General features: G+C 50.8%; 4 protein-coding genes across 7 annotated transcripts; all 4 read right to left on the bottom strand.

Moving 5' to 3' along the window:
* Positions 1 to 7,429: 7,429 nt before the first annotated feature.
* On the bottom strand, positions 7,430 to 8,263 carry LOC122391260. Its single transcript, XM_043385014.1, has one exon. The coding sequence runs from the start codon at positions 8,261 to 8,263 to the stop codon at positions 7,430 to 7,432; it is 834 nt and encodes a 277-aa protein (XP_043240949.1).
* Positions 8,264 to 28,589: 20,326 nt separating this feature from the next.
* Positions 28,590 to 39,818, bottom strand: LOC122391250 (homeobox protein Nkx-2.2-like). The gene is made up of 3 exons (XM_043384995.1): positions 39,616 to 39,818; positions 37,071 to 37,215; positions 28,590 to 30,190 (listed from the first exon to the last, which is right to left on the bottom strand). Exons 2-3 carry the CDS (start codon positions 37,189 to 37,191, stop codon positions 29,559 to 29,561), a joined length of 753 nt encoding a protein of 250 aa, XP_043240930.1. The 5' UTR covers positions 37,192 to 37,215; positions 39,616 to 39,818; the 3' UTR covers positions 28,590 to 29,558.
* A 5,601-nt stretch (positions 39,819 to 45,419) lies between these two features.
* Positions 45,420 to 50,713, bottom strand: LOC122391252 (COP9 signalosome complex subunit 4-like). 4 transcript variants are annotated; one of them, XM_043384997.1, is made up of 7 exons: positions 50,485 to 50,577; positions 49,872 to 49,995; positions 48,839 to 49,070; positions 48,210 to 48,395; positions 47,948 to 47,980; positions 46,825 to 47,052; positions 45,420 to 46,319 (listed from the first exon to the last, which is right to left on the bottom strand). In XM_043384997.1, exons 2-7 carry the CDS (start codon positions 49,946 to 49,948, stop codon positions 45,861 to 45,863), a joined length of 1,215 nt encoding a protein of 404 aa, XP_043240932.1. In that variant the 5' UTR covers positions 49,949 to 49,995; positions 50,485 to 50,577; the 3' UTR covers positions 45,420 to 45,860. The 4 variants fall into 4 exon arrangements, with proteins under 4 accessions (XP_043240932.1, XP_043240933.1, XP_043240934.1 ...); XM_043384998.1 differs by lacking the exons at positions 47,948 to 47,980; positions 50,485 to 50,577 and adding an exon at positions 50,610 to 50,713 and having other exon boundaries at positions 48,177 to 48,395; XM_043384999.1 differs by lacking the exon at positions 47,948 to 47,980 and having other exon boundaries at positions 48,177 to 48,395; positions 50,485 to 50,599.
* Positions 50,714 to 50,937: 224 nt separating this feature from the next.
* On the bottom strand, positions 50,938 to 64,429 carry LOC122391251 (exocyst complex component 5-like). The gene is made up of 17 exons (XM_043384996.1): positions 64,329 to 64,429; positions 61,955 to 62,022; positions 61,558 to 61,688; positions 61,194 to 61,311; positions 60,655 to 60,852; positions 58,003 to 58,067; positions 57,564 to 57,747; positions 57,182 to 57,337; positions 56,290 to 56,462; positions 54,581 to 54,800; positions 54,199 to 54,339; positions 53,808 to 53,941; positions 53,168 to 53,354; positions 52,717 to 52,873; positions 52,206 to 52,366; positions 51,617 to 51,819; positions 50,938 to 51,319 (listed from the first exon to the last, which is right to left on the bottom strand). Exons 2-16 carry the CDS (start codon positions 61,988 to 61,990, stop codon positions 51,730 to 51,732), a joined length of 2,151 nt encoding a protein of 716 aa, XP_043240931.1. The 5' UTR covers positions 61,991 to 62,022; positions 64,329 to 64,429; the 3' UTR covers positions 50,938 to 51,319; positions 51,617 to 51,729.
* Between the last annotated feature and the right edge of the window lie 5,851 nt (positions 64,430 to 70,280).

The following is a 70,280-nucleotide window of genomic DNA, read 5'->3' as shown; positions in this document are numbered from 1 at the left end:
ACCGATGGATTTCTGATTTTGGGCAGTCGTCTTGGAGGCCCCAAGCAGAGACCCTTCCAGTGACCCTCATAGAGCTACAGGTCACAGTGGAGAGGTTTGCTGCAATGCTGTGCGCGGAGGATGTGAAGCGCGTGGTGCATCATTTGCGTCAGCGGGCCGAAATCTGTGTCCGAAAGCGAGGCGACACAGTTAAAAATCCATGAAGGGTACCTAAACGCGAGTCATGTGCACATAATTTCCCATGATTTGTTATTTCATTGGGGTATTGACAATAACTTTGTGATGTATATTGTATATCACCTGAGCTATGGCTATCTTAAAAATAACATACATTATGAAAGACCCTGTATCTTGATTCATAGGGCATTGAGGCGTGGAAGGTCTATCTTGATTCATACTCATATAGGGCATTGAGGCGTGGAAGGCCTTCCTTCTTATTTGGCCATATCAATCGAAAAAGTGATAAAGTAACCGTACCTACCGTTCAAATGGTGTAGGTTCTTCAAAGAACGCTTAGGCTGCTATCCCTACTTTTTCGTTCTTTCCTTACTTCACCCTTTTCTTGAGAGGTGAGGGTGACCGGTGAGAAACGAGGTCACTGATGACCTGGTGTCTGGTGACCTGACCTATGTTAGGTACCCGGACAAATGCCCTCCATCTCCTCTCTCTCTCTCTCTCTCTCTCTCTCTCTCTCTCTCTCTCTCTCTCTCTCTCTCTCTCTCTTTCTCTCTCTCTCTCTCTCTCTCTCTCTCTCTCTCTCTCTCTCTCTCTCTCTCTCTCTCTCTCTCTCTCTCTCTCTCTCTTTATGTCTCCTCCTCCCTCCCTCTCTCTCCTCTCTTCCTCTCTCTGCAGACATTTACGCCGGTCTGTGTGTCCAGAGGCGGTGCGCCGTCCAATCTGGCCGCTGAGACAGCTCGTAAAAGTTTAATCAGGCAAGTCGACCGGCTCGATGAACAAATCCGGCCTCATGTAATCGCCTCCGGCTCCGCGCGCCGACAGGGGTGCTCTGTCAGCAAACGGCACGAGCCGCTCGCTGATTGGTCCAGACGCTGAGCCGGCAACCAATCGGCGCAGCGGCCGGCCGGCGGCTGTCGGCACCGTTTTTATCGGGACGATACCGGCGAAGATGGTTCTCGCTCCAGCGACCCGGAGTGAGGGCCGAGTCGCTGACGACGCGCCGCTGCCGACGATGCCGCCGCCGATTGTGGCTATTGCCGGCTTCCGCGGCCGAGGAGCGGTAATCGAGACGCGGGCCACGGTTGAGCGGCGCCGCCGCCGTTCGGTGAGGGTCGCTGGTAGGGACGGGACAGGAGCGGCGGACTGGGTCGGCGGCGGCACGGTCATCCCGGTACCGTGCCTTCCAGTATTTACGCAATATCTACGTAGAAGTTTTCTTGTAAAAAGTCGTGTCAATATCAGCTAAAAGACTATTTGCACCTCACACGTAATGAGACGATGAAAGAATGTATTTGGAATTTGGATGAAAAGTAGGTATAACCGTTTCGTTCTATCAGTGCTGAGGCGTTGATGCGCGTGTGGTGTGCGGGAACACAGAGGTGCCGACATCCGTCTGCAAGAGGGAGTCTACATGATTAGCGTCCAAACTAGTGATGTCAATTTCAGAAAACATATGTCCAATGTCTGTCCAATGTCCAATACTTACGTCGACCGTCCGTCCAAAAATTTCCAAGCCAGCCATTTGTACAAAGATGTCCGACATCTACGCAGTAGTTTACACTCAACACCGTTATTTAATTTGCTTTTAATGTAGGGGAAGGTGGGGTAAGACGGCCCAGCGGGGCAAGACGGACCACCAGCCCTCCCGGCTGAACCGCTGCTGGTATCTACTGCTTTATGCACTCACTATGTTTGTTTTCCTTCGTAACAATGGCCACCTTGGAGCTCATGCTGCTAGGATGCATAGCTTTTGAGTTATTGAGAAAAATGTTGTTTTTCGTCAAACCGATCTAATATAAGAGGTCTACGGGTGATTCAATTACGGCGCCTTTCTTGCATGATTAGTTTCTATTTTGCACTTTACTATGAAGAACAAAGTTATAAACTTAGTTATAGTCACACTTTAGGCAAGGCAAGGTTTTGCAATGTTGGGCTATTTGACATATACGTCATGATAATGACAGAATTTAGATTTGGGGCAAGACGGACCACTGTGGTCCATTTTACCCTGTGGTGGTCCATTGTACCCTGCATATGGAAAGTTCTTTTCCAAAACATTGACACAAGTTTAAGCAAGCTAATTTTTCAGGAAGGAGTCTTTGTTGCATGTGAGCCATGCATGCAAGTGCTCAGTTAGCATGCATTCATGCCAAACGACAATCAACACACATGTTCCCAGCTTTTAGCTGCACTTCCATCACACATAAGAAAAGAATAAAGGCTCATTTTGTTATTTTACCATTCTGGTTACTTTTTCTTACAAGAGTACAGAGCAGAAGTGTAACACACATGAACGGATAGCAGGCACTGCTGGGTGGTCCGTCTTACCCCACGTTTTTTCTTGTCTGAGTTTTTGACATGTCCCTCTTTAAGAGCATCCACCACCTAGATGTCTTTAATTTGAAATTTAGTCTTTACACATATCAACAGAGGAAGGATTGAGCATTCCGAAGACTATAAATAATATGAATTACGAGAGCAGTGTAGCAAGATATGCGGCCTCAAACCTTAGCTGGTCCGTCTTACCCCACCTTCCCCTATCGTTACCAGCTCAAAAGTGGTAATCATATCGAAAGCTGAGCTTTCTAATAGCCAATCAATGTTAAACACGATTACTTTATAAAAACGTTGAGGTGTAGCAAGCGATTGTCCAAAGTTGTCCAAAGCCTGCTGTCATTGTCCAACCGAATTCCGAATTGGACATTGGACAAAATCGGAATTCCGAAGATTCAAGTTCCGATTGTCACCACTAGTCCAAACTCCTTTAGTTCGATAGATTGACTTTTTGTTAGAATCATCCATATGCGAAAACAATTTTATAAATGGAATTTGACCGGCAGGACAATGTGAGATGCGGGATGGTCATTGATCACACATCTGGGCTGACAATTGTCTCATCCTGTCCTTGTTATAACCAGCAAGACGCCTTTTGGAGCGACAAATGAGCGAGCGCGATACGGACACTTGCAAGTGCGCGAGTGCGCTGCGAGGTCCCCAATAAGCTTGTGCGGGCCCAGTGCGCGCCACCCTTCAAGTCAATCCATAACGGCGAGCCAAATTTGGCCGCAATCGGCCCAGCTGTTCAGTGTTCTTGAGATAAAAAAGCGGCATCCTGCCCGTGCGCACATGCAAACTGGACCCGAATGAACGCACTTTTGTCATATGCCGTAACGGTGTGCCAAAGTTGTCGGCGTAATCGGCCCAGCCGCTCTCGAGGAGTGGGAGCGTGTATCCAAATCGTGATGCAAGAAGATTCATCACTTGGTGGGTGTCAATGCATAACGTGCCTAAACCTTGTCCTAGTTCTCCCGCATGCAAATGCATGGATTTTTTTCCAGGATACTCAGTGCTGTCAGTGTAATTCAAAAAAGATAATCGAAGTGATTTATTTAAGTGTCAATTTTTAAAACACCGTCTTCTTCGTAATGGGTCATCAAATTTTAATTGTATTCCATTTAAATCACATTTCTTGACCAGTCCCAGTTCTCCACATTGTTGGCGTGAGAGGCCAGTACGTGTTCGCAAGTTACTCTGTAGGGCTCAGAAAAAGAGTTAAGATGATTGAAAAGCTTTATGTTTTTTAACTGACGCACGTTAATCACACCAGATCCAGCAAGACAACAACACGAGGCGGCAGCGCGCGAGAAGAAGGGATAACGACAGCGTTGCCACAATTACGAAACAAAAAACCATTTAACAAGGCAAAAAATAGGCGCAGATGGGCAGTTCGGCTATTCTAATAAATTCACGATAATACTTTGAGGACACAAAATAAAGCATAATAAATATCGTCGTGGAAACACTCAGAGCAAGAGCGATTTGAGTTTCATGTTAGAACAACAAAAGAAAAGTATTTGACGGAATGTTTACAAAATGAAAATCGTACAATAACGGCGCGCAAAAGACAATAGTTAGCTTAGAACAGGCCGAACGAGACAACGAAATACAATGCATGTAGACACTACAGTAGCCCCCCCTCAGGTGGGTCCCTGAAAGGTGACCCGCCGAGCACAGTCACGGTAACGCGCCGGAGGGCGGACCAGCCGACCGTGGCGGGTACGGAGGATAGACTGCAGTCCTGGGTCACGGTCACACACGTCACTGCGGCTCTGTCCACACTCAGACGCACGCGGCGCGCCGGGGGTCGGGGCCGTGGCGGGCCGAGGGCCGGGCGGCAGCTGTGCAGCCGGGCGGAGGATCAGCTCAGGGCCCTGGTGTCCAGAGGGTGTCACAGGGGAGGGGCGCGGCACAGACTGGTCGGTCGGCGGCGAGCCACCAGACGACTCGACGAGAGCGGGCTTCACTCGGTCGATGGCGATGACGTCCTCTCGGCCGTTCCGGAGCACGGTGACGGTTTTTGCGGTCCGACGGACCACAGCGAACGGGCCGTCGTACGGCGGCACCAGCGGCGGCTTGTATCCGTCTCGGCGAATGTAGACGTGCGAGGCGTCACGCAGCTGCCGCGGCAGGTACACGGGCCGCTCGGGGCTGCGCGGGGGCACGTGGTGCAGCTCTCTCATGGCGCGTCGAAGTCTTTCGACGTAGGCGGCCGGATCGAGAGGCGGGGCAGTGGCAGAACGGTCCACGAAGTCGCCAGGCAGGCGGAGAGTAGTGCCGTACACCAGCTCTGCCGAAGAGCAGCTGAGGTCGCTTTTGAGAGCAGACCGGAGGCCGAGCAGGACCATCGGCAGCGAGTCCACCCAGTGGATGGGGTCCGCCGAGCAGAGGGCGGTCTTGAGTGTGCGGTGCACACGCTCCACGAGTCCGTTGGAGCACGGATGGTAGGCCGTGGTCGTCCGACGGGTGAAGCCGAGGCGCTCAGACAGAGCAGCCCATGCGGCTGACGTGAACTGAGAGCCGCTGTCGGTGACGACCACGTCTGGCACTCCGAAACGTGAGATCCAGGTCTCGACGAATCGCCGGCAGACAGTGTCAGCGCGGATGTCAGCCAGTGGCGCCACCTCCACCCAGCGGGTGAAGCGATCCGCGCAGGTGAGGAGGTAGGTGTGGCCGTCCGACGGAGGCAGCGGGCCGACCAGGTCCACGTGCACCACTGAGAAGCGGCCGTCCGGCGGCTGGAACGGCGCCGGCGGGGACTTGGTGTGACGGGTGATCTTGCTCCGCTGACACTCGCGGCAGGCCTGAGTCCAGCGCTTCACGTCCCCAGCCATACCGGGCCACACGAACCGAGCTGAGACGAGCTGCTGAGTGGCGCGCACGCCCGGGTGCGCCAGGCTGTGCAGCTGACGAAACACCGGTCGGCGGAGGGGCTCCGGGACGAGCGGGCGCGGAGAGCCAGTCGACTCGTCGATCAGCAGCGCGGAGCCGTCCGGCAGCCCCGCGCGGCGAACTCTGAGAGAGTGCTCGCCACGGAGAAAATCCTGCAGTGCAGAATCCTCCTGCTGGGCCGCCGCCATGGCTGCGAAGTCGTGCAGAGGCAGGCGCGGCGCGGACAGCATCGCGTCCGTCCGGCTGAGGGCGTCTGCGGCCACGTTCTCCGACCCGGGAACGTGTCGGATGTCGCTGGTGAATTGAGCCACGAAGTCAAGATGTCTGGTTTCCCGTGGTGAGTACCGATCACCGGCGGCTGTGAGCGCCGAGGTCAGCGGTTTGTGATCTGTGAAGATTATTACTTCACGACCTTCAAGCGCGTGCCGGAAGTGTCGGACCGCCAGGTACGCACCGAGCAGCTCGCGGCCGAAGGTGCTGTATCTTGTCTGAGCAGGCTTGAACCGGCGGGAGAAGAATCCCAGAGGCTGCCAGCAGTCGGACACGTACTGCTGGAGGACCGCTCCCGCGCCGGTGTCGCTGGCGTCCACCTGGAGGCTCAGGGGCGCTCCAGGGACCGGATGGGCGAGGCGGACCGCGTCAGACAGCGCAGTCTTGACGGACTTGAAGGCAGCGTCGGCGCCGTCTGTCCACACCACCGGCCGTGGTTTCCGGCTGAGCTTCTTCGGCAGGAGCGCTGCCAGCGGCTGCAGCAGCGCGGCAGCGTTCGGGATGAACCGATGATAGAAGGAGGCCATGCCGACGAACCTGGAGACCTCGTGGTCGGTGGTCGGCTGCGCGAACTCCCGGATGGCAGCGACGCGCGTGGCAGGCGGGGTGATGCCGTCACACGACACGTCATGCCCGAGGAAGGTCAGCTGTGGGACGCCCAGGACGGACTTCTGTCGGTTCACGACGAGCCCGTGCTTCTCGAGGCGCTGAAACACGAGCCGGAGGTGCTGCAGGTGTTCCTCGGGGGTCTTGCTTGCCACCAGGATATCATCGATGTAGGCGTACGTAGCCGGAACGTCCCGCAGGACGCTGTCGATGAATCTCTGGAATGTTTGGCTTGCGTTCCGGAGACCGTACGGCATCTTCACGAACTCGAAGAGCCCGAACGGGGTGGTGACTGCCGTTTTCGGGACGTCCTCAGGCTCCACGGGGACCTGATGGTAGGCCGCCTTGAGATCGAGCGCTGAGAAGACAGTGCAGCCGTGCAGCTGTGCAGTGAAATCCCGGAGGTACGGGATTGGATACCGGTCAGGCAGGGTCTGCACGTTCAGGTTCCGGTAGTCCCCACATGGTCTCCAGTCTCCTGAGTCCGCCTTGGGCACCATGTGCAGTGGTGCAGCCCAGGGACTCTTGGAAGGACGAATGACCCCGTCTGCCAGCAGGCGGTCGAAGTGCGCCCGGGCGACAGCCAGACGATCAGGTGCCAGGCGGCGCGGTCGGCTGTGAGACGGTGGGCCAGTCGTCTGGATGTGGTGGGTGACGCCGTGCTGAGCCGAGGCCGTCGGGCAGGGCTGAGTGACCCCAGGGAACTCATCCCAGAGTCCGTCGAACCGTCCGTCTCGGAGGCTGTGGAGCGTCACAGGGCCGGACGGGTCACCTGCAGTGGCGAGCACAGTGCCATCCCCAGCTCGGAGGGCACGCTCAGCCAGGTCGACAGAGATCCTGTGGTGCGCCAGGAAGTCTGCTCCGATGATGGGCAGGGTGACCTCAGCAACCAGGAATCTCCAGGGCAGCTCCAGCTGGCCGATGCGCACGACGTGTGTGGTGTAGCCGTGAGTGGCTACAGCAGCTCCGTTTGCAGCAGTGAGCAGCGGTGTCGCTGCTCGATCCATGCGGCACCCCTCTGGGAGGTGCTGAGCCGGCAGCACTGACAGCATGGCGCCAGTGTCCACCAGGAAGGACATGGTGCCGTCCTTGACGTGAAGCAGCTGCGCCGGCTGGTGATGGCCTGAGGGCGGCGGCGCCGGCATCCTCAGGCCTGAGAGTTTCCCGCAAAGGAACATGGTGGCTTGCATTTGCGGGCAGCAGCACCGAACTTCGCATGGTAGAAGCACGCCTGGTTGCGGCTTCTGGATCGGCTGCGGTTCCGGCGGAAGGGCGGTGGGCTGGCAGCAGCAGCACCTTCTCGTGGCCGCGCCTGCAAAGATGCGTCCAGTCGCGCCACTGATGCTGTCAGGGCAGCGATCGTGGTCTGGAGGGAGGCGAGGGTGGCTGTCCCTTCAGCCTCCTGAGCCGGGGCAGATCCAGTGGAGAGTGCAGCCAACGGGCTGTTCTCCGTGTCCCGCTGTGCTTGCAGGAAGCGGTCTGCAGCAGTGGCGACATCTTCCAGGCGGGCATCATCTGGCAGGATGGCGACAGCAGCCCTGGTGACAGGCGACAAGCGGTTGAGGAACAGCTGCCTCAGGATGCTGTCGTCTGCACCATCTGAGCCCAGCTCTGCCTTCATTCTGCGGAGGAGCTGTGATGGCTTCTGGTCTCCGAGGTGCTGGTGTTGGAGGAGCTTCTGAAGTCGCTCGGCCCGGGTCTCCATCATCCTGTCCTTCAGTGCCTTAGTGAGGCAGGCATACGAGGGCTGGTTGGTCATCAGCTTGTCCTTCACATCTCGTGCCACCTCCATGGGCAGGTTGGCGGCCAGGATCCGGAAGCGAGCCAGGTCGTCAGAGATGCCAGCTGCGTCAAACGCAAACTGCACCTGCAGAAGCCACAGCTCTGGCTCTGATGCAGAGAATGGAGGGAGGCGCAGCGTGGCAGGGGCTCGAGCTGAAGCCGCTGGAGCCGTAGTCTCCACCTCCTCTGGGCCAGGCATGGCGTGGCGTCGGTCGATGCGTCAGGTTCGCCTCAAAAAACAAAACAACGTCGTGAGGGTCACCACTGTTGGCGTGAGAGGCCAGTACGTGTTCGCAAGTTACTCTGTAGGGCTCAGAAAAAGAGTTAAGATGATTGAAATGCTTTATGTTTTTTAACTGACGCACGTTAATCACACCAGATCCAGCAAGACAACAACACGAGGCGGCAGCGCGCGAGAAGAAGGGATAACGACAGCGTTGCCACAATTACGAAACAAAAAACCATTTAACAAGGCAAAAAATAGGCGCAGATGGGCAGTTCGGCTATTCTAATAAATTCACGATAATACTTTGAGGACACAAAATAAAGCATAATAAATATCGTCGTGGAAACACTCAGAGCAAGAGCGATTTGAGTTTCATGTTAGAACAACAAAAGAAAAGTATTTGACGGAATGTTTACAAAATGAAAATCGTACAATAACGGCGCGCAAAAGACAATAGTTAGCTTAGAACAGGCCGAACGAGACAACGAAATACAATGCATGTAGACACTACAACATCATCTGTCCCACTTCTCCTGGACGTGCCCCAGTTCACCCCATTGTCAACCTTTCCTAAATTTTAAATTTGAAAAGTAAGACGTGAACAAACACGCATAAAAAAGTAAAGAATCAAGTAGAAATAAATCGTTTACCAGTGAATGCAAATTGCAATCAATTTACTTAAATCTTAAATATCCTATTTTTTACGATTTTTTTTCAAAGTTGACGTCAAAATAATGTCCCACTTCTCCCCGGTCTCCCCTACATACCTAGAGTAGGGGAGAGTGGGGAAAGATGCCCAGGGTTTTACTATGTCATATATTATTCGAAAATGACGATCGGAAAGCAAAAACTTGTAGTTTCAACGGAAGCCGACATCATTTTTCTCCAAAAATATCGCACTTTCGTGCTTGAAATATGATAACTTTTTTTGCTATTAAGCATTTTCCCGAAGAAGTGAAAGGGGGCATCTTACCCCACAGGGTGGGAAAGACGCCCCCTGGCGTTGGGTAAGATGCCCCCTGCACTATAAGTGACATAAATGGGCACGTGAATCGCCTGAACGAATCAGTAGTCCCTTCGGGCCTGCAGTACACACCAAACGTCATCGTAAGGGCCCTCAAAAGTAGTCGTAAGGGGCTTCAGAGGTCATCGTTAGGGCCATCATAGTCCAGCGCGGCCAAACAAGCCTCCGTGGTGGCGTTCGGAGACCACTGTGGGGCCCTTATAGGTCTTCATGATGCTTGAGGGCCCTCGAGCCCATCGTGGGGACCTCAGATGCCAGCGCGGCCCGTGGAGCCAACGTGGGAGCCCTCAAAGGATGTCGTGAGGGGCCCTGGAGCCAATAATGTGGCCCACAGAGGCCATCGTAAGGGCTCTCAGAGTCAGATGCCGCCCGAAAACTCGCTGTGTGGGCCGAGAGACCGGCATGGGGAGCACCCGACCGTACTGGACTCTCAATAGTCCCAGATCGGCTTTTGTCTCTCATCACAGGTATGTAATAAATGATTTGACGGGCTGCTTGAAGGACAGCCTACGGATTTAGGGGGGCGTCTTTCCCCATCAGGACAGGGGGCATCTTACCCCAAGGTACCGAGGTAACATTAAATCAGTACAATTTGTTAGCCATAAAACTACCCCATAAAACAAACTGTTTGGGACACAGTACACGCATGTTAATTTATCACGACTATAGCAAGGGACGCAAAAATTATCTACCTTCTTTGATATTTACAATGTTTTGACACCAAAATATTTTTTGAAAGCAGCAAATAAAAAACATGCAATGATCAGCCAGCCGTTGCCCAACTGAGCCTCGCAAATTTTTGTGCAGTTAACAAGGCAGGCTTCCGCTTTACGCTAAGAACATTAATTTCCAGGTTCGATTCTTTGTTTCGCCGCTAGAGGGGGTGGGGCGTCTTTCCCACCCTGGGCATCTTACCCCACTCTCCCCTAAGCATACAACATAACAAAAACATAGCATAGCACATAAAACGTCAGCAGAGAAGAAACAACATACTGTTAAGAGTGCAGATAAATGATTACATAGAGTAAGCATACAACATAACAAAACACAGCACATAAAACGTCAGACATGTCCGCCCGCCATCCGCCCGCCGAGCAACCCATCATTGAATGCTTAGCCGGGCGACGAACGGCCCCGGCCAGGTCAGCGTTGTGTGAGTTGAGCAAGGCAAGGTTTATGATTGTGTGATGATTTTTGACCCCAGGTCATGTCATGTCAGATCACCAGGTCAAGTTAACCCGCGAGTTGCTGGGGGGGGGGGGGCGTTAAACGCCCCCACTTTTTTCGCCGGGCCATAGCATAAAAACGGCGCGCCGCAGGCGCCCCAAATTTTGGTTACCTGTAGGGAATTGATTGAAGTTTATTGTGACAAAGTTTCAAAAAAATCGGTCGGAAAATTTTTGAGATATCGAGGTTTTAGTGACGTCATGATTTCTGAGTTTTCGACCAAAAACAGCATATGTTCAAAAAATCATATAAAATCATAGAATAGACATACAGACATGCCGTAAACGCCATTAGACTGCCAATACCATGAACAATCAAATGGCTATCTTCGATTATTGATTATTGTTCCGCATTTTCCAAAATCTTGAACTGAATCTTGGCAATTTCTCGTGACTCCTTCACGACCATGATACATGAATTTCTTAAATTCAAGTTTTTGAGCCAAACACGTACACATATGATAAAATGAATGTCACCATCGTGTTCTACGCCCCAAATTACCCATAAAACATGTGTCACAGGCTGCGAATATCAGTTTTGATTTTCGGGGATATGTGCCTACCTGGTTGACCTGACCTTGACCCTGACCTATGCTTGACTGACCCCTACATGGAGCTGACACTCTTGTAGGACTTATATGATGGATTGTGCACCGTTTTGACAGAGATTATGACGAGAGGCGCCCATTGCGAAGTCCTGAAGTCAATGCTACTGAAAGCCCGATTTCAGGTGTTTGACCTGACCTTGACCCGACCTGTGACCTCAAAATTCAACTTTAAAGTACTCATCTGAAGCGTCTCGTCACGTTCTTTCGTTTGCCGCCTCGTGCGTTTCGCTGCGCCTATTGGTTCTCGAGTTATCGGCTGGGGGCGTTTAACGCCCCCCCCCCCCCAGCAAACGGTGGGTGGCGAAATACCCCAGCAACTGCCGGGTTAACTGACCAAACCTAAAAAAGTTTGCAATCATGTCCAGCCTGCAGTGTTTGTCTGAGAGTTTTTAAACTTGGTGGATTGCATGCTGTTATGGGCGCCTATAGGGGAAGCGGGGGTAGCACCGCCATGTGGGAAACACCGCCATCCTCTCTATCGGCAAAACTCTGAATTGTAAATGTAAACACCCGCCATTTCGGTGTCCGAACGGAAACGGGACACCGCGTGAGGTAGGTTTCGCTAAGATTTATTTGATTTTGAGATCGCAATTGCCCATTTTGTGAATTTCAAACCATCGTTGTAATCATTTGGCATGTTTTAGCAGCAAGTAAGTGGTCATTTCAAGTCAAAATGCCTTGATTTTTACGTTAAATTTGAGGGCATGAAGTGCTCTTCGTTGAGAAAGGAATTACAGAAGAATCGCGTCCCGGCTTGTTTTCCCGTCGGGGCGTTGTCGGTCCATGACTGTGTGTGGGTAACACCGCCATGCTCGGCGGTGCTACCCCAAGGGGTGGCAAAATGGATAAAGCCGCAATGATAATTCACTCAGCTCGGAGAAGAGCTTTAGCTAGGCCGCAAACGTCGTCTGTTTTTTAACCTCACGTTTGACTTCACTGGATGTTTCGAAATAAACGTGAATTTGTCATGCTTTGTATGCATATTGTCCGCAACAAACAGTCTGATCTGTGACAAACTAACAACCAACTCTTGTGTGTCTTATATGAGTTTGAGTTACTATTTCAGACAGCAGTAACGCTTCCAAGGGTGGCTGTCACCGTAAGGCCGATCTGTGGATAACATCGCCATCATTGGCGGTGCTACCCGCACATTTTTTGGAGGACGGAAAATGCAGGACTTGTTTTCAATATCTGTAAAGTAGCGAAATTTTATAATGGAGCGCTGGAAACTATGCCAACATGTAGGAAAACATTCCTACTTTCACATGAATGCAAAAGAGCTTCGTTTTTACTACGCATATCAGCTCGGTGAGCAGAAATGCTTAAGGTGGCGGTGCTCCCCCCGCTTCCCCTAATATGTTTATTTCGGTTTTTTATATCCGTGACCTAAGGTCAGGTCAATGGCGTGACCTTTTCATTACCTACCTATAAGTCAATGAAGGAAAATGAAAATGTCCCTAGATCCGTGTGTACGCATAGGAACAGTCCAAATATTTCAGAATCACAATGATTTGGACCACCCGTAACGATCAAGATGTCTTTTTTTTTTTTTGCTGATAGCCTCCGAAGTCATTTGAGGCTACAAACATTTTTGCCAATAACTCTCGATTGGATAGAGATAGAACGCTGGGGATGGCTTCATTGTGTTTATCTTGTCGAGACGCATCGAATGATATGGAACATGACCTATTTAGGTCACCACGTGACCTTGACCTGAGGTAAAATATTGACCTTGACCTTTCCAGTTAAATAATACCTATATTTTTTCGAAGCGACTAAAGGAGAGAAACACCATAGTGCCATTGCCAATTCTTCATCTTTGCTGGTTCAAAAGCTATTCGTGAAAAAAAAGTTTTATCCAAAAACAGCTATTTTCACAATGATTGACCTATGGAGGCTTAACCGTTGACCTGAGGTCAATTTTGATGATGACCATATAAAAGAAGAGTTTAAATAAAAGCTATCGATTGCTTTTCCATGCGTTTTTCTAGCTATCATAGTTCCTGAGATAGCGGCATGTTTTCTGAAAAATATAACTTCTGGCAGCGGGAGCTGCTGACGCCTGGCGGGGACACACTGACACAGCCTCGGGGGGCGGTGCCGTGTGGCCACCGTCCGCCGCCGTCGCTCCTTTGACGAACGACGCCGGCTGTCCTTCGTGCAGACGATACGTCGGGGTCGGTTTCCTGGTTCCATTGACTGAGCGGGCCAGCGGCGCCCGAGGCGCGGCCACCTTTACAGGCCGGCCGGCGCGCGAGCGGCGACAAATCACCTTTGTGGCGGCGGCGCGGCGGCGCGGCTCACAATTGCCGCCGGCTCCATATAATCCGGCCATTGTGGCGCGCCACGGCGACATCTGGCCTCCCTTGTCGCCGGCGTTAGGCACGCCAATGAATAGAGTTTGTATCAACCACCCTTTAAAATGGATTTAGCGAGAGCGGCGAAGCAAAATTATTCAGCAAATAGGCAGTAAATAGCCGGGGAAGTGTTGTGGGGGCGCGTCCGGGGCGCGGGGCCCACCGGACCAGCTGGGACCGGACGGGTCTTGGACGGTGCTGTGTGTGTGTGTGTGTGATGAATCGGCTTGTGAGGACACTGGGAACTGAGGAGACACGGCTTCCGACCGCGTCCGGTCCGCCACCGAGACAGACGAACAGAAGGCGCGCGGTGCTGTGAGAGGAAGACCGGATCAGGACGTGTGGTGTATTTTAGCACCGGGTTGAGAGTGAGAAGGCACAGGGGCGGCTGGTAGTGCTGCGCGTATGCAAAAAGCCAGCGAGCGCCATGACATCAAAACTAACAATTAACATCTTTGGTGTGAATAATTTTGTGTGATTGTTGTTCATGTTTCCTGAATAACCAATTTGACTTGATGCAAAATTGACGCACTCTTCCAAACGACTCTGTGCCCTTATCACAAAATACTCCCGCTGAGAGTGATGGTCGCCGGGTTATTTGTTGGTTCGCCCGTCCGTTTGATCAATGCGCCTCCCGCCGCTCTGATGTATGTGCCATTGCGCTAATCGGTCGCTGACCGGAGCGCGTCCGTCATTAATCGGCCGACGCCCGTTGTGGCAGCCCATTGTGCGCCGGAGACTGACGTCATTAGCTGTCGGCGAAACCGACGCGCTGCGGCGGTATTGGCGGCGGTGCCCACAACAGCCGGCGAAAAGCGCACCTTTCATGGGTCAGCACCTTATTATGTCGCTAATATACCTACTTTTGAAATATATTTAACCATATCCAAGAATATGCGTTATTATTTTCGCATTAGGGAAAAAAGTTTACCGTCCATATTTCAAATCGTAGATTTTGAAAAAAGAAATAAGATGGAATATAATCGGATTTCTTAACCTGCGCCCGGCTGGGGGTCCTGGATTTCCACGCCCTGCTGGGGGGGGGTGTTTGAACCCCCCCCCTTCTAAATCGGCTCCTGGGCCACGTAGCGATACGCGGAACACCTGAAGATCAGGTCAGATCATTGACCTTTGATGACCTCGGTTCACTTTTTGAGTTTTACATGTTTCTAGGCTAGTTTTTGGAGCTGAATTCGAATTTAGCAGCCTTACGAAATAGTTTTGATGCCTTCGTGACATGTTACGAAGCTGTCAGAGGCGGGTAACACCTACTACGGTGCCGGCTGATAGTTACGCGCAGCAACCATTGCGTTAATTAATCGTTTGGACGTCTTATCACATCCATGTGCTAATTAGCTGTTACCCGTCTGTGAATCTGTGCCTGCAGGCACTCCGCACTATGCTGGTCCTTTCGCTGCGTCAGCTACCTACAAACACTTCTAAATGTCCGTTGGCTATCCGTCTGTCCATCAGCATGCCTATCTATAGCCATCGCCTGCTATATCACTCTCGAAAGTAGGCTAATTTTACGCATGATCATGTTAGGCGACATTTTCGTGTGGATTTTACACTCTGACAACTAGTGCCTGTTGAGCTTCTGGGGGGTCCATTCAGAGCTTTCCAGCAGTTAGGCTGTATTGTTCTGGTGACACCTATTTGGTATGGGCGAACAGCTCTGAGCCATTCTTGATTCCCGCTAATCCGCCGCACAAATCTGTCCGTCTGTGAAATGTGCCCGGTGGACAATGTCGTAGGTCCGGCTGCCGCTCGGTTACCGCTGGTCGCTCGGTCAGGCAGCTGGCCTCTGATCCCCGGCAGACGGACGGCCAGCCGGGTGGTCTGACCACTGCTGCAGCGCTAAATACGAGCCGCAGAGGTGGTGCGCGCGTGTGTTTTCCGTCAGCGCGCCGGTGAGTCAGAGGGGATTATCCGCCGGACGGTGTGCGTGAGGTGCCGAAATACAGAGGGGCCGGCCGTCCCCCGATACGGGGTGGCTACATCAGCGCGCTGGCCACACACAGTGGGGTCTCACCACCCTGAACGGCTCCCCATTCCGTCCTCTGAACGGTGATAACAGAGCCATAACTAGGGTCGCCTGATTTCGGCATATTTGCCGATATTTAGCGCTCATGATAGCCCATACCATGACACGGAATCGCACCCAATTTGGCTCAAATACCCGTCTCTTCAGTCTGCCGATCACCGAACCGGAAGGAACACATTACTCATTCCATGTAATGTCGCTGTTACAAAATCGGTCTTCTCACGATCGTGACTATGACTTAAACATCAAACAACAGTCGAACTGAATTGATCTAGCCATCCAAAAATAGTTTTGAGACTTCTAAGAGTCTGGAAAAAATGTCGGAGAGTAGATGTGTGGCGTCGGATATTGTGATCGGTGAGGGCTGCGGTTTAGTGGCCACCGGAGTGAGCTGCTGGCGGCACACTCTCAAATAGCCAAGCTGTGGCAGTATCCACGCTCATTGGACCGGAGTGTGGCGGCGGACAGTCCCAAAGGGAGGAAGGGTTGTGACATATAGAACACCTCAGACCCGAGTTGTGGTGGCGGACATTCAGACTGCCTGGCTGTGGCGGCGGACACCCTCAGACAGCGCAGCTGCTGCGTCGAACACTCTCAGATAGCGGAGCTGCGGCGTCCAACACTCTCGGCCATTAGTCTCGGAAGCCGCGCCAAAGAGCGGTCCGCGGTCGCCGTCGGCGCCGGCGGATGCGCAGCGTTCCGCCGGGTTCCGCCGGGTTCCGCTGGGTTTCGACGGCCACTGGTGCGGGCGATAGGTCCTTCCGTCGGCCGACTCACACCAGCGAGACGCTGACGGCCGGCCGGTAATGGAAAACAGTGGCACCAAAGGCGGCGGCACGGCCCGCCACTCAGCGGCCGCAGGCGCTCCGCGGTCAGACAGCAGACGCGGCTCGCGGAGGGGCGCGGAGGGCTGTCAGTAACTTTTATACCAGCACGAAGGGGTGATTCAAACCTCCTGGACATGCAGTCGACGTTGCGGTGGCGCCCCGGAACCGAGCCGACTCGGCGCTCCGGTTAGAAATGGAAGGGCTTAAAAAGTATGGTAAGTAATGGGACTTATTTGGTACCGATAGCATTTAGCAATGACCACTGGTACTGAGGAGTGATGCTTCTTTATCTCTCATACGGAGTGAACAAGGAAGTCAGATAAATGAACGATTTCTTCCTGTCCTGTCCCTATCAGGAAAGAGCTTTTGAATGATCGGCCGTTTTCTGTTTGTCAGGGTTTACAGGCTAGCGCAAGGAGTAAGTCAACATGCGCCCATAGATTGAACCGTCTTCGTTCTCCCCTGGTCACTATCTGGACTGGTCATGGGCTGTACAATTACAATTGCAGGTAGGTACTTACACAATCGTCACTGACCTTCACTGGCACTCTTCCGTTCACCACTGAGCGCAGCTCGACGGTCACTGATTACTTTACTACTCACTACGGCCACTACGTCACTACGGTCACTACGGCCGAGGGCCAATTTGATAAAAATGAAATCACACTAACTTTTGGAACGAATCTAATACGGTGCTGTCAGTCAGGATTTTCTTTGAATACCTACTGCCTGAATATTCGTTTGCTTATTCAGATTCACCTATCGAACATTACGCATTCAAATTCATTGCTATCTTGTTGGTTTGGGCGCTACAGACCAAAAGGTGAATCGACTTTCTCTCCACACAAAAAAAAGCTCCAAAGCCCGTCTGTATGTTGCCTGTTGTGTCTGCGAGGGACCAGTGAGTGTGGACCCAGGCCACACACGCCGGCAACGAGCCGTTTAAGGCGGCAGTCAGCATTCACCATTTCCGTCCCAATCCGAAAGGAGCTTCTGACGAAAGAGGTGACTGAAAGGCGCTGGCGAACGGCGCACAATGGCGCGCAGTAGAGCGCTCGGTTGGCGCGGTGGCTCAGGCGCGTCTCAATGGAGCGCATCCGGTCCGGCGGGGCCCGTCGGCCATTGGAGCACAGATCTGAGGCTGCCGGCCGCCGAGAAACCTGCGGCGTCACCGAGACCTGACGGCACCCGCCGGACGTCTTCTGACGCTGCCAGTCACTGACTGTCAAATACAGTCACCTTGAGTCACTTCAGTCGCCGTCACAGTCAGTTGATATAGTCACCCTCACCACCAGTCACATTATGAAAGTTGTCATATGTCCCAGCTCAAGCCACCCCTGTCACTTACTGTATCCATCAGTCTTTCTCTGTCCAGCTAATAGACTAAGCCGACTAATATCACTGCAGCTCACTGCTGGGTGCCGACAGCCCTCAGTCACCCACCACCATTGTCAGTCGGATAGTGTCAGTCACCGCCCGTCACCGCCAGTCAATCCTCTGCGTCGGCCGGTCACGGGCTGTCGGCAGCACCCCGCTATCGGCCGCAGTAGGCTTCATTAGCGCCGGATGGCGGCGACACGCGGCGGCCCGGCCGACGCTCCATTACAGACGCTATCTTTCCGGACCGGCGGAGCGACCACCAAAAACCGGCCGGCCGACGCACGCGCGTTTTTGTCACCCCGCTGGTGTCGCACTGGTCACGTGTCAGATCAGGGGCGCACTCGGACCCGGAGCGCCATTGGACCCGGGACGCTCTTGGATCAGGGGCGCCCTCGGATCAGGGCGCTCTCGAACCAGAGGTGCTCTTGGATCAGAGGCGCTTTGGATCAGGGCGCTCTTGGGCCGGGGGCGCCCTCGTGCTAAGGCGTCCTCGGATCGGGGCGCCCCCGGACCGGGGCGCTTTTGGATCGTGCAAGAGTTAGGCGGTTGGGGCGCCCCCAGAAGGGAAAAGGGCAAGCATCACTCGGCGTTTAAAGGTCCAAGGCTTGCGTTTGGTCAGTTGGCGATTCATTTCTGCCGAGACAGCTAGTTGCGCCAGTCTGGCACAGGCGAAATGATGTCACGCTCGCTCACGCCAATCACCGGTCGGTGCTGATCAATAAAAACGAATTTGGAGAAGCTGTTTTACACGGTTAAGACTGTGTTCAGTGCCGATTGAATTTAGCTCTATCTGTTCAATTTTACTGAACATCTAGCCAACACAGTAACAAATGACTGACGCACCGCAAGAAGTCAGATGGCCATCGACAAAGTTCAAAGCTCGCCTCGGCAAACGGACATTTTGGTGCGGCACTATAAAAGCTGGCTAATGTTTCTTCAAATGGTGTTGTTTATCCACCTATGCTTAAACACATTTAAGCCAATTACGCTCGCAAGCAGAAAGCAAGAACTTTGAAACGGAAAAGGGCACAATCAAAAATCAGGCGAATGACCTACCAATGACATTTTATAGTTTTTACACATCGTATGAAACTGTTGCAGAATAAAACGTTCACCGTTTTTTATCTGGATCGAAAGAAAAGTTGTAACATATCCGCCCGATGAAGGGTGCAGCTGAAACCGAAAACTACATAGGCGCATTCTTGATTGAATAGGAACTTCTTCATTTACTACCGCCTTTGGTAATTTGTTTGCGCCATAATTTGAAATTTAATCGCACGAACCGCTTCAGTTTCATGCACATCACGGATGTCTGAAGGTGGCTGTAAATCAAATACATTCAGTGCTGTAAGCGCCGGCCACCGAGCACCGTGTGAACTATTTCAATATTTGCCACTCGAACTGAACTGTGTGCACTGGTCAGTGTCCACTCGGCTGTGCAGTTGACTGGCCAGCGCGCTCGGCGGGCACATCGATTCGCCCGGTTCACTGCCTCAGTCGGACCTGCCGGCCGGGCGCGGGCGGGCGGAGTCGCCCCACCGCGGCGCCTTTGTCGCACGCGGCGGGTGACTCGGTGACTCTGTGAGTCGGTGAGTCGATGTGCCGCTCAGCCCGGTGGGTGGGTACGGAGGCGGCGAGTCGCCTCACCGGCCGCCCGGAGAGACCCGCCGCTGATAAATGGCAGCCGTCAGCGGCCAAAGGGCCAACCGACGCAGCGCAGCGCGCCACGAACAGCGCGCCAGGCACTGCCGCCGGCTTTGTGGGACATTTTTCAGGCCTGCAACAAAAGTCAGCCTCCCCTCAGGTGATTGTGGCCGCCCTGTTGAAATGAAGAAGGTCGATTTGCGGTAACCGAAAGAGAAAGCGTGACAAATGACTGTGCTGACCGGGTGTCGGCCGGCAGCATTGATTGCAGCTGCGGACGCGGCTCGGCCGAGGTGGGGCCGTCGGTCCTGCGCGTCCAGCCCGCCGCACCTTACCACCAACCCGGCACGGTGGGCCGACTGACACACCGCGCCTGTCCTCCTTCACAGTGAGACGGCGACTTGGCTGACCAGTATCACCTCTCTACGCGGCTCACTCCCTGGCACAATGCGCTTCCGGCGAACCCTCCCCTCCGCTACCCGCAGACGCGCGGCTCCCGGCGTCCTGAATGACGGAGCCGGCTTTCAGCGCGGTGGCCGACTCCTTTTGAGTGAGTATTTGATCCGGTGTCAGCAGTCGGCGGCCGTCTCCCCTCCCGGCGCTCCATTCAGCCGCGACATCGACACCAGCTGCCCCCCCCCCCCTGCCCCCACCCCGCCTACCACCATAGTCAATATTGGCACAATGTCTATGGGAGCTGAACGGGCGAGAGATGGTGGTGAAAATGGCGTTGGTTCACTAACGCGCGTTAGCCGGTCCCGGCGGCAGCGGTGATTGCCGATAGGCGCGACCCCGTGCCCGATGGCGGCATTGAGGCGTCGTGACAACAGGAACGATTGATGACTGCTCGTCCTGCTTGCTCTGGAAATCAAAATCGCATACGATAGTTATGAAATCTGCATTAAGGGCTCAGCTTATACCGCAGCGACGATTTTAAAAATTATTTATTTTTGATGTTCATAAGCAGGCACAATTATCATCATCATTTTCGCCATTTTCTTTTGAAAATGGCCCATTACAAAGAGCTTTTACAAAGACCATAATAAACTATACCTAATAATTGGATCCAGGTTTTGTTGTTCTTTTAATAAACTAGAAATATCCATAAATAAAACTTTAATAAACCGGCTTATGAAATAAGTTTCATCAAGAGAAGTCAACAATAAAATTATCATGGTTTCCCTTGAATGAGAGAGAGACGCGTATGCTCTCTGTGAACCAATGATTTACGGACGAATTCGGATGAATTCGAATTGCAGACGGACGAATATTGTGCAATATGTGCATGCGTGCCAAGAGACTTCTTTTTCGGCCGTATATAAGCATTCATAAACGGGGATCAAATATCGAATTGTTTTTGATTTACCAATTCGTTAAGAACAGAGAGAGCCACGTAATGGACGGTCGTTCAAATTGCATTTTAATTCACCTTTTCTATCAACACGGTGTAAAACCCGTTTTGGTGAAACCAAGTTAAAATACTTATGCATGGGCAAGAGTTTCATAACTTCGGGCTATCCTTTTTTCGAAATAACTCCACTCTCAACTATCCGCTTGATCATTCGATCAATCCTGAGCCCATAGTATGAATTTGACACGTAAACGGTAAATCTAATGAGACACGTAAATCTATTGACACTTGGTATTGTCATTACTTTACTTTGTTAACGCTCCATATTCGGGTTTCTACTCGTATACAGCTCTATTGCCTACTGCTTTCATTCTTCTTAACTCATACTCTCAGCCATAATCTTTTAGCTGACTTTTAATCGAAAGTCGAGTGCCAGAGCTGAGGTAGCCACCCGCTCGTCCACGACGATCGAACCAAAGTCAAGCTGGACTCTCGTAAGTCCCTTGAAGTCGAAACATTCTCCATGTAGGTAAGTGCGAGTGTTTCGTTGGGATGGGTGCAGGGGGTGTGCGGCGGCCCAGCCTGTCACCGTGTCGGTAAGATGGCCGCCGCGGCGGGCCGGTGCCTCCGCGGCCGCCCGGCCCGTCGCCGCGTCCTGCCGGGGTCGTGTTGACTCTGCCCGCGCCGCCATTGTCCTGCGCTGTTTGCCCAGCTGACGCCAGTTTACACGCACAGCCAGGAGATCGGGCCACGTTGACTCCATGTCAGAGCCATGGCAAAGAGCCGGCGCGCCGCCGAGGCCAGCAGCTCTCAGTGGCGGTACACAGCAGAGGTCGGCAGCTCTTCGGCGGCTCGAGCACACAGGAGAGCTCTGGGACACAACAACTTCTCGGCAACCGGCAGTTCGAGTACACAGGAGAGCTCTGGGACACAACAACTTCTCGGCAGCAAACACTACGCAGCAGCCCTCCAGATGAAGCGGGTTACTTGTGGACTTGGTGATGGCAAAATATGCTCGAGAAGCCGGCGCATCATCGCTGGAAGATGGCCAATATGAATTGAACGTTCTGCTACTCAGTCGCTTGCCAGACAGTTGTTTACATCTGTGCACTGTGCAGGCTATTTATGTACAGACGTCCATCTAAGGACCTAAAGACCTCCACCATTCAAGACATCACCACAACGCTTAACAAAAAGCGCATTCGTGATGTGATGATAAGGCTGACGTATGCCTCGGAAGTAGGTAAATAGGTTCATACCTACATAGGAGCAAACACGCTTTTGCTGAGTGCTGCTTCCTTTGGCTAATACCTACCTATTTGCCTACATATCTTTTCATCGTTATTAGATGCTCGCTTTCCTATACATGTTTTCATTTCTGCCGGTTTCTGAAGTCAGGAATAGCTGATGCCGCTGCCTCTTTTCGTTCTGAGATCCATAAATCTACTAGAAGTTCTTGGCTCATAACAGCATTTGCGAATTGCCATACACTAAGTATAAAAATAGTATCTCAAATCATCAAATCATCCTGAGATTAGACGTAAAATTGAAATCGTAAAGGCGCCAAATGAAATATAAGAACATGCATCAGCCGACGTAAATAAAAAGTAAAAAAACACGCATCAATCGAGGGAAAATTTGATTTTCCAAGCACACAGAACAGCGGTCTCACCTGTCCCTGGTTTTTGATGATTATTTTGTTCCTAACTCATTGCACGTGACCTATGACCTGACCTTTGATGCAAGGCAATGTAAATTTCAATGTATAACGTCTGTTCCTTGCAGGTGGTAATCAAATGCAAACTTTCCCATTCTCTCTCCCCTCTTCTCTCTCTCTCTCTCTCTCTCTCTCTCTCTCTCTCTCTCTCTCTCTCTCTCTCTCTCTCTCTCTCTCTCTCTCTCTCTCTCTCTTCTCTCTCCACTCACACACACAGACACACACACGTACACGAGGCCGTGCCCCGGCTCCATCTCCGGCCGGCTCCGATCCCGCCCTAGACATCGTTCGCGGATAAAACGGCGCCCGTTATGAGCCGCGCCGCGTCGAAATTAAATCCACCTCGCGCTTATCTGGTGGCCAAAAGCTAATTTAGCGAGCCGATCCATCATTGGGCCCATTGTGGTGGCGGCGGTGGGCCGCCGCCCGCCGCGCCGCCGACGATGAAGATGTCAACAAGCCGCTCTCAAATTAGGATAAATTACGGTCCGTGACGCCGCCGACAAAATAAAGCGTCACCGGCGCGCGCCCCCGGCTGGTGTCGCCCGTCGGAGCGATCGGGGGCACCTAATGAAACGCTCCCTCCCCTGCGGCGGGCCGCGCCGGCGCCGGCCTCACGGCTGGAGGGCGCCGCTTATTGCCGCGGGCGCCGCTCCCAGCCATCGCTGGGGTCACATTACACCGGCTCGTTTGTGTGATCGCTGGGGACGTGCGGCGTCCCCCGCCGTGTCGGGAAGTCAGTCCGTCCGTCCGGACGGGCTCGTTGTCTCGCCGAGCGGCCGGCCGCGCTGCTCTCGAGCGATCGCGTCTGTTTGTGTAGCGCCAACAGTGCCGTCCGCGCGGCGGGGGCGGCGGAAAATTTGCCCGTTGGTCGGCGTCCCAACAACGCTCCCGCCCCATCCGAGCCACCCTATTTACGGTATCGGTGACAGGTATCATCCATCTTTATTTGTCGGCCCTGTTTGCACAGTGTGAATTCCCACCATTCTGACTATGCAGATGGCCATTGACAATGGCGCTCGTTTCCGGGGCTGGCGCGCGGCGTGACACTGCCGGGCTCCTCCCGTGCCTGTTGACCGCCAGCTGGGGCGCCCACTTTGAGCTCGGTCACGGGCGCAGGTATTCCGGCCACCCGCCGTCCGCCGGCACTGTCTGCCACTGTCCACCGCGACAAAAGGACGCACGACACCCGTCCGGCGCCCCGCCGGCTGGGGCGCACCTCGGCGGGGAGGGCGCCGTCTGCCCCCTCCCCCAGACACACACTCCCAAGGGGCTGCGGGGGAGGGAGGGAGGTTTCCGGTGTCCCCGACACGGTTGGCCTCTGACAGAAGCGGTGGCGAGCCGGGCGAAATCCGTGTAATGGCTTTTGGGCGGTTCTATGGCCGGCTCTGAAAGAAGCGCCGGTGTCGGGGCTGCGGTGAGCTGGCGTCTCGCCGGACTGACGACCCGAATGGCTGACGTCTCGGTAAGCCGACGTCCTGACGGTAAACTGACGTTCCGGCGAGGTCGGAGCTGACGTCTACAACCAGAAAAAATATATTGAGGTTTTCTATAAAAAAGGTGCAAAGGCGACCTGATATGAAGGAGTATGATATCTGAGCTCACGATCAAGGTATAATCATTCTGATTCATAGATATAATAAAATACAAAAAAGTTTGGTAGGATAAAAAGTACACCGGTGTGTCTGAGGCTAGTGAGAACGTATAAAATACGCTAAAATGTAAGAATTTAGATGCGGCGCTGGTCGAAACGACACTACGCGACGTTACCTAATTCGGACCTCTCTGAGAGTAAGGACCCGATCGCACTGTCACTGTTGCTATTTGCGAATTAGGAGCAATGACCGACAAACGTGTTTGCCAATGACTGGCGAATGTGCGACACGTTTGGCAGGGGCCAGAGCTCATAGTCGGTCGAAGGGGTCCTTCTTTTTAACTGGGGTTGCAGTCTGCTTGCAGGGCAGAGGTTGGGGGCCTGTGCAGGCCTGCAGGGGCGCTGACTGGTTGGCCGGCCCTCCCTCCAGTTTGACAGCGATTGGTGTCGTTCACTGGTCTCAGTTCAGTTCATGTCACTGCCCCCCCCCCCCCTCTGAGCAGACAATCACGGCGCGTACCGCCGCCACCATTCCGCCGCAGTTACAGCCCGCGGCCGGCCACGGCACGTGGCACGTGGCACGTGCTGTAATCGGCTGCACGTGCTCACCAGTCCAATTATTGTTCGCGGCAGGCGTCGGCTATCGCGTGTGCGATGCAGCGGAGAGGGTCGGAGCTGGGAATGAGTTGTGGGGGTCGGATGACGCAGGGCAGAGAGCGAGTCACTGCTGCAATATCATGACCTTCTTTATGGCACGGCTGATTAGAAAATATTTGATGCTGTATTTGTCTCCTTGTCTGAAACTAATTGGATTTGTCGTTCAAATATTCGAACGACAAGGGTGGCAATATATATGGCCCAATTATTCTGAACTCAATGCTGACCTGCATCAATTCAAAATAAAAAATCGTCGAAAATTGTAACCGATCACGTTTAACCTTTTCACCTAGCGTTTAACATTCTACAAACAAAATTGAAAGAAAAACAAAAGGTGCAGAACTAACGGTTGGTCGCTGTGACCCATCTGAAAACATTCTATGCCTAGCCGACAGGGTCAGGGAAGGCATATGTGAGCCGTGAGGAAAAGTCTAAAAGACAGTCTCAAAATAAATACGTTGTTAGATTTATCTACTCATCGATGACGATTTTTAAACAGCATCGGAATTGAATTGATAACTCGTGTGATCCCCACCAGCGACCCACAACCAAAGCTGTCTAGCAATTATGAGCAATCAATTGTTCAAATAAAAGGCCACCAAAACTAGATCAACCCGTTCAAAAAGCCTGTGATCCTTAACCCTCGCCGGCACAGGGGGGTTGATGCAACCCCCCCCCCCCAGGTTTGTCGGTCGCAATTAACTCACGTAAAAAGCGGCCGATCGCGACGAAACGTTCAGTACCCTCGCATTGATCAATTTTACACCTACCCTGAAAATTTCATGACCCTGACCCAAATGACCTTTGACCTGTGACCTCTTTTCCGAGACCATGTTTGGCCGGAATCGCGATTCGGCGTATGTCGGCTCGCATTAGCCGCGCGTTTGCAAGCTTTTCGTGGTTTCAAACGTTCACACATGTGATTTGATGTTGCTCCCATGCATTAGGGTGGATTTCAAGGTCACCTGAAGGTCAGGTCAGGTCATTGACCTTTGGTGACCTCGGTTCACTTTTTCGAGTTTTACATGTTTCTAGGCTAGTTTTTGGAGCTGATTTCGAATTTAGCAACCATTTGAACATTTACGAAGTAGTTTTGGTGCCTTCGTAACATGTTACGAAGCTGTCAGAGGCGGTTGACACGTATTACGAATACCCGTCACGACCCCTACCGGTTGACCTGAACTGACCTGACTCGACCTGGTCTAAATGCTTAAAAACATCATCTCTGATCAAAACTAACACGATATTCGTGATCAGCACCCCGGAAAACCACATAGCAGCCACACTTTACGACTTTCTAACAGGTCCCGATTTTCCCGATTTTCGGGTCATTGACCTGACCTGGAAGGTCACCCGATGACCTAGTACCTTAAAGTTAGATATCATCGGCTTCCTCTCGTGACGGGCAACACGCTCGTTTTTTTCCGCGAAGCTCTAGCTCGATCAGGGGCCAAACACGAGGGGGGTCGTGCCACCGCCCCCCCCCCCCTTGTGCCGTCGAAGGACGCAAAATGGCCTGTGCCGGCGAGAGTTAAACGAGGGAAAGGACTATTTTCTTGTTTGGAGTCAATGTTCATCTTTCCTGTTATTAAATTTCTGACGAATGTCCTACGATAATTCTATATTCATTTTTGTTTGTTTGTTTGAGTTTCGAGGAATGTTTGAGCGACAGTTGGATGTTTAATTTCGAATTAATGCCTCCGGAATGAATCTCGTGAATTTTAAACAAATTCGAGAGTTTCGTGTTTCTTGGCAAAATCAAATGGCCTACTTAGCTGTTTGTGTATGAATTGTGAATAATAGGTAACCACCGAATCCCGAGGGCGACATTGCAAATCATTCAACATGCAACACATTTGTACTTTTGGACGATGATGCCGCTATGTTAGTTCGTGCCAATGGAATTCTTTAAAAATATCCCCCTGTGTTGTAGCTTATGTTGTGTGCCCGTCGAATACGTTGGTCGGACCGCGACTGCCTGTCGGGGTGCCGGGTGCACCGTTTTACGCCGGCCGCCGCGCCGGGTCCGATTCACTGGTGCCGGGACGGCGGCGTCGCACCGATCAATACGGTCACACGCCACTGCATACACCGCGTCATTCCTGCCAGCGGCCGTTTGGCGCTGTCGGAATGCCGAATGACAAAAGGCTGCGCCCGCATCTAAACCGAGCCAAACTGCATTGGGAACAATCGCTGCTCTCCGCGAGCAGTCGAAGGCTTGGGCTTCTCTTCTACCAACGCTTCTCTTCACTCGTCGTCTATCTGATTTAGTATTCTTACCGTCATCGACATGCCCAAGGTCCATACAGTCTGATTGCCAATTTGCCTCTGGATGTAACAGCAATCCTCAGTTGAGGATCAGATCGTGGACTTTACTTTCTAGAATTGCATCTATGGGTGTTGCATGGAAAGAGACAACAGTCGACTTTTACCGACATCCGTCCCCTCTAGCCGTCCGGCCGTGGCAGCGCCCCCGATTTATATCAGTTTTAATATTTGTCGTGCCGTCTTCCCTCTGCCGGCGCGGCGGCCCGTCCGTCCCGTCCCGTGCCGTGCCGTCGCTCGGCCGTCTCCGGGCGGGACGCGCCTGTCCCTCAGCCGAGCTCCTCTGAATAGCGCTCGGGCCGGCGGCGGACGCCGCTGACGGGCCTCCGTCGCTCGGCCGCAATTTACCGCCTTCCGAGCCATCGCGCCGCCGGCGACGGTTCCGGACAGACGGCCGGCTTTTTACTGAGCGGCGGCCTTATTTACGTTATTTATCTATTAGACTGCCGGACACAGGATTTTCCAATTCATTGCCGTCGCTGAGTAATTTCGCTGATTGTCGTTGCCTGTCGCTCTCCGTTGGGGAGACTGGTTGTCCGGAGGAAACGTCGACTCTTGGGCGGCGTGCGTCGCCACGCCCGCCTTGGCAGGGCCGCCCGGGAGCGCGCGGGGCAGGGAAATGTCATAAGGGAACGGGGGAGAGAGATCATAGAACAGGGGGTGGGCGCATCACAGAACAGGGGTGACATCGGCACACGGGGAAAGACGACTGGATAGAGAAGAGGTCAACAGGACAGTGGAGATTTCAACTAGCGTAGGGAAGATCACAGTACGAGAGCGAAATGACAGCACAGGCCGGGATGGACGATAGGATGGGAGAGATCACGGGAAAACGGTAGAGGGAGAACGGAGGCACGTCGAACACCCCGTCATTCTTCTGATCTATCTGGATCAAAGAGATCTTGACGTAGTAAGTTCCAAAGTAAGCAATAATGCCGAATGTTATCACCCACTTCTCCAGACTTTTCTCAACTATCAAAGAAACAATATTTCCATAGTGTTTGCAGCGGATAAACGTCTCAAGGAAAAATGCTAGAAAGGGTGACATGACATAAGCGAAGCATTAACTGGTAACTACTAACCAGTGCTAGAATGCCTTTGCAAACGAAAGTGAGCTTCGTTTTTATAATCCATATGAAATGTTGTTGAAATGCGAAATCAAGCCGGCTAGCATAATCAGTATCTAATCTCTAAGCGAGATCGAAAAGAAAATGAAATAGACAAGGTTGATAGGAGTGATGTGTGTTTCCGCTCATGATTTGTGTTGACCAAGCAATAAAATTCAAAGGTGCATTTGGCATTTAGAACTTCTGACTCAGGTAGTGAGAACTACGTTAGCGGATTATGATTTTGTTAGCGTCGTGATAATGCTAGGTTCCTACTTGTATCAAATGTGCATTGTGGAATGTGATTGATAATGTTAAATCTCGGACTACCTAATGTGTTTTGCTCTACATGCTTAATCAGCACCACTATTTAGGCTATAACAACTTGTCAGTACTGACGTGATACGGATAGGAAAAAAAATCAACAAACACATTTGTCATCACTCGCAAATGATTTATTAAATACACATGTCCACACCAAGTACCATCTACACACATAGGTCTCAGCCAGCGGCGGCGGCGGCGGCGGCGGCAGCAGGAGAGACTGGCTGCCTCCACGGGTCGGCCTTACCGGGCCGGGCCGGGCCGGGCCGGGCCGGCGCGGCTTTCAGCGGCTCCCGGCGGCCGGCGCGTCCCGGCGGCCGGCGCACAACGGCCGTAATCGACTAGCATCGCTTCTCAATAATATCTGCCAGACAGTGTGACTGTGACGGACACCGGCCTCCCGGCGGGCCGATCGGTGCCGCTCAGAGGACTCTACGAGCTGTGACAGGACATTAACCGCCGGGGGAGATCGCTCTGAGCGGCTCAGATCCATCCCGAACAGAACCGAGCCGGCCCGGAAACGGCCGGATTAACGCCATATCGGCGCCGGACCATCACAGGTTTTCACTAAACTATCGGAATGTGGAACGATAAGCTGGGTATGCCCGCGCGTCGGATAGCGTCGGGGAATTCGAAACGCGGCTAGCCGGCGTGACATTGAAGTGGCCTGATTTGGTTAACTATAATATCATGTCGTGGCGCTGGCACATCCAATGCGTTTGATGAGATTTGTACTAATGGAAACATCTAGGAACCAGGGCAAATACCTCCGAGTAAACTAGTTGACACAGTTGACAATAAAACAATTCGACAAAGGCACTTTGCACGTGCAGTGTCCAATGCCCGGGTTCTCTGTAATAAATATTTCACAAACTCGTCTCGACTGAGTTCAACAACGAGAGTCACCGGCCGGTGCGGAGCCGCGTCTGCCGCGTCTCCGTATCACAAACCAGCGGCGGGCGGGGGCCGGCGGCGGCCTCACTGCGGCTGGGCGGACCTCACTGCGGCTGGGCGGACCTCACTGCGGCGGCTCCCGCGCCCCCTGACCAGCGGCGGCCAGCAGCTGGGACCAGTGCACCGTGTGTCACCACCAGCGCGGCGCCATCAGCGGGTGGCCGTAGGCGGGCAGCGCGCCCATCTGCGCCATCATCGCCGACGAGACGGGCACGCCGGCGAACGGCAGCAGCTCCAGCGGCACCGGAAACACCGGGTCGGGCTTCACGGCACCGGCCGGGCACGGCTTGCCGTCCCTGACCAGCACCGGCACGGCAACCCGGCGCGGCGAGCCCAGCGGCAGCAGGCTCAGACCCTTCTCCTGGTGCGCCCGCTTCGTCTTGTAGCGGTGGTTCTGGAACCAGATCTTCACCTGGGTGGGTGTCAGCTGGATCAGGCTGGCCAGGTGCTCCCGCTCGGGCGCGGACAGGTAGCGCTGCTGCCGAAACCGGCGCTCCAGCTCATACGTCTGAGCCTTGCTGAAGAGCACGCGGCGCTTCCGCTTCTTGGCCGGCAGAGGGGTGCCGTCGGGTCCCTCACCGCCGCCGTCATCACCGCCGTCACCGCCGCCGTCATCAGGTCCGTCATCTCCGGCGTCATCGGCCGTCTCGTCTGCGCCCAGTTCGCTGCCGTCCTGCTCCTCTCGGTCGGAACAGTCGGCCGCAGCTGAGAACTCGAGTCTCTCCGACTCGTGGTCCCGCGCCGCGCAGTGGCCAGACGCCCCTGGAACGGAGAGGTGAGCGTCACTGACCAATTCCGATCGGCACGGAAGGGCTGGCGCCTGGCTGACAGAGGTAGTCTGGAGCTGTCCAAAGCGACAGACCTAACGGGAGTCCAAAATCGTCCAACACAGACTACCACCGGCAGCCTGAGACTGTCCGAAAGCCGAAACGGACTGCCCTTGGGACCGTCTAGAGCAGTGCCGTCTCTACGGAAATTCGAAGCAAGCAACGAGCTGTCACCGGTACCACGCTTGTCCACTCAGAAACATACGACTTCTTTTCATTGTTTTTGTTTTGTTTTGTTGGGTTAGGCCCTTTCGGTCCAATGGGACCATTTCAGAGCCGGGAGGATGATAGGATATAGGGGGAGACATTGGTCTGGGCAGGCACCCTAGTGAGTCACCGGGCCTGAGCCCATCCAGAGGACAGGCCACCCAGCCCCAAAGTACTCACTGCACCCGGCTACGGGGTGCGCTCCCTCGGGAGCAGCGGTGCCGCTCCAAGGGAGCAGCCCGCATGAGATAAAGTTGCCTGTCCAGCCCGGAGGTGGGTTACGGCGTGGAGGAGAAGGATTTCAGTATCCTGAGGATAGATGCACGGAACGGTGAAAGACTTCTTTTCAAAAACCATGGGGAATAAATGCTGCCGGGAATAATTTCCCAAGAGCCAGCGCCCAGCATTAACTTTCTGAAAGCTCCTGTTATTGCACCAGCGATCACATGTGGTTCGCATATACATATGTACACATGAAATCATAAGTTCTTTAATGTGCGGTACGGTGAACTGTAAATGTCGCGGTTTGCTCTTGCCTCAGCTCCTCCGAGATGGTGTCCACCGCGGGTGTGCCGTGGCCTCCTTCGTTAATCCGTGGACTGAGCCCCAGCACCAGGCTAGTAGGTGGGAAAATCCCTCCAGACATTTCATTTAACAAACATAATGAGCATTTCACGCCGGATAAGCTCTGATGGTGAACTGTTGTACCGTGACAGTTTGAGACTATTTGAAAAGCTTAGTTGGAAAGCAAATGAACCGTGTAAAAGAAGTGTGTCATGTCACTCTGAAGCATGTTTATTGTATGCATATTGCACATACAATACACACATCTATTTCAAGACGATACTGAGTCATTTTTACATTCAAATGTAAGGTTTTTGGTACCAGTTGACTTATGTATGACTAGGGCTACAATTTTGGGTATCTATCCGTAGCCCTCCGCTCGTGGACAGCAGCACGCACGCAATTTTCAAGAAGCTCGAGGAAATAAAGGGAATAAAGTTGGAGGAAATAAAGGGCAAAGTACGGTAGAATAAACCATCTTCTCCTCTCCCCTCATGTCGAAGGGTGGATAGTTGCCAGCGGAGTCAGCGAGGGTGAAGGATAACGATATTCGATAATTAGTTAGTAAATACGACCGCCGCTTTCCCAATCCTGACCGTTCGTACTAAGCCCAAAACGCAGTCAAATGACACAGATTGTCAAACGGCGGCAGCGACACGGGGCCGATATGCGCAGTGCACACTGACGTATCATGTGTCGCCTGCTGTAAATCCCGCGCCACGGGCAAATGAATGACCGTTGGCGACCAGAAATGTCGACTTTTGTGTAGCTTTCACGGTCAATAGCTATTCATTTCGACTGGAAACGGTCGGCGAGATTTAGTCAAACAAGAGAGGCACCTGACGCTAAATATGTACATACATTGTGCTTGAATATTCCCAAAGTTGTAATTGATGTAATCCTTCATAGGGTACGCTTTTAAATCTTGACACACTTTCCCTATTAATGTTTTGTGCGGCTGTGTCAACTCAACTGACGTCTGAGGAAAGACCAATTGGAGCATTCCACGATAGATCGACCAAAAATAAATAAAATTTACACCCTCATATTTTATTTTTTGCTTAAAATTGGTCTAATGGGTTGTGATGGGCGGGGAACCCAGCTGTGGCAAGGATTTTTTTCTGCGAACAACGGTTTCCGAGATATAGCCTCGGGCAGTTCCTAGAGGTCACACTGCAACCCTATATTTGGCGGCTTATAACTCAGAAACTATTGGTTTTCTATGGTAAAAACTGTATATGGTTCAACTCGCAATCAACCAACAAACGTTTTGGCTATCTCGGATTTTCGATTTTTGAAAATTTTGATCACGTGACATCTTGACCTTTTTTTGAAGAGTGACCTTGATATTATCCCAACTGAAAGTCGCAATTTTGTCTGATGACGATTAAAGCCTTATCAATTGTCATTCATATGCGATAATAAAAAAGTGGCTTTCGGCCTGCGTTGACCTCAGGTCAGGTCATTTTATGACCTCCCCATTATTACGAGCGGGAGCGACAGCGAGATCTCGAGAACAAAGCAAGATAGCGACAAGTGGTAAACGGCACAAAGTACACATGGATAAGGTCTACAATTTTTACTCAGGTCATTTTCAGGTCAGGTCAAAGATGACGTCACAGGGGTAAAAAGAAAGTCTAAATGGCGGCACTACATATATATGAAGTTTTTCTCGAATAACTTTCAAAGTATCCCAGCTAGGAACAAACTAATAGCACCATCGTGATCCTCTCGTCGATCCGCATCGAAACATGTGTATGTTGACCTCGAAAGGTCAAGGTCAAAAGTTGACCTTAGGTCACGTGACCTTAAGGTCATCATGTATATCATTCGATGGGCCTTGACGAGCTGAACACGATGAGCCTATTCGCGCGGCTGTATCTCAAACCTGTAAGGAGTTATTAGCAAAAAAAAACATTTGGTGACCTTTAATGACGTCACATGGCCCAAGAGCAACGTCACAGTTGACCAAGAGCAAAAAAGGTCCCAAGGTAGTCAAAGTTTGTCGTATATGAAGTCACTCATGGTATATTAGGCAATTCCGACGCGTTTTAGTGTAAAAACAAGGGAGCTGATTTTTCCCCAATTGACTTATAATGGGGTGGTCAAGAAATTGACCATCTTAGGTCATCGGTATTGAAATTCAAAACGAACTGGCGCTAGGCGAAAGCAAACACAATGATGCCTGTTCCACGTCTCTTTCTTTATTAGATCAAAAGGTACAGCCAAAACTATTTTGACTTCCTTTTTACCCCTGTGACGTCATCTTTGACCTGACCTGAAAATGACCTCCGTAAAAATTGTAGACCTTATCCGTGTGAATCCTGTACCGTTTACCGCTTGACGCTATCTTGCTTTATTCTCGAGATCTCGCGTCCCTCCCGCTCGTAATAATGGACAGGTCATAAAAATGACCTGACCTGAGGTCAACGCTGGGCGATAGCCACTTTTTTATTTTCGCATAGGAATGACCATTGATAAGGCTTTAATCGTCATCAGACATAATTGCGACTTTCAGTTGGGAAAATATCAAGGTCACTCTTCGAAAAAAAGGTCAAGATGTCACGTGATCAAAATTTTCAAAAATCGAAAATCCGAGATAGCTAAAACGTTTGTTGGTTGATTGAGAGTTGAACCATATAAAGTTTTACCATAGAAAACCAATAGTTTCTGAGTTATAAGCCGCCAAACATAGGGTTGCAGCGTGACCTCCAGGAATTGCCTGAGGCTATATCTCGGAAACCGCTGTTCGAAGAAAGAAATCCTTGGCACAGCTGGCTTCCCCGCCCATCTCAACTCATTAGACCAATTTTAAGCAAAAAATAAAATATGAGGGTGTACGGCTTTGGTCGATCTATCGTGGAATGCCCCAATTTGTTTGACGTGGGAAAAACGCTCCAGCAGAGGAGCATGTGTAATCTGCAGGTGAAGATGCACGTCACGTCCAAGTTGCGGGTTAAACAAACACCTAAGAATCATAAACGAGCAAGGACGGATCTATAGCGCTACTTATCGAAAAATGATCAGTCTCCCTTTTATTGGTTTTCGCTTGCTTTTTTTTCTTTCGACGGGCTGGAGCGGTAAAATGACTAAATACCGCGATATCATTTGACAGCGAGCTTGGGCCATTCACGATTAAATACAAAGTTGCCTTGTTACCTACCTATCACGATTTTTTTCAGAAAAAAAACGTAAAAAATGATAATCACAAATCGGGCATCGTGTCGTTATTTGAACAATGTTCCCCGTGTCGCTTGGTCTAAACGGCGTCGAAAGCCTATAAGAGCGCGGTAAAATGAAGGCAATAACAGGCCGCTCGCCCTCCAGGCGATACCGAGTATGCCTAGCGGCGGTCACTGACGCAATGCACCATGAAGCCGTGTGCTCACTGGCTGATGACCTATATCGTGCCGGTCGACCCCGCCCAGCCACAAATCGTCCCCCGGTCACGTGACCGCCACCGCTCGCGGCCGCAGCAGTCACGTGACCGTCCAGGAAATCTCCGTTCTGGCGTAATCGGCACGAATTTATGGTCATCGGGCAATTGGCCCAGTCATGAAAAATGCCGCGTCCGCCACCGTGAGAGCGGCCACCACTCTCAATTTGCCTTAAATGCGCCGCGGTCGCCGCCCATAAATGGGAACGGCGAGCGGCTCCGATCAAAACAGGCCATTTGACAGCGTGCCGCCGCCAAATAAATGAGTCTTTTCGATATTATGGGTGGTTTCGATATGACGTGTTAATAAAATCGTGTGGCCGTGCAGCGGTGGTCCGATGGGGGCCACAATGGATCAATTAGGGCCACGGCAGGCACGGCCCGGTGGCCGAGCCAATTAGGGGCCGTCACATTAGTGGCGTACGGCTAATGGACGGAGTGATGGGGCGCCGCGGCCGTCCGCCCGCTTAGCGGACTGTCCCCGAGGGTGGACTGACCCCGGGGTGGACTGACACGGGGTGGACTGACTGCTTAGCGGACTGTCCCCGGGGGTGGACTGAACCCGCGGTGGACTGAACCCGCGTTGAACTGACCCCGCGGGGTATACTGACCCCGCGGTGGACTGAACCTGCGGTGGACTGTTCCTTCGGTGGACTGACCCCTCCGTGGACAGACCCCTCACTGAACTGACTCCTCGATGGACTGACCCCTCGGTGGACTGACCCGCGGTGGACTGACTGCGTAGTGTACTGACCTGCGGTAGACTGACCCCTCACTGGACTGACCCCTCGGTGGATTGGCCGACCGCTCAGCGGACTGACCCCTCGGTGAACTGTCCCGTCGGACGTTTGTTCGACCCCCCTAGTGAATTGTCCGACTAGGGTTCGTCAGTCTCTGGCCTCGGTGGGCTGTCCTGCGGGGGATGGTCCGACCCCTCGGAGGTCTGCTCTGTCAGGGTTGGTTGGACCGCTCAGGCTAAGTGGTCCTACCGTCCAGCCCCTCGGATATCCTGCTGACTAGCAGCTTTCATGCCGCTGATAAGCCCGCAGCATTAGGGAGCCAAGAGGTCGGGGCGCATAGATGAAGGCGATTTTCGTGTTGCTTTAATGCGGTAAGCCCCAAATTTAAGTCCTTTTAGTCCCTAAGTTCTTGAAAAACTCATTTAGGTTCCATATCATGTTTCAAATTCATAATAAGGTTAAACCGAAATAAATTAATTAGTCTATAATATACAAAATATGACAATGTCAATCAACTTAGCAACTTTCTATTACATTCAGGTATCAAGATTATGTTGAATCACAATATTTTTCCTACTTCTAATTGAGGGTCAGCGGAGCGGTGTAGGGCTAATTTTGATGATCGATCAGTGGCGCAAATCTAGTTTACGAGTGCTGCCCCCGGGGCTTTAATTTGATAATGGCTGTGTCTCCCAGCCATCAATTAAGGCGGCAATAAGTTATTGTGCACAAGAGTGTCCTAGATGTGGTTTCCGAATGGCTGTGATAATGGATACAGGGCCCGTATGGTGGCTGGGTTCACAAAATATCACTGCCGATTGCGGCACTTCAATGTCATTAGTTGCGCTAATACACCGTGTTCATTAGGCAATAACTTAGGGCTAAACCCAACCATCTTCAGCAAATGTCGTTCATTAAATTGACGTCCCCTTTAGCTGCACCGCATTACATTGATTTCAAGTGACAAATGTGCTTTTAGCAAATGATCACTGACTTTTGCAATGACTAAAGGCTGGGTAAGTTGTTCCCAGGAGTGCTGCCAAGGCAGGGTGGGTAGACACATGGACATGGTGCACAAACGTGGCACGTGACCCTAATTTGACTTCAATGCACTCCTATTGAAACTCTAAACTTCGCGAGGAAATACAATCGTCAATTTTCAACAGAATCTTGACATTATTGTTAATAAAACTAAGGGTAACTAATTAAATCTGATAGTTAGAATTAATCATATCTAACCATCGGACCACGGGGCTAAATTTTGGAGATAATAGTAAGTAGGTATATAGAACGCCGGGATCAGTTGTGTAATAACGCACGTCAATGCCGATCATTAAAGGGACCCTCCCACCTTCAAAAAAGTTTATGAATTGGCATGAAAGTGATGTCGCTCGGTTCAGAAAGAGCGAAAACGAATATCTACCAAATTTCACCGAAAAATATTCACCGGTTTTCAAGATATTAGACTTTTACTTTTGTTTACTTTTTTGGGATCTCCGCTGTTTCTAGCGACTTTATTTTAGAAGTGCGGCGTTTGCGGCAGATGTTGCGCGCAAATAGCATATACCACCGCGTGCTACAAAACGTTTTAGTCAAACATTTTAAAATCGTTAGATATTTGCGCTGACGTCACACATTCAGAGGGGTATTCCTAAGCATTAGCCCCTCTGAATCAAAATGCTGCAATTTTGAAATTCAATATTTCCGATTTAAGGCATTTCTCGATGTTGTGAGTGCCGAAACCGGTAATTGTGAGCCAGGGACCCCATTTTGGCTATCTCAACTCAAATCTAATGTTAAGGTGGGAGGGTCCCTTTAATCTATGTAGGTAGCGACAGCATGCACACAAGTCAAGTGTAGGAGCTGACCTGTGTGTGAGGCGCACGCGGCGGGTGACGTGGAGCGCTCCTCGCAGGTCGTCTCCCTGAGGTTGAGGATGTCTCGGACAGAGAACCGGGACGCCTTGCCCCCAGCCAGCGCCATCTTCATGGTCCGCTCCGACCAGACGCGGCCCTGTCACAGGTGATTGAGGGGGCCGGTTAGTACGGATCTGACACATTGAGGCAAATACAGGCATAATAGCCGTTTTCACGACGGGCTATCCGGCGAATGCACCTAAATTGACCAAATCTGTACCTAATCTCTTTTACAGCAAATATCTTCATTTTATGAGTTTATTTCGGTGTTTAAATCGATGATGTTCTCTGATAATATGACAAAGCAGGCATATAAGCAATTAGTGCAACCCTAGCTGATAGCTACTAAGAGACACACTGAACCTAATTTGATCAAATCTGTACCTAATCTGCACCAAATAGTCACCAAACGTGGACCAGAGTCCAGATGGCCGTCGTGAAAATGGCTAATATGGGACATTACAGACCTGCTGACACCATACATAGCAGACCTGATACGGGATCGCTGAACCTGACACAAGACAGAACAAACCTGAAATAGTACATAGCATACCTGACACGTGACGGTGCAAACCTGACACGTCATGATAAAAAAGAATCGACATTAAGCACACGTTTTGGACCTCAAGTTACCGAGCTTCGCAACACGCTCGGGCCAGTGCTGTACCAGCTGATAAGACACTACTTTTTCTGAAAATGTTTATCTGATTCTGGCACGACAAAGCCAAGGACATGAGGGCATTGAGCGAAAACGTTTCTTTTAAGTTATCCACTTTCTTATTCCCCTTTTTTGAACTTAGCCTTCATGCTTTTTTCTATTTTGACCCCAAGATTCAGCTCCAGACGCTCCCGACAAGCCCGAGGAGGACATACATTCGCAGTAGGATCGCCATGCGGGCTTCCAGTGGGGTGGAATACATCTGTAGTCGCATTCCACTTTGTCGACTACTAGCACCGAGGCAATCATTTTCCTGAAGGTACAAATAATTGGTTCGAGCTGAGGTGGGGTGTTTATAAAAAAACGATCGATAAGTCACTGCTGTGACTTTGTCAACACACGCCTTCATCATCTAACATTTATGGACGATTCATCAGGATAAGCCCTCTGATTCATTTGAACATGGGACTTTATTACGACAAACTGAATCGTTTATTACAACGCATCTGCTGTTGAATGAATGATGCATAAATATGTACCTAATTACCTATCCTCCTGCAAAGCCTGAACGGGATATAGTGTAAACAGTATATAGTGTAGTATATAGTGTAAAGGATACCTATCTGCCTTAGATTTTTCACAAAAAAGGTATACATAGGCAGCATTAGCTAATTGATGATAAAAGACACCTGCATTAAAAGCTCACTAGTGACTAGAGACGTTGGATAACAAGAGAAAATCCCTTTATTAGCCCTTAAGAATAACAAAACATTTTGGTTCCTTCCCACAGCAAAATTTTCCCAGGCATTCCGAGATCAAATTTCTCGATTCGCACGATCGTTTCCGACGATTAAAGTCATCTCTAGCCGCCAAGCTAACCATCAAAGGCGCAGAGGACCACCTGCTACTACAGAGAGCCATTCGATGCTGGATATTTGGAGACGGCACATAGGTAAGTCGCCGCGCATTAATGAGCTATTGCCGAAGTTTCAGCAGGTACTTGCACAACGTCCTTCCTTTCCATTTAACGTGAATCTGTGCCTATGAATACACATTACACAATGCTCATGGGTCGTGAACGCAGCGTCGCACTACACTTTTTCCAACCTCGTTTATCCCGGTGCCATAAGGTAACACTACGAAGAAGACGGAACTTGCCAGATGTGTCCTTTTTAAGCGTTAGGGGGACACGCTGCTGCAATATAACAAATAACAATTATTCGCCACGTTAGTCGGATACCAGCATTGCCGGATCCATCATCAAAATAAGTGCATTGGACGCTCTTGGGGTGAAGGGGTCTACTAAGAAGTTCGAAGTACAAACCGTCATCGAATTTCGCTTTCTATAAGTCTACAGCGGGTTTCATCGGATAACTATAAACTATTGTTTTATTTTTGTCACGCAGTTATACGTCAGAAAACAATATATGTCCACCAATTTCTGACGCGAGCGGGCGGGGAAGCTTTAGACGGTTAGCTTCAATCCATATGACCACTGGCAGATCCCGAGGTAGCATATAGCGCAGTGTCAGAAGTCAATACGAAATGTTGTTTCCTTCGAATAGAAATGAAGCAAACTAGCGATATCTAACTAAACAAATAAGCACGAAATGGTATCAAAATCAAAAGCGAAATTCGAGACGGTTTGAAAATAAAGGAAGCGTCTGTGGGGAGGACGCTACGCATGACGCATTTCCACCAAAGCGTTCAGTAGGTAATTGACTGGACCCGACAATGCGTATCACAATTCACACGAGTCAATATATGGCGCAAAGTAAGCTTGTTGGGGATAACAAGCCATTCAGGGTCGCCGTTCATTTTCCAAGAGTAGGTACTGACCGGTGTAAAGTCGCGCTGGAGCTGGCAGACGGGTGTGAAGTTTCCGTTCCCGCTGCGGTCACCGGCAGGTCACCACCACACACACGCCAGCTAAACTATCGCCGTATCCGCGTCAGTGCACGGCGCCTCAGCTGGCGGCACGGGCCGGGGTGGGAGCCACTCGACCCGCACTCGGCTTCGCAGGGGCACCCTTTCGAAACACAACAGGGCCTCTCAGGGCGCCGCCGGCCGGCCCCCTCTCAGCCTGGAGAGCGTTGGAGGGCCGCCGAGAGGGCGGAGTAAGCTCGCCAAGTGGCTGCCATACAGACGGGGGGCGGAGCCTGGACGGCGCCCGGCCAATCAGCGACCGGCACTGATCGGCGAGAGTCTCTTGTGGTCTGAAAGGCCGGTCTTGTAAAACGAAACTATCTCAATCTAGAGTGCGCCCAAAGTGGGCGCTGTGAGGCGCAGGGTGTTTTACGATACTAATTAATGCAGCGGCGCCGCCATAATGCGCAGATTGGTGGAGATTTACGTGCGCGCTGGGCGTCGGCCGGCGGCGGCGGGGCTGAGGGCCGGCGAGGTGCCGACCTGGCCTGGACGAACCCGTGGCGGAGGTCAAAGGCGGCTAGTCTTTTATTTAGCGTACTGTTGGCCCCTACACATACATATATCGACCGGTGTCGATCTCCTCGACGGTATCCTCAACTGCTCTTTGATAGTGCCGCCGAAATGACGCTTTTGGCCCCGCACCGTTTATACCTTTCCTTACATCGGTTTAGTCGCGATGGAATTTGAGTACCAGCGTATCTATTGGTTCGTCTGTAAAAGAAATTAAGCATCCAGGTGGAAATGAAAGACGTTAATGTGCCTAAATTTAGCGTTATGTTCGTTAATCATTATACATAAGTCATAAAAAACACGTTCCCCATAATTTCACTGCAATTGCAAGGGACATTTTGATTTAGATAGTTGTCAAAAAAACCAGTGGTAAGTTGAAAGTTCAATGGTTAATCGTTAATGTCATTCAGACCAGGATTCAGACCTTTATTGGGACCAAAGTTTTTATGGAGCAAAATGAGCTTGAAAAGATGCCTAGGCCTGTCCCGTAGCTCAGTTGGTAGAGCATCGGACTCCCGGTAGTGAGAGCCCGGGTTCGAGACGCTCCGGCGCTCGATATATGAGACTCCTGACGGGGATGGTCTGCGGTTGGTGGGAGCAGCCGCAGCCAGTTGAAGTCAGTTGAGTGGGACAGGCCGTGTCCGGCTTTGAAGGGCACGTTAAACTTTGGCATCTAAATTCTCCCGTTACCCGGAATTGCGCGATCGGACGGTAGGGGTCGGGGTCTGCGCAACAAGCTCTGCTTAGCGTGGACTCCGGCTCTGTCAATCCGTCCATTCAAACATTCGAGCTAAATTAAAAAAAGAAAAAAAAATGTATTTTGTTGAGAAGCGAAGCCAGATATTTTATCTGGCTATGTTCTTCGAAACCTTTCAAAGAAATATGGATGCATAGGTACCTACAGGGTTGATGTTCGCGAAGACGGACAATGGGCATGCAGATGAGAGTTGCGAGGACAAGAAGGCACAGAGGGCAAGTAACTGGTTCTGGCGTTTAAGTATCCAGTCTGCGTTTATTGAGGTGCTGGTCGGTAGAAGCGACCAAAGCGACCTAAAGGGGACCTGTAGGGGAGATTGGGGCAAAGTGGCCACCCCAACGCTTCTTACGATGCCGACGCTTAATTTGTAAACTTGGGAAGATCCTTGCTATGCCAATGTGAGCCCTATTTAATTGTGAAAAAAATACGTGAAGAATCATTAACCTTTTCCTCGAAAATGTAAAAACAAAGGTCAATGATTCTTCATGTACCTATTTATTCTCGCTATGTTCCTCGCTAAAGCACTTCACACCATTCATCCTATTTAATTGTCTTTTATTTCAAATGCGATTCACTTCCAAAGGCGTTCACATATGGGAGATAGGTATTGATTAAATTTAAATCTATAGTGCATGCTGGTCACTTTGCCCCATACCATGGGGCAAAGCGGCCACCGCCGACTTCTAAAGTTCCGATATGAGAATGAGAAACAGAACAGTTGTCTCATGTACGACTACGGTATTTGATGTTGACAATGTTTAAACGATGTTGGATATTTAATTTGCCAATGTGATGGATTTAATTTGCCATCTTCCTGTCGGTAAACAAAGAAAAGACATTCATGTAAAAGCATTTATTTGCATTATTTGGTAACTCACGTAACCGAAAAGTCGCCAAGATGAATACATGAAGACACATTTCTATATCAATAACCTTTGTTGTCCAGATGGAAACAACTTATGGCTAATACGGAGCTGGCCACTTTGCCCCGTCCGCTTTGCCCCGAGCATACTTTCAGAGATAAAAATATTTCAGTTCAACTATTAGTGGGAAAAGACATTAAAATAGTTAAAAGATAGCTCCGATAAAAATGATTAGTAGCCTGGCAAAAACTGTTTTTCCGTGTATCGCAGAACAATGGCGATGGGTCGGAAACTCCGGTCTGACTCATTCGTGCGACCGCAAAGGGAAAAATAATTGGCGAAAGGGAAAAATAAATTGGAGCTGATGCCAGCTATGGGGGGCTAAAGTGATGGGTGACCGCTTTGCCCCGGGTGACTATTTTGCCCCACTCTCACCTACATGCAAACAAAAAACACCATCCAAGACGAATCGCAGTACAGCCGCCAAAACTCCACGGATATGACAGTGGTGAAAAAGGGGGGCATTTCCGATACCGGTCACAAGTCACAGCCCAGACCATAAAACACAACTAAATAGTGAACAACCCATGCCGATTGTCAGTATACGCTGCTCTGCGTTGTTGATCCAATATCATTCAGCCCCACCCTCTGCTATGCCTCGATTGCATTCCTCCGGCCGTTCCCGGGGTTGTTTACCGGTGTCAGTGGCGGCGGACGACCGTCGCCCGTTGGCACAGTGTTTGCTTATTCCATCGCGGCTACACGGTATTGACTCGACAAATTGGCGACAAACAGGCCCTGATCTTTGCTCACCTTCCGGAGGGGACGGACGGCGGAGCAGAAGGGGGACGGGGAGGGCGGGTGGACGCCGGACGGTGGACGGAGTAGGGGTCGGAGCGGGACGGACGGACGGGGGGACGGAGCATGGACGAATTAGGGATAGAGTGGACGGGTGGACGGAATGGGTGGGTGGAGGGTGGCATGGGCACACGCCCACTCCACCCTCATGGGGACGGAGCAAACGGGTGGACCAAGATGGAATGCATTACTAGCCTATACGGTTGGCGGCCCGGGACGGTGGATGGAGATGGAGGTGGTGCCGAATGATATGATGCGACGGATCCTCGGCTGATTTATCAATATCTTCCTCTTCCTCCTCCTCTCTCTCTCTCTCTCTCTCTCTCTCTCTCTCTCTCTTTCTCTCTCTCTCTCTCTCTCTCTCTCTCTCTCTCTCTCTCTCGCTCGCTCTCCCTCTCCTTCTGTTCCTTTCCCTCTTTCCCCGTCCCTTTCTCCCTCTCTTCCTCCCGGCTCTCTCGCACACACTCACACAAACACATTTTACTGTTCAATTTCCGCTGTTTCATTTGCATGCGTCATAAATCTGACACGCTAAAAGGGTCGAATTCATACACGTCACCACCAACTGCCAGATTAACCAGATAGCCAGAATACATGATGCTAAACGAGCGAATAAAAATCCGACAACGTTGCCGGCATAATAATATTCTCGGAGCTGTTTTTCACCGGGAGACGGGCTGTTGAGAAAATTCATTCCTGCGGATGCAGTAAAATTACCTACTATCTCTCACTTTTTCTCATATCTCTCTCAACTCCTGTCCCTCCTCTCTCTCTCTCTCTCTCTCTCTCTCTCTCTCTCTCTCTCTCTCTCTCTCTCTCTCTCTCTCTCTCTCTCTCTCTCTCTCGCTCGCTCTCCAGCCCTCTTTCTTTAACGTCTCATTATCGAGATATAAAACTCGAGATACAAAGCTCATCGATATATCAGGATATAAAATTCATCCATTTCTGCACACCGAAAGATATCCTGTCGGGGCTGCAATTCCTAGTCGATTAAAATGCTGCGAAAATGCATGATGAAATATAGACACATAATAAACCTAACCTAACCTACTGCAATTACCTACAAAACGGCTAGGTAGACGGTTACGGCGAGACAGTCGATTCAAGCTAAGATATTCGGACCCGGTTTGCCTGCCAGTAGTTCACTAGCCAGTAGTCCGAGCCGAGTCCCCCGTGTGGGAGTGGCGGGCTCGCTCTGTCGCCCGGCGCTATCCCAGTCGTTCACAGCCTTCTCACAGGTCAGAGGCGCGGCTAATCCTCGCCGCCTTTTTGTGCTCGTCCCGGCCTGGAGCGGCTCAGTCCCGGCGACTGCCGTTCCCAGGCTGGTGTGATGGCGCGGAGGTCAGACTGGGCCCGGTGCGCCGCGAGACTATATCCTGATTAATGGCCCGCACCATCCGGCTTTATTACACCTTTCTGGTAATCTCCGTCTCGCCCCGACGCGTATGTGTGTGTGCGAGACAGACACCTTGAACTTATCACCGTCGCTTACACACACGCACAGAGACAGACGGACGGATATTTCTCGAATTAAGCGAAACATTTTCTTTGCGGCAAAACCGTTTAAAACAGTGCCGACAAACCGTTATGAATTTCACTGACTTCAGTTCCAACACAATTGTAGATAGCCTTGAATGCAGCCAATAAAAGCCCTCAAAATCCCACAACTTCAAAGAACCTCTGTCCTCAAAACCTAATAGTCTAATGTAGCCCTAGGTCGGGCAGTATTATGGAAAAACGGTTCGATTTCCGGTGCCGCATGTTTCTCTAACCTACATGGTTTCACTCCTACTGCAGGGCCAGGAAGGGCAGTGCGCATGTCTGCGACAGTACAACCGCGGCACGGGTCACGGGGAAATAACCATTCATTGATTCATTCATTCATTCACGCGCGGGTACTTGCTATTTGGACTGTCGGGTATATTCGCTATTCACCACTGACCGTTGTGTTGTCGATGGTGAAAATGGTACAGCAACAAGAAATAAAATAGTTAGACCGCTAAAAGCCTGCAAATTGCACATTGCACAATCCACGCATTGTCTGTGACCGTGTGCGAATAACGTGGGTGCCCCAATCCCACCCAACAATCGGTCGTGAGCCTCCCATACAGTTCGATACAAAGGTGGGGTCGGCAGACCTTCCTGGCGTCAGTGAAAGCACGTGACGCGTGGGCAGAAACACGCCACACGTCTCACGAATTGCGCCATGGCCCCGGAGCAGAGCGTTTATACTGATCAGCAGTCGATTTGTCTAGCCTAGCCTGTTGCAGACATGACCTGCCCGATCTGATTTCGCCACCTACGGTAAGGCTGGCGTAGACCGCTGCTCTCTCAGACATCGTGAATCGTCGCAGGTCAACGCCAGTTCCGCTGATGGCTCGCCAGGGTCACCGGGTACGATTCTGTGTAAACGTTTCAGAGAATTCACCGAGATATAGCGGTCTATGATCGTCCATGACCGAATCCAGCGAACACGAATATGCATTTAATGCTAGCGATGAAGCTCTAGCAAACTTTGGCGCCCGTGACCTGGTACCTATTGTTTCGGCTATGTCTTATGGCCACAATGGATCTATCAGCACAAGCATAGACGCAACAATAGGTTCGTAAAGTTGAATAGACGACACTGGATTAGCTGTGCTATCACTATTTTGTGTAGTTAGGCATTTAGCCGTCTACTGCTATTGTCAATAATTTGCCTCCGAAAGAAAACATAAACACATGTATGAAAGAGAACGCCTCACAAGCATCAACATTCATGTATTGGAACATGTATACGTACATTTACTGTGTCTCATGTTTGCCAGTCGCGTCGGCGGCACCCCTCGCCGCCCTTTCACTGCGCTCACTGCGGTCAAGCAGGGCGGTCACTGCGGTCCTTATAGATCTGTCACTGCGGTCACTGCCGCCCGTTGGCTTCCCCCACCGGCCGTGCAGGCTGGAACAGCTTTCCACCGCTACGTTCACCGCTATATTTCACAGTGACTCGGCTACAGCAGAATAAAGAGTGGCCGATTCCGACCAACACAGATCTCACCACATTGAGACCATACAGCCGTCCAAGTCGAGCACAGCAGAGCTGAGTCCGCCCGCCACACATCACCGTCTCTCAGTTTAGTCCATATCGAGAAGACAGTCGCTCCTTCGCTGCCAATCAGGGCCTTCCCTCAATTAACCTGCTCCGCCGCCTGAGCCGTCCACTCGGGACTGACCGCCGCTATCTTCTCCAGGAGGCTGTTCACCTGGCCACACAGACCCTGAATCTGGGCGTCCCAGTCACCCAGCTCGCCCGGCTGAAAGTGAAGTACGCCGTCAATCTGATCGATCCGCCCGGCCATCCGTTCCTCGGAGAGCATCTGAGCGGCCACCTTCTCAGCTCGGCGCGGCGATACTTCAAGCAGGGCGGCCAGCGACTCTAAGGAGATGTTGCTGTAGATTTTTGAGGCAGAGAGGATGTTGTGCTCGACCACGGCGCGGTCGAGCAGCGTCGAGCCGTCGGCCGTGGTGGCCTTCTGGTGCTCCTGCAGCAGCGCTTCCAGCTCCTTCAGCTCCGGTTTGCGGATGATGCGGTCCAGGTACATCTTCTCCAGGATTGTGAACACGGGCAGCGACTGGCACCGCTCATCCTGCGAGTGACACAGAGGACTTTCAGTACGACACAGGGCCGTCAGTAGACAGAGCATCGTACGACACATGGCTGTCAGTGGGCAGTACGACACCGGGGCGGGCAGCCGTCAGTAGACAGACAACTGATCAGTGATCATACGACTGGGCTATTGCCTATTAGTGGGCAGTACGACACAGGGCCGTTAGCAGACGGACAGCTGATAGTACGACAGATGGCTGTCAGTGGGCACTTCGACACAGGGCCGTCAGTTATAGACGGCTCGTCTTGGGAGTACGACAGAGGACGGTCCGTGGGTGGCTCGTTCTGGGTGTATATACAAAAGAATAGGCTCTTCGGCTGCGGGCGGAGCTCACTGCACCGCTAGTGCTGAGTGATTAGGTAATGCAAAAGCAATACATACTTGTACGAACAAAATCATCGAGTACACAGAAGTCAAGTCGGTGTCCGTGCTAACCAAGGCACCATACTGAACCAGTTTCCATAAATCCTAAACCAACGCCTACCTTGAACAGTGTGGCCAGTTTTTTGGAGCGGGACCGGCCGGCCGAGGCCAGGATGGTGCATATGATGGCGTTGGAGAGCGCCCGCAGCCGCTCGCCCGACTCCACCTCTGGGATGTACGAGAGGTCAATGTAGCGCTGGGCCGCCTCCAGAAACTTGCGCCGGTAGTCGAGCACCCGGGCGTGGCACACCTTGTGGTGGACGAGCAGCTCGTGGTCCTTACTGGCTCCCTGCCGGACATCGCAGGTACGGGCGGCGGTCAGTGGCCGGACGGGCAGGACGAACTGGACCGGTCGATTCCACTGATAACGTGTATGCATGAGTGAGGAGTTAGCTCGTATTGGGCAAGGCTAACAAAATCACCCAAATTTAACCAGGAAGCATAGAAAAGGACGGCCTTTAACTCATTTTAAATTTAACTTATCGTTTTAACTTGATGATAACTTGTTAAAGGGACCCTCCCACCTTCAAAAAAGTTAATGAATTGGCATGAAAGTGATGTCGCTCGGTTCAGAAAGAGCAAAAACGAATATCTACCAAATTTCATCGAAAAATATTCACCGGTTTTCAAGATATTAGACTTTTACTTTTGTTTACTTTTTGGGATCTCCGCTGTTCCTAGCGACTTTATTTGAAAGTGCGGCATTTGTTGCGCGCAAAGCAGCGTATACCACCGCGTGCTACAAAACGTTTTAGTCAAACATTTAACGGACGTTCGAAAGCCTGATGACGTCATCAGATTCCCGTAATGGTTAAGAGATAGGGACCACGCTGGTCCCACCCTGCAAGTAAAGGGAAGAAATTTCTTGAACACCATAAAGCTGCGGGGGTTGCGACCAGGATAAATGGTGGTTTCTGAGCCTGGCCGCAAACTTGGCTATCTCAACTCAAAACTAATGTTAAGGTGGGAGGGTCCCTTTAAGTAAATCAGCCCTTGATAATATCACAAGAACAACAGCGGGGAAGATGCACGCCTCTCAGCGGTTCTTTTACCAGTACCGGGTGCCGGGTATACTCACCGCGAGTACCAGTGTACTCACCACCAGTACCCCGACGCGTGTGATGTACGTCTCTGGGTGGTAGCAGTTCCAGTGTACCCGTACTAGTACCAATGTACATACTCACCACGAGTACCCCGGCGCGTGTGATGTACGTCTCTGGGTGGTAGCAGTACCAGTGTACTCGTACAAGTACCAGTGTATGTACTCACCACGAGCACCCCGGCGCGTGTGATGTACGTCTCTGGGTGGTACAAGTACCAGTGTACCGGTGTACCAGTACCAGTGTACTCACCACGAGTACCCCGGCGCGTGTGATGTACGTCTCTGGGTGGTACCAGTACCAGTCTACTCACCACGAGCACCCCGGCGCGTGTGATGTAGGTCTCGGCCGTGTCCGGGTCGTCCTCCTCCAGACACAATCGGGCGATTTTGACGTACGTCTGCAGCCGGTACTCTGCCGAGTACTGCTTCTGACCCGTCTCCAGTGGGATGGCGGTCAGCACCTTGGCCGCCTCGCGCCACCGCTGCTGGCGCTCGTACACGCCGGCCAGGTGCTGACGGATCATGGCCAGCTGAGGGCGGACACGGCACGGGTGGTTAGGTGCTGACAGATCATAGCAAGTGCTGACCGGTCATGGCTAACTCGAGAGGAAACAGCGCATGTGGTAATTAGTAGACGTGTAAGAGAGACGCAGCTATTCAAGCCGAGTCAGCAGGCCATTGCGCTGAAATGCTGAGCGAGCCCACTTATCAGTTGTTTGAACAGCTGGTCTTAACAGTTGCATAAAAAAGAAACTACCATCACATGTCCCTTTGGCAATACACTACCAGTCTGACTTGTAACACGATAATACCGTGCACTACCGATCTCTCCCGTAACACAGGGAACAAAAGCTACACCACCGTTTTCGCCCGGTTCAAAAACACTGCACTAACCGCTCTTACCTGTTCAAACGCGCTAAACGATCAACCGCCATTCTCAACCGCTCCACTAGCATCAAACCACCATTCCCACCTGTTCCTCGAAGGAGATGGCGCGCGGCTGGACCGTCTCCAGGACAAACAGCGCCACCTGCTGGGCCGTGTTGTCCGGCAGACGGAGCAGGTGCGAGGACAGCTCGCTCAGCAGCTGACGCGATATCACCAGGCTGACGTTTTCGTTCACCACGTGACGGACGAACAGACGCACCCCCTCCAGCATCTCGGGCTCAGCGCAGGCGAAAATGGCGTCAAGCAGGGACGAGTACCTGACCATGACAGGGACGGGGAGATGGTGTAAGTCGGATGGCAACAAGTCGGATGTAAGTCGGTCGATCGAGTCAGGACCATGATCTTGACAAATAATGGCACAACGAAATACAAACTGCCTAAACAGCTCTTTCTACACAAAGTTAGCATTAAAAATGTGCCACCATCTATCCGTCGTATGGTTAACATTGGATTAAATTATCACCAGTGAACCGAGCTCGGGCGACGTCGGGTGGTGGGTCCGTGGCAGCGTTGGAATTGTGATCTCTTTCTGCTCCCGGCACCTTACTTTCCGGGTGGGTTAGCCCTGTCCAGCATTTAGTCTTTCGGGACCCGCTCAGGGCCGCGGCTGTTTTCGAGGCTCGCTCCAGGCGAGATGCAAAATTGGTAGTCACACGGTGCTTAGTTAGGGCCTCTGAATATACGAATTCGAAATAAATCGATTCTATTAAGTCCTTTTCTGTCAATTACATGCATACAATTGACAATAACTCTGGACTAGGCTGGTTTGGCTAGCCCTAAATATGCTTCATGTGACTATTAACTTTACATCTCGGCAAAAACAGCCGTAGCTCCGAGTGGGTCCCGAAAAGCTAAAGACGAAAGCCTAAGCACTGGACAGTGGACGGGGTTAGCCCATCCAGATAATAAAACGCTGGGACCAGAAAGAGACCACAATTCCAACGCTGGTCCATGGTGTCATTCGCAACAAACACTGCTTAGCTGGGCACCCAGGCCCACAGCCACCTATTCAACCATTCCAAAGAAGGCATACTGAACCATCCATCAGCTACGCTCACCTGGTCACCAGCTCCTTGTGCGACTCTGCACTGCCAGAGAGCTCCATCAGCTTCATTTTTATGGCGTTAGTTGACATTGTAGAGGCAGTTGCCGATTCTCGCAGCACAGACAAATGGGGTCACCCTGAAACAATAGTGCAAAAGAATGTCAATGTGGGATATCAGTGAATAATGATAAAACTTATTTTCCCTTTCAGCATGAAAAAGTATGCTGATAACACACTGCACCAACATAGTGAATAATTGAACTGTTTGTGGAAGGGCCGCAGAGTCAGAGTCAAAGCAGAGTCAGAGTCAATCAGAGTTAACAGTTCTGCTCAGAGCTTGAATTACCAAAATCTTACCAACTCTGACTTCAGAGTCAAAGTTAACATCGCATGGCCCAAAGTCATGCCCTACAAGTTCATTGTCCCTACCAGCCAAGGTGATTGTCAAGAAATGAGTTTAAGCAAAAAGCTGGGGAAAGACTCTTGGCCCTTTTACGATCACTTAAATCAATGTTTCAAGAACATGTTGAGCGAACTGGATGAGGCCACATTTCCCAATTTATTTGGACGTAAGCTTTGTAATCTGTCTCTAAAGCTATAATAATAATCGCACAACCTCTACTCACCAAGCTATGTAAAGATCGAGACACGGTATATAGAGAACTGATCGAGATTCAGAGCAAAACCAACGCAAAAACGGGTACAAGGCAGGGTACAAGGTGCAAACACTCAGCACAGTGTTCGGAATTACCGTGTGAGCAGGCCTGCGAGTGTCAGTAGCAGGTAGAAGCCAATGGTATAGCGGCAGCAGCCAACGTCAGCAACAAATGACCAATTAAATTGGGGTACGCGGCGACAGCGTCTATTCAAGAACATAATCAAGTGAATTTGAAGGAAACATGTGCGCCATTGATGAAGCAAATCTTTGCTGCCATATTTACAAAACCTCTAGCTCCCAAATTTTTCCCACTATATTCACATTTATTTTAGGTTGTACCAGAGTTCGCAGCATGCACTGATTTTTATCTTTTGTTAATGGCAACAGGGAAGTACCGAAAGGCTTGTAAGAGGCATGTGAATACATCATATATTGTTTACTTTGGACATGTGTGGACATGCTTTTCACTTGTCAACATAAAGGCATGAAACATATGCATATGTACCTACCCATGCCACGTAAAAAGCACTGACGCGCCTCGAAAAGTGGCTTACAAGCAATATTCATTTGGCATGAACCTACTAGATAATACCGCCGATCATACACATTTCGTACATAATATACAAAGACAAAACCCTATACTTTTATCTCGCATAGCCTCTCCCATGTCGTGCACATAACACATTCACTTCGAAAACAAAATAACAAGTCTGCAGAAACGACATTCTCAAAGACGCTAAAGCAGTTACGTCCAATCACAGTACGTGTCAAATCGCCGACATCCCCGTTCCCGCTCTAACAGGCAGGGCTGCGGAGTAGATGGATTTTCGGCGACTCCGACTCCGACTCCGGCTTTCAAAAACCAGCTCCGACTCCGACTCCGGGCAGAATTGTCGACTCCGACCGACTCCAACTCCCGACTCCGACTCCGCAGACCTAGCAGGGCTGCGGAGTCGACAGATTTTTGGTGACTCCGACTCCGACTCCGGCTCGGGTTTCTAAAATCGACTCCGACTTCGACTCCGACTCCGGTCACAACTGTCGACTCCGACCGACTCCGACTCCGACTCCGACTCCGACTCCGCAGCCCTGCTAACAGGTAACACTCTCGCGCCGGCCGCCGCCGTCTGAGCACCGTCCCCGGCGGGGCTGGCGAGTCTATGTCGGTCGCACACACACACACACACCTCTGGCAGCGACCGGGTCCGACACCCTACCATCGCAGCTGCAGACCCAGCTTGGAGGTCTTGAAGTCGGTACGCAGCTGGATGAAACTCATCAGGACAGCACGGTCCAGGCCGGCCTGAAAAACAACCACCGGGCGTGAGATTTGTGTGCATCATCGGGACACTTGATGTTCTTCGAGAGGAACTAGTGTGGCGCAACTTCACACTAAATAGTACGAGTGGTGTTCGGTAGAGATTCAACAACTAAAATGTAAAAGTCACCAGCAAATGTCCCTGGCAGCATACTGTCCGCCATTTACCAGCTATCCCCGTATGCAAGTACTATTGGTGACTTACCAGCTGTCCCTAACAGTGGACCTGTCACTCACCAGCTGTCCCTGGCTGCAGACCTGCCACTCACCAGCTGTCCCTGGCTGCAGACCTGCCACTCACCAGCTGTCTTGGGCTGCGGACACTGTCCTGCCGCTCACCAGCTGCCCCTGGCTGCAGACCTGCCACTCACCAGCTGTCCCTGGCTGCAGACCTGCCGCAGGTTGTCGGGTAGCACCAGCAGCAGGTTGCAGAGCGAGTGCAGCGTCTCGAACAGTGCCGTCACGTGCGCAATCTTCCAGGCGTCCACGCACTTGCGGTACTCATTGACGTCACAGATCACCGCCATCGCGCCTGGGGGACAGAGAACAACATACCGGTCAACACCATACCCTTGTTTGCAGACATTATATGCATCGTCGAAAAAAAAAGAGAATAAATATGAATTATGAATGCTTCTTTAGATACAAAAAGAACTTGTAAATAGAATGATAGAGTTAGATGGCCTCCAAGAGCCCGAAGGAATCGATAGAACCATTCGTGAAGCTAGAACGATCCCATTTATTCGATAGACTCATTAGACAAGAAGAGGAGCAGGTTTACGCAGTCGGCTGGTCTCCGATGTTTCTGCCGTTGTTACAGTCCGGTTCCTGTAAGAGTCGACAGCGAACGAGCTGGTAGCAAGACACAGCTCTGTGGCGTACCTGTGGTGTTGTACTGGAACTGCAGCAGGTGCTCGAGCACCACCCGGTGCAGTCGCTCGCCCAGCTCCGTCAGCACCGCGTCCACGTTCTTGCCGTCGCACGAGTCCTGCACGCGCGCCGCCTGGCCGTTCACGAAACGCACCACCTTCCGACACGCCTGGCCGCACGGAGGAGCGAGTGGGGTCAGTCCTGGTAACAAGTCTTAAGTGCAAATACGGACAGCACCTGATTTACAGTCTTTCAACCTTTTATTATAGCATGCTTTGCATAGCATATCCCGGAAATATGCTGCCAGAACGGAAATGGGTGCGCAAAAGTCCGTGAATATGACGAACAAAAAACTCGGATCGAAAATTACCAACCTACAATAAGAGCCGAGTGACGGCTAGCAATCGAGATACCTGTGTCACAGTTGAGATACCGATAAATCTGATGTTCACAGCGTTCATACCTGTGTGGCCGATGCCAGGACCACCTCCTCGGTGTCGGGTCGGAAGTCGGACTTTTTCTGCTCGGTCTGCAGCAGGACGCGCACCCAGGCACAGGCGGCTGACAGTGTCCTGTCCAGGCCCACATCCAGCTTCGACTGCAGACCGGCCAGCAGAGAGCGCCGCTTCTGCGCCGCCTCCGGCTGGCAGCTGAGGAAGGGAGATACGTGTGGCGCTCAGTGGGAAAGGTACGGACGAGCGGCCGACGGATACACACTCAGTTCGAAGTACCAGTCTGTGAGACATAGCGGTTCAAAGCGGAGAAGAAAAAAAAAACGATGAAAATGCAAGCATAGAACGCCCGAAGCTTGAAGTGTGACCAAGAGCATTTGAGAAGCATGCTAATTGTGATCATTTTCCGTTTATTTTATTGGGTTTCTGTTCATTTCCGTAATTTATACTACGATCAATCTCAAATACAATTAAGCTGAAACGTCGATCTTTAATACGGACTGCATTGTTCGTAATTCCATTGGGCCGAACTCCACTTGGCTCACACAGTGGCAAACCGTAATTCCCCTCTCCCACTCACCTCTAACTCTCTCACTCTGCCTCCAAGTTGTAACTATCTCTGACTCTTACTCTCTCATTCTCTCAGCTCACCTGGATCCGGCCACCAGCGGCAGCAGCGAGTCGGCGTATTGTTTCTCCAGCAGGTGCACCATTCCGTTGGTCTGCCGCACCACGTCGTAAAAGTAGAGCTGCGGCTCGGCCCGCGGCTCGTTCACGGGCACCGCCTGGGAAACGGACACCACACGGGGTACATTGATCAAAGACCCGGGCGAGGTGGGGACGACAATGCGGAAAAGCAAAATTGCAGTCAATTTGGTCAACAACGTCAAAGCCAGGGCGTTTAAGAATGACAGCAAATGAGTAGAAACAAAAATTAACTTTGGCTTAACTTTGATCCACGTTAAGGCTAAGTGAAAGTTATACCCAGTGACGTGGAGTCGCTTAGAGTGCCCCCACAGTGCCAAATGTCTCAGTTACCGACCTGCAGGGCCAGCTCGATGCCGTAGTCGATGTGCTCCACCAGCAGACTGTTGGTGAGGATGTCGAACAGCTGCAGCGCGTTCTGCGCCAGCTCCTGCGGCCGCGACAGCACCTGACAACGCTTCAGCGCCTTCTTTGCTTCCTGAGGACACATGTAAACCGACACATGGAATGAGGCTGGGAACGACTCAAAATTCGTCATAGAACGAAAAGGAGTTCTCTCACCTGGAGTTCACGGATTTACAATCATTGCATGGCAGCTGACCAGTGCCTTGCCCAGACGCAGGCGCCCGAAGCGGTAACGAGCGTGCATCAAATCCTGTAGCAGGCTGATGACGTCTCGGGTCCTCCTGTTACAGGTTGGTGACTGACTGTCCTCTCACCTGTAGCAGGTTGATGGCCGTCTCCTCCGATAGGAACGTTCGTCCGCCGTGGTTCTCCACGGCCGCGATGTTGATACTGGTCTTGGTGCCGAGCACGACGGCCGCCTCCCGGCGCAGCTCGCCCAGGCCGCCGTACAGCACGCGCTTCTGGTGTGACTGGGACGCGTAGTACTCGTCCAGTGTGTCCGAGCACGCCTGGCGCAGCTGCGTCAGCTCCTTGCTGCCGGCACCGAGTGGCCGGGACGGCGGGCGGTCAGACAGAGACGCCGGGACGGCCGGACGGTCAGACAGAGCCACCGAGACAGTCGGCTTGTGCTGGTACACCGACTCTAGCAGCCGGTGTATCAGTCACCAAAACGCTGAATTTCGTTTTGTTTTCGCGATTATTTTTGAACAAGAAAAAAAAAACGGGCAAATTCCGAAGGCGAGCGGTTAAATTATCTAGACTTTTTACGGAAAAAATCAATTTGTAATTTAAAGGGACTATCCCACCTTTAACATGGGGTTTGAGTTGAGATAGGCAAGTTTGCGGCGAGGTTCAGAAACCACTATCTATCTACTATGAACGTCAAACCCCTTGAGACCCCACTTTTTGCGATAATTTTTAAATGCGTCAACTTTCGTTGACAATATTCTGGCAATGCATGTTTCAGAACCTGCCGAAACTTTTATTACTAAGGTATTTTGACGCCAAACGATTATGGAAGGTACTTCTCATTCACTCGTAATGTTGAGGTCAATTCAGGCCCGGGCAGAGGCTTGCGCTCGGCCACACTCGAGCCCCGCCACCAGCGCCATCTGCTCTAAATGCCATCTATCAGCGCCCGCTACCGCTACCAGCTACCGCCTACCATCAAGCCTGAATGGAGCGAGTGACCGGTCGCCGGGCAAGGAGCGCCGGAGGGGTAGGGCGGAGCTTAGCGCTGACGTCATTACGTGGCTCCGCCCCATGAGCGCGTAGCCTCTACCCAAACAGCAGATTCGTTCCGTGAAATTTAACATTACGAGTGAATGAGAAGTACCTTTCATAATCGTTTGGCGTCAAAATACCTTAGTAATAAAAGTTTCGGCAGGTTCTGAAACACACATTGCCAGAATATTGTCAACGAGAATTGACGCATTTAAAAATTATCGCAAAAAAGTGGGGTCTCAAGGGGTTTGACGTCCATAGTAGGTTGCAACCCCCGCGGCCTCTTGGTGTTGAAGAAATTCGTTCCCTTCATTTGAAAATGGGCCTTGTACAAGGCCCTATCTTCGACATGGAGCGACCGTTAGTGTGACGTCACCTCGTTTAGTCATTCTGATTTAAATGGGGTTGTTCGTTGAAAAATCGCTTAACACTTGGTCTGAACTTTGTTGTGGTGCCTACAGAGTAAAAAGAATCAGCTTTATGACAGTAATGTGGCCTGGGGAAGGAGGTAATTTTGGGCTGTGACGTCACATATTTGAAAGTTTGTGTTTGGAATATGGGAAGCCTAAGATGTTTAATGAAAAATAAATGCCAGAACCGTGTTCCTGGTCATCCAATCTATAAAGTCGGGCACAATTTAACTGGTTTTAACAACATTTTAGAAGGTGGGATAGTCCCTTTAAACGAAAGTTTTTTATATTTACGATTAATTTGGGTATAACTAGCGTATATGCCTATTCAGTGATGAATAGTGTGCGGGGTGCCCTTCGCTGTGCGGAGTTGGTGCATTCGCTCCTACCTGATGTATGTGTTGATGTACTCTTGGAACAGCTTTTTGGCGAGTTTGCTGAGGAACGAGCTGTCGTGGCCCATGTTGAACTTGGCCAGCTGTTTGGTGAGGTGCTGTGTGCGCGAGTAGAGCTCGCACAGCTGGTCCAGGTAGCGCGCGCCGCTCGACTGGTCTGCCAGCGTCTGGTGGCGGGACGGACACAGCGCGATTCGTTATAGGTACACCTCGAATGTCACACTCCAGTGGAAACCTGACCAAACAGTGGCTAATGAATCGAGCGCGACAGAATGATCGATGAAATAATGGGAGTCTAGTGCAGGGCTGCGGAGTCGGAGTCGGAGTCGGAGTCGGTCGGAGTCGACAGTTGTGACCGGAGTCGGAGTCGAAGTCGGAGTCGATTTTAGAAACCCGAGCCGGAGTCGGAGTCGGAGTCACCGAAAATCTGTCGACTCCGCAGCCCTGCTAGGTCTGCGGAGTCGGAGTCGGGAGTTGGAGTCGGTCGGAGTCGACAATTCTGCCCGGAGTCGGAGTCGGAGCTGGTTTTTGAAAGCCGGAGTCGGAGTCGGAGTCGGAGTCGCCGAAAATCCATCGACTCCGCAGCCCTGGTCTAGTGTACCGCAATGGCGATTCTACTATACATTTAGTGCAGCAAAAGTGGCAACCACGACCTGATACCTAAATCGTAATAATAAACAACACAATTAAAGACCCCAAACAAATGCTCAATTGAAAGCACTCACCGAAATTAACAATACGTGAGAACGTGGACAACTAACGAGTAACCTTACAAAGCAGTAAGCAGAGATAAATATGCATATTGTATTACATAATTATGCCAACACAGCCAGTCTCGCTCCTGTAGCGAGCTGTGGCCAGCCCGGCTGCTGCACAGAGCACCCACCTGGTGGAGGTGCTCCTGTAGTCTGCCCTGGAAGATGGTGAGCACGAAGCGGCCCATCACCTGGGCCGGGTTGTGGAACACGTAGTGGATAAGCGCCTCGTTCCTCTCACACACGGGAACAATCTCCCGGAAAATGTCCCGGCTGACAAACATGCCCTGAAACAGCAGAGCCGATGGTCAGAAACAGGCGAACAGATGCTGAATATACCAGCTTTAGTGCAATGCAAGTTGACTAAGAGTGCTCAGTTAAGGTTTTTGTCCTGCCTTTATCGTATCGGGCGGCGGACCGGTTAGCGAAATAGACGGTAATGATCCGTTATCATGTCGGAGAAGTTGTCAACATGCTGACGGCGTCCCGCCGACGACCCCGCTAAGCACTCACCATCTGACTCTGCTCGATAAAGGCGTCCACGCACTGCGAGAAACCCTTGAACTGGGCCACCACGGCCGCCACCTCCTTCATGGCGTCACGGTCGTCTCGCTTCTGGGCCGAGACGAACCGCTCGATCAGCCGCCGCTCCACGGCGTCATACTTCTGACTGATCCGGGCGCGGGCGCCCTCGAACCTGCCGACAACGAAAACATTCCGTCAGCTAAAGGCTTCTTATTATAGGGAGTATGAGCTGGACTTTTGTAGGAAGGGTGAAGTTTTCCTTCGAGCCAGCAGAAAGAATGAGTGAGTGAGTACGTGGGTGAGTGATGAGCTTAAAAGAAATAAATGTATTTTTTATACATTTATTTGCAGCGACTTGCAGGCGCTGATTTTCAAAACACATGAGGTACTATCATAAGCCAATGATCACTGTTTCTTGTTCACTTACTTTGCCGATGGTAGCTCTTGGGATATCAGGTACAACTTCTGTATGACATCTGCCGCTTCAAAAATCTGGGAACGTCACAGGCTTCAAATTAGTGCTGTTTAAATATAAAAATAAATCTAATCGTCTTCAATGACAATACCAATAAAAAGATCAAATAACACCTCGATCTTACGATATGAGCCAGGAGCATATTGTATGTGTATTAACCCGCGCGGGGCTGGGGGGGGGGGTAAATTTTACCCCCCCTCGCGAATTTTTGCAATATCTCAAAAACGGCGGCGCGCAGCGCCGCCAAACTTTCAGTACCTTTTCTTACATCAATTTGACACGTTCCCTGAAAATTTGAGCGAAATCCGTCGGAAAATTTTTGAGAAATTGATGTTTTAGTGACGTCATGTTCGCCATTTTCGCCTCAAAAACGGCAAAAGTTCAAACGCCGCTAACATCTTCATTTTTAAAGGAATCAAGACGTAACAAAAAAGGTTATACGTAATTCTACTTTGTCTATCAAATGGCTATCTCGGTTTTTTTTTTAAATGTTGGATTTTGGCCCAAATTTTTTTTTCTCAAAAAACTGACTTTTTTGGGAAAATAATTATAAAATCCAAAATTTTGAGTGTATCGAAAAAACCGGAATATGTGTCAGAGGAGTGGTCTATGTGCACCTACATACCAATTTTTAGAAGAATCGGTTCAAAAATGTGAGAGTTATTAAAGATTTTATGACGTCACGACACACAAAAATTTTGAAAAAATGATTTTTTGGAAGTTCTAGACCTCGTACGGAAACAAAAATAGCACCATTCGATTCGCCGTGAAAAAATGCATCAAATAGACACCTTTTTAGGCCTTAACCCGCGCCCTGCTGGGGGGGGTGTTTGAACACCCCCCCTTGTGGTTTTTCGCGAATATCTCAAAAACGGCGGCGCGGAGCGCCGCCGTTTTTGGTACACCTTATCATACATCAATTCTACACATGTTGTGAAAATTTCAGACCAAGGTCATTCAAGGTCAGGTCACCAGGTCACTTGAAGTGACCTCACCTCATAAAAACTTTCAATGTCTGTCATAGCTACACCGAGTGACCGATCGCTTTGAAACTTTCAGCGATTGCTAAGAGCAATAGCATGTACAAAATGTATATCTCAGAATTTTGATATCGATGACCTAAGGTCAGGTCAATTTTGCGACCTCCCCATTATAAGTCAATGGGAGAAAATTGAAATGCGCCACTTTTGGATGAAAGACATTATAAACACTCCCAAACACCGAATTACAAGTGGTTTAGACACACTGAACTTAAAAATGGTGTCCGTGACCCTTGTTTATGCCCTGAGGTCATCTTAGGTCACGAATGGTATCTAACAGTTTTTCGCAAATAACTTTTGATAGAGGCATGCTAGAGCGATGAAAACGCCTTAGATGTGTTCAGCTCGACGATACGGATCGACTGATATGCAACATGACCCTTTCCGGTCAGGTCATGACCTTGACCTGAGGTCAAATTTTCAAGTTGACCTTTCAAGGTCAAGTTATAGTTCATTCGATGCGTCTTGACGAGAGGAACACGATGCCGGTAAAAGTAAGCTCGTACAAGGCTTGGGTCAAAAGTTATTGCAGAAAAACTGTTTTCAAAAAAATCGGCTATTTTTGCAGTTTTTGCCCCCTGCAGGCAAAACCGTTGACGTTAGGTCAAATCTGAGAGAATTACTCAGAAAGGGCGTTAATAGGGCTATCGAATGCGCTTTTCCGCGGCGCTGTAGCTCTATTGGTTCCCGAGTTATGCGTTGGCTTCTTGGAAATTTTCGACATTCGACCTGGAAATCGGCGAAATTTTGCCTTCAATTACCTCTGGTGACCTGACCTTTGACCTGACCAAAAAATTGACCGAAGTGATTTCGTCATTATTTTTTACGCTCTTTCGAACGCCGCCTTCCGCGTATCGCTACGTGGCCCAGGAGCCGAGTTACAAGGGGGGGTGTTCAAACACCCCCCCCCCCAGCAGGGCGTGGAAATCCAGGACCCCCAGCAGGGCGCGGGTTAACGACCAACTTCAAAATTTGACCTCACTTGACCTGACCTTGACCTGACCTCGACCTGAAATTCATCCAGAGGTGGTCCATATCACTTATTGAGTGTGCCTATTGAATTCTATGAGTAAAATGACCCATAAAACATGTGTCGAACATGCCCTTTTCCATATTTTGTTTTTTGGTGACCTGACCTGACCTGACCTGACCTTGGCCTTGACCACTGAATGATATTGTATGCAACGAATATTGTCTTGGTAGCCTAAGAACACGTTTTGGGCAATCAGTCTCAGTCGATGACTCCATTCTTCGGCAACTACGGTGCAAGGTCGATACTGTAGAAACTTGCAATTTGTACCCTTGACCTGACCTTGACCTTGACCTCAAACTTTAAATTAAGTACATGTTTATAGTAGTTCGTGATGAGATCTTTCGATTGGCGTTTGATTTTTCCAAATCGGACCATTAGTTCGGGAGGGGGGGGGGGTAAAATTTACCCCCCCCCCAGCCCCGCGCGTTCGGCTGGAGACCCCAGCCCCGCGCGGGTTAAGTAAAAAAAAAAAAACGGTAAAAAAATGTGAAGAAAAATATCCGATTTACATCGCTCGGCGGCGCCACCCACCCGGTCCTTATCGTCGAACAGCTCGTCAGAGGGCGCCTCGGCGTCGATGAAGCGGTTGAGGTGCTGCATCAGTCGGAGGGCGCGCTCGTCGCGCGAGCGGGGTGTATTGACGCTCTCCAGCTGGTCGCCCAGGTGCACCACCTTTGTGGCCACGAAGCTAATCTTTTCGTCCAGCTGGTGCAGGATGCTGAAGTCCTCCTGGATTCGAGGACTCAAGATGTGTTACCTTTCTGTCGTATTTGATCAACACAACACAACAGTTTTGACGCCATAGCGGGCGTGTTACGTTACCGGGAAACACGCGTTATCCAGGTCAGTGAACGAGGTGAGATGGCCGAATGGTTATCCCCCGCTCGACGATCGCGGGTCGGAGTCGGACACCAGTCGGAGGAGGAGGACGTTCTGTCCAAAGGAGGTCAGGCGACCTCCACTGGCCATTCACCTCCTGGCATGTGAATGAGTGGCTCCTTACCATGTATAAGGTAAGGTGAGCTGCAAACATTGACACTAAACAAAACTAGGATTTGGATACTACTGACCTTATTTCTGTCCATAAGTCTGTAGACTCTCTGAGAATATTTAGACTCCTCTTCTGTGAGCTTGGCCTCCAGCTCATCACACTCCCTTTGTTGTTTTCTTTGTATGTCTGTCAACTGTCTGCAACAGAAACACAAGTGGATTTTAAAACACCATTTATCAAACACCATTCATATTTGTAAGAAGCAAATACCACTAGCAAATACCACTGTTAAAACAGAATTGAAATGAGCCAGTCACCTGGGAAGTGGACTGTGACAACTCACTACAAACTAACACTAACCTTACTAAAACAATGCTGCGAGTAGATATAGTTATGGCATGTGTGGAACATGCAGGGGAAAACCAATCAAATGTGTATCTTACCTGATGGCAGATGTAAATGCATCATGGATAATTTGTGGGTTGAAATCTTCATTGTCAGATTTCACTGACAATGAGCCATTACTTGCCTTCCAAGCTAACCTTTCTACAAAATCTTCTGCACTAAATGATTCCTGTAAACAGAAAACAGCCATTGCCAACGTCATGTAATATTGATACAGCATGCAAACCATACAAACATGACATTGGAGAGCTGCCTTAGAAATTTCAAAAGCACATCAAAAGATATTGTGACAAGATAAGCATGTTTTTATACCTGCCACTATTACTATTTATCTTTATCAAGAAAGTTTTAAAAGTTAGTAAGAGTAAAATACATTATTGTCAGCCAAAAGGAAAGTCTGCATACAGAAGAAAGAGAAATATTAAATATCCTCACCTGCTCCACCTCATCCAGCAGCTTATACATCATCATTTTTGGTGTTATTAATGACCAAATAATTCACTCTGAAAAATGGAAAGTTAGGTGAGACACAAATAAAAAATGACATATTTAAGCAAGCAAGAATGTTGCAAAAAAACATTTAAGATAATTTGCGTGTCAGCCCAGGAAAAAGATAAAATGAAAATTGAGGCAATTGGTGTCTAATTTAAAAAAGGCCTGATAACCAACAAGAAATTAACAAAATTAGTAGCTACCTAACAAATATTTTCAATTTCCTAATGTTTTGATAGAGACCATTGCAACGTTGACATTGACATCAAGCTTCGTACCATGTCCAAATTCATCCAGAATTGTTAAGTTCATACCTTACCTACCTTACCTTAATTTGATCGGAATTTAGAGGCCACTTGGCCTGTAGGGAACCGTTCTCATCGAGCTCTTGACATATTTGACCTTTCTAACTCCTATCAGGTATCTTGTACCTGATGTTTGCCCAGTGGGCATCCAGTCTTGATTTGAACTGCTCAATAGAAGCAGCGTCCACGACCGTTTGAGGCAAGCCGTTCCAATCATTGACGACCCTAACACTGAACGATTTCCTCCTTGACCTGGTGTCGGCTCTGGGCTTCTGGACCTTCTGCGTGTGACCTCGAGTACGGCCGTCCGTGGCAGCATTAAAGAAGTCTTCAGGAGCCAAGTCAACGCCTCCATGGAACAGCTGGTACATTTGAATCATGTCGCCTCGCCGCCGACGATAGAACAGTGAAGGCAGTTTCAGTGTTTGTAGGCGCTCTTCATAGGGAAGGTGTCTGATTGAGGTTACCAGGCGCGTTGCTCTCCTCTGGACTCGCTCAATCAACAGTTGATCAGCACGATTGAACGGGCCCCACGCCACATTGCCGAATTCCAAGTGTGGGCGTACCAGTGTCTTGTACAACAGTGGAAGAGTTGACTTGTCGATGAGCTCGAACGATCGCCTGATGATTCCCAGGATCTGGTTGGCCTTCGCCGCAGCAGCAGCAGCCTGTTTGCGAAACTTCAGCGAAGAGTCCACGTGGACACCGAGATCGCGTTCAGCTTCAACCGCCTGCAATTCGACTCCTCCAATAGTGTATTTGATCCGAGGGTTGTGGCGTCCCAGATGCAGGATTTTGCATTTCCCCTCGTTGAATGGGAGCTGCCAGCGGTCGGACCATGCCACCAGAGCATCGATGTCGCCTTGGAGAGATGTCGTTGCCGTTGGGACTTGCACCAACTGCATGGGCGATGGTTGGGCAGAGTGGTATCTGCCATCTCCGTTAGGAGAGACAGCCACCTCTCCCTCCGCATCAGCCTCAGGCAGGGCACCGCCGGTGTTCCGACTATGCGCATCCTTCGCCGGTTGGGTATGTTGGGTGGGGTGGTCTCTGCCAGCTCTGGGAGCGACAGCCAGCCCCTCAACCTCGGCGGCTTCTGAGGAGACTCTGTTTTGTATTTTCCGGTAGAGCTTTGTGTCGTCAGCAAACATCTTCACCGAGCAGTCGACCACAGAGGGGATGTCGTTCACAAACAGCAGGAACAGGAGGGGCCCCAGGACTGATCCTTGAGGGACTCCGCTCCTGACGGCAGCGGGTTCCGAGTGGCTTCCGTTCACGACTACTTCTTGCTTGCGTTCGGATAAGAATGCCTGGATCCACTGAAGAAGATTGCCTGAGATACCAGAGCACCTTAGTTTTTTAGTAGACGCGTGTGAGGGACTGCGTCAAACGCCTTTCGGAAGTCCAGGTATGCCACGTCAACAGAGTCACCTTGTTCAAGTATGTTGGTCCATTCCTCCAGCACCTCGAGAAGCTGTGAGCTGCAGGACCTTCTGGGACGGAACCCGTGTTGGTGTCTAGACAGCTGGCCGGTGGAGGTCAGGAACTCAATCAGCTCGTCGCGCACCAGTGATTCCATGACTTTGCATGGGATGCATGTCAGGCTGATTGGCCGGTAGTTCCCCGGAGTGCTTCTGCTCCCCTTTTTGTGGATTGGAACCACTTTTGCCGATTTCCATATCGAAGGGAGAGTTCCTTGTTGTAGGGATTCACGATACAATGTGGACAGCGGGCCAGCCAAGGCTGAGGAGGCAAGCTGCAGTAGTTTAGGATGCAGATCATCTTTAGGATGCAGATGCATTCATCATATCATACTATGTGTGGTTTCCAATTGCTTGACACTACACTTTTTCAGAAATTAAATTCTGACCAACTGAGGGATTACCCACAGCTCTTATGCCATAACTTTAGAACAGCAAACTCCACCAGTTCAATTCAGTCGGAAACCGTAATATAATTGACGCCAAATCAACAAAAATTAGTCAAACCTAAACGATTTCGCCCAACCTTACCCTTCTCCTTCCTTTACGTATACGATAATAGCTAAAAATTCAACACTTATCAACCAACTTTAATCATAGCAATGTCAAATCAGCATTTCTTTAAGGACGACGGTGAAAACAGGGCGCCTGGGGCGATTTGATCAAGGTTCGTGAAATTTACACGTGACGTTTGGCATATAGAAGGCCCATGAAGCGGGAGCAGTTCCAAATGTCACGTGACTTATATGCCCTCCGGCGCCCTGTTTTCACCGGCGTCCTTCTTTAAAAGAGAAATATTTCAATGCCGGGCTTTTTTTTGGCCCTGTTTCAGCGTATGATATTACCAATGTTGACGTTCAGTTTCCATAGAAATCTAAGGACATATTAGCAATTCTGCCTACGTTTCTATGGAAACTGAACGCCAATATTGATAGCGTAAGAACACTAAAACATGTAACGGAAGTTAGCAGGGATTCAGCAGGGGTTCAGCAGGGATTCAGCAGGGATCGACGGCCCCTACGATTTCGCTGAATTTTGGTGGAGAGGTGCAGAATGGTGTCCTCTATCGAAAATCTTAGTGCCAAAATGCGGGGAATCCATCAGGGGGGCCACAAATCCCAAAAAACAGTATGCCCTCAGGGCACAATCGACGAACTTTGAAAACCCTACTTCCAAGGCCCTATATAGAAGGTATGCTCATTAGGCCGAAGCAGCGATTTCCGTGACGTCACAGGTACGAAGGGTCGGACGGCTGTAATGCAATCCTATGGAAAATGACCCAACTTTAGGGCTCTCCCACATAGCTGCCAACCTCGACACTAAGGTAAAAGTTATATCACATAAAAGCTCAAATCAAGACGAACAAGAAACCTATCTGACGTTTTTACGTATTACTAACGGCGTAGACTCTATTCAAGTATATTCAGAGCTCTGCATTACCTCACTTTTTCTGCAGTCAATGCCACTACAAATGTCTAGTCGGCGCACGTGCGCTTGTCGAGCGGGGACCACCAGTCGGACGATTCAGAGCTGCCGCCCAATCAGAACGCCGCAATGCCGTGACGTCATTGGTCGCACACGACACGTTACGGAGATAGGGATGAGACAGCCCTGCCCTACTTCTAGCCGTCAAAACAGCTAAAAATGCACGTCATTCGAAAGAGGACAAAATTTTACAAGCAACGGTACCAAATTTAGGGGGCTAGCGCCCCCCTGAACCGAACAAAACAGCTTCAAATATATGGGCCCGGGAGTATGCCCTCGGGGCATAAATAAAAGTTTTCAACAATTTCAGGCCTATAATATCGACAAAATCCAGCAATATGCACATCATTGGAAAGAGCGTAATTTCCCAAACAAAAAACTTAAGTAACATTTTTCAATGGGGCCCACCTGGGGCCCACAGGACCCAATTGAAATTTGGGGCCCAATGGGGCGGCCCCTACGATTTTCTTCAAAATTTGCACAGACACTCTCCTGGGCCCCCTCTTCAATCTGGCTGAAGAAACCTACCGGGGAATCCAAAGGAAGGGGCCCAAAAAGGGCCCCAAAGAGGCCCTTTCTAAGTATTGCCCCTAATTTCGCGACCAACCCCGGCAATATGCACATCATTGGAAAGAGCGTAATTTCCCAAACAAAAAACCCAAGTAACATTTTTTGATGGGGCCCACCTGGGGCCCACGGGACCCAATTGAAATTTGGGGCCCAATGGGGCGGCCCCTACGATTTTCTTCAAAATTTGCACAGACACTCTCCTGGGCCCCCTCTTCAATCTGGCTGAAGAAACCTACCGGGGAATCCAAAGGAAGGGGCTCAAAGAGGGCCCCAAAGAGGCCCTTTTTAAGTATTGCCCCTAATTTTGCGACCAACCCCGGCAATATGCACATCATTGGAAAGAGTGTAATTTCCCAAACAAAAAACCCAAGTAACATTTTTCGATGGGGCCCACCTGGGGCCCACGGGCCCAATTGAAATTTGGGGCCCAATGGGGCGGCCCCTACGATTTTCTTCAAAATTTGCACAGACACTCTCCTGGGCCCCCTCTTCAATCTGGCTGAAGAAACCTACCGGGGAATCCAAAGGAAGGGGCCCAAAGAGGGCCCCAAAGAGGCCCTTTCTAAGTATTGCCCCTAATTTTGCGACCAACCCCGGCAATATGCACATCATTGGAAAGAGTGTAATTTCCAAAACAAAAAACTCAAGTAACATTTTTCGATGGGGCCCACCTGGGGCCCACGGGACCCAATTGAAATTTGGGGCCCAATGGGGCGGCCCCTACGATTTTCTTCAAAATTTGCACAGACACTCTCCTGGGCCCCCTCTTAAATCTGGCTGAAGAAACCTACCGGGGAATCCAAAGGAAGGGGCCCAAAGAGGGCCCCAAAGAGGCCCTTTCTAAGTATTGCCCCTAATTCTGCGACCAACCCCGGCAATATGCACATTATTGGAAATAGCGTAATTTCCCAAACAAAAAACCCAAGTAACATTTTTCGATGGGGCCCACCTGGGGCCCACAGGACCCAATTGAAATTTGGGGCCCAATGGGGCGGCCCCTACGATTTTCTTCAAAATTTGCACAGACACTCTCCTGGGCCCCCTCTTCAATCTGGCTGAAGAAACCTACCGGGGAATCCAAAGGAAGGGGCCCAAAAAGGGCCCCAAAGAGGCCCTTTCTAAGTATTGCCCCTAATTTCGCAACCAACCCCGGCAATATGCACATCATTGGAAAGAGCGTAATTTCCCAAACAAAAAACCCAAGTAACATTTTTTGATGGGGCCCACCTGGGGCCCACGGGACCCAATTGAAATTTGGGGCCCAATGGGGCGGCCCCTACGATTTTCTTCAAAATTTGCACAGACACTCTCCTGGGCCCCCTCTTCAATCTGGCTGAAGAAACCTACCGGGGAATCCAAAGGAAGGGGCCCAAAGAGGGCCCCAAAGAGGCCCTTTCTAAGTATTGCCCCTAATTTTGCGACCAACCCCGGCAATATGCACATCATTGGAAAGAGTGTAATTTCCCAAACAAAAAACCCAAGTAACATTTTTCGATGGGGCCCACCTGGGGCCCACGGGACCCAATTGAAATTTGGGGCCCAATGGGGCGGCCCCTACGATTTTCTTCAAAATTTGCACAGACACTCTCCTGGGCCCCCTCTTCAATCTGGCTGAAGAAACCTACCGGGGAATCCAAAGGAAGGGGCCCAAAGAGGGCCCCAAAGAGGCCCTTTCTAAGTATTGCCCCTAATTTCGCGACCAACCCCGGCAATATGCACATCATTGGAAAGAGCGTAATTTTCCAAACAAAAAACCCAAGTAACATTTTTCGATGGGGCCCACCTGGGGCCCACAGGACCCAATTGAAATTTGGGGCCCAATGGGGCGGACCCTACGATTTTCTTCAAAATTTGCACAGACACTCTCCTGGGCCCCCTCTTCAATCTGGCTGAAGAAACCTACCGGGGAATCCAAAGGAAGGGGCCCAAAGAGGGCCCCAAAGAGGCCCTTTCTAAGTATTGCCCCTAATTTCGCGACCAACCCCGGCAATATGCACATCATTGGAAAGAGCGTAATTTCCCAAACAAAAAAAAAATAAACATTTTTCGATGGGGCCCACCTGGGGCCCACGGGACCCAATTGAAATTTAGGGCCCAATGGGGCGGCCCCTACGATTTTCTTCAAAATTTTTACAGACACTCTCCTGGGCCCCCTCTTCAATCTGGCTGAAGAAACCTACCGGGGAATCCAAAGGAAGGGGCCCAAAGAGGGCCCCAAAGAGGCCCTTTCTAAGTATTGCCCCTAATTTCGCGACCAACCCCAGCAATATGCACAGCATTGGAAAGAGCATAATTTCCCAAACAAAAAACCCAAGTAACATTTTTCGATGGGGCCCACCTGGGGCCCACGGGACCCAATTGAAATTTGGGTCCCAATGGGGCGGCCCCTACGATTTTCTTCAAAATTTGCACAGACACTCTCCTGGGCCCCCTCTTCAATCTGGCTGAAGAAACCTACCGGGGAATCCAAAGGAAGGGGCCCAAAGAGGGCCCCAAAGAGGCCCTTTCTAAGTATTGCCCCTAATTTCGCAATTAACCCCGGCAATATGCACAACATTGGAAAGAGCGTAATTTCCCAAACAAAAAACCCAAGTAACATTTTTCGATGGGGCCCACCTGGGGCCCACGGGACCCAATTGAAATTTGGGGCCCAATGGGGCGGCCCCTACGATTTTCTTCAAAATTTGCACAGACACTCTCCTGGGCCCCCTCTTCAATCTGGCTGAAGAAACCTACCGGGGAATCCAAAGGAAGGGGCCCAAAGAGGGCCCCAAAGAGGCCCTTTCTAAGTATTGCCCCTAATTTCGCGATTAACCCCGGCAATATGCACATCATTGGGAAGAGCGTAATTTCCCAAACAAAAAACCCAAGTAACATTTTTCGATGGGGCCCACCTGGGGCCCACGGGACCCAATTGAAATTTGGGGCCCAATGGGGCGGCCCCTACGATTTTCTTCAAAATTTGCACAGACACTCTCCTGGGCCCCCTCTTCAATCTGGCTGAAGAAACCTACCGGGGAATCCAAAGGAAGGGGCCCAAAAAGGGCCCCAAAGAGGCCCTTTCTAAGTATTGCCCCTAATTTCGCGACCAACCCCGGCAATATGCACATCATTGGAAAGAGCGTAATTTCCCAAACAAAAAACCCAAGTAACATTTTTTGATGGGGCCCACCTGGGGCCCACGGGACCCAATTGAAATTTGGGGCCCAATGGGGCGGCCCCTACGATTTTCTTCAAAATTTGCACAGACACTCTCCTGGGCCCCCTCTTCAATCTGGCTGAAGAAACCTACCGGGGAATCCAAAGGAAGGGGCCCAAAGAGGGCCCCAAAGAGGCCCTTTCTAAGTATTGCCCCTAATTTTGCGACCAACCCCGGCAATATGCACATCATTGGAAAGAGTGTAATTTCCCAAACAAAAAACCCAAGTAACATTTTTCGATGGGGCCCACCTGGGGCCCACGGGACCCAATTGAAATTTGGGGCCCAATGGGGCGGCCCCTACGATTTTCTTCAAAATTTGCACAGACACTCTCCTGGGCCCCCTCTTCAATCTGGCTGAAGAAACCTACCGGGGAATCCAAAGGAAGGGGCCCAAAGAGGGCCCCAAAGAGGCCCTTTCTAAGTATTGCCCCTAATTTTGCGACCAACCCCGGCAATATGCACATCATTGGAAAGAGTGTAATTTCCCAAACAAAAAACTCAGGTAACATTTTTCGATGGGGCCCACCTGGGGCCCACGGGACCCAATTGAAATTTGGGGCCCAATGGGGCGGCCCCTACGATTTTCTTCAAAATTTGCACAGACACTCTCCTGGGCCCCCTCTTCAATCTGGCTGAAGAAACCTACCGGGGAATCCAAAGGAAGGGGCCCAAAGAGGGCCCCAAAGAGGCCCTTTCTAAGTATTGCCCCTAATTTCGCGACCAACCCCGGCAATATGCACAGCATTGGAAAGAGCATAATTTCCCAAACAAAAAACCCAAGTATCATTTTTCGATGGGGCCCACCTGGGGCCCACGGGACCCAATTGAAATTTGGGGCCCAATGGGGCGGCCCCTACGATTTTCTTCAAAAATTGCACAGACACTCTCCTGGGCCCCCTCTTCAATCTGACTGAAGAAACCTACCGGGGAATCCAAAGGAAGAGGCCCAAAGAGGGCCCCAAAGAGGCCCTTTCTAAGTATTGCCCCTAATATCGCGACCAACCCCGGCAATATGCACATCATTGGAAAGAGCGTAATTTCCCAAACAAAAAACCCAAGTAACATTTTTTGATGGGGCCCACCTGGGGCCCACGGGACCCAATTGAAATTTGGAGCCCAATGGGGCGGCCCCTACGATTTTCTTCAAAATTTGCACAGACACTCTCCTGGGCCCCCTCTTCAATCTGGCTGAAGAAACCTACCGGGGAATCCAAAGGAAGGGGCCC

This window comes from Amphibalanus amphitrite, unplaced genomic scaffold, assembly GCF_019059575.1.
Source record: "Amphibalanus amphitrite isolate SeventyFive unplaced genomic scaffold, NRLGWU_Aamphi_draft 000427F_arrow, whole genome shotgun sequence".
NCBI classification, from domain to species: Eukaryota; Metazoa; Arthropoda; class Thecostraca; order Balanomorpha; family Balanidae; genus Amphibalanus; species Amphibalanus amphitrite.
The sequence above is the reverse complement of the archived record's forward strand: the minus strand, read 5'-3'. Positions and strand labels throughout refer to the sequence as shown.

Excerpts from the sequence above, each read along its gene's own strand:
- LOC122391260 (XM_043385014.1), bottom strand. The coding sequence starts at position 8,263 with ATGCCTGGCCCAGAGGAGGTGGAGACTACGGCTCCAGCGGCTTCAGCT.
- LOC122391250 (XM_043384995.1), bottom strand. The coding sequence starts at position 37,191 with ATGAAGATGGCGCTGGCTGGGGGCAAGGCGTCCCGGTTCTCTGTCCGA. Across the intron at positions 30,191-37,070 it reads CGCGTGCGCCTCACACACAG|GGGCGTCTGGCCACTGCGCG; the intron begins GTCAGCTCCTAC and ends TCTCCGTTCCAG.
- LOC122391252 (XM_043384998.1), bottom strand. The coding sequence starts at position 49,948 with ATGTCAACTAACGCCATAAAAATGAAGCTGATGGAGCTCTCTGGCAGT. Across the intron at positions 49,071-49,871 it reads CACAAGGAGCTGGTGACCAG|GTACTCGTCCCTGCTTGACG; the intron begins GTGAGCGTAGCT and ends TGTCATGGTCAG. Across the intron at positions 46,320-46,824 it reads AACTGGCCACACTGTTCAAG|GATGAGCGGTGCCAGTCGCT; the intron begins GTAGGCGTTGGT and ends TGTCACTCGCAG.
- LOC122391251 (XM_043384996.1), bottom strand. The coding sequence starts at position 61,990 with ATGATGATGTATAAGCTGCTGGATGAGGTGGAGCAG. Across the intron at positions 57,338-57,563 it reads TTATCGAGCAGAGTCAGATG|GGCATGTTTGTCAGCCGGGA; the intron begins GTGAGTGCTTAG and ends CTGCTGTTTCAG. Across the intron at positions 56,463-57,181 it reads TACAGGAGCACCTCCACCAG|ACGCTGGCAGACCAGTCGAG; the intron begins GTGGGTGCTCTG and ends TCCCGCCACCAG.